Source organism: Sebastes fasciatus, chromosome 3, assembly GCF_043250625.1.
Source record: "Sebastes fasciatus isolate fSebFas1 chromosome 3, fSebFas1.pri, whole genome shotgun sequence".
In the NCBI taxonomy this organism is placed as follows: domain Eukaryota; kingdom Metazoa; phylum Chordata; class Actinopteri; order Perciformes; family Sebastidae; genus Sebastes; species Sebastes fasciatus.
Genome location: NC_133797.1, coordinates 12,189,029 through 12,252,275, shown reverse-complemented (window position 1 = coordinate 12,252,275; position 63,247 = coordinate 12,189,029). Strand labels below are relative to the sequence as shown.

General features: G+C 41.3%; 2 protein-coding genes and 1 long non-coding RNA gene across 4 annotated transcripts; 1 reads left to right on the top strand and 2 right to left on the bottom strand.

The window, feature by feature from the left end:
• Positions 1–4,625: 4,625 nt before the first annotated feature.
• sec23b (SEC23 homolog B, coat complex II component) lies at positions 4,626–19,453 on the bottom strand. Its single transcript, XM_074628994.1, has 19 exons — positions 19,263–19,453; positions 16,813–17,040; positions 16,363–16,420; positions 16,124–16,210; positions 14,440–14,676; positions 14,241–14,323; positions 13,997–14,141; positions 12,395–12,553; positions 11,543–11,658; positions 11,287–11,410; positions 11,056–11,136; positions 10,869–10,958; positions 10,484–10,590; positions 9,266–9,419; positions 9,003–9,080; positions 7,782–7,943; positions 7,536–7,622; positions 6,310–6,531; positions 4,626–5,636 (listed from the first exon to the last, which is right to left on the bottom strand). Exons 2-19 carry the CDS (start codon positions 17,031–17,033, stop codon positions 5,547–5,549), a joined length of 2,301 nt encoding a protein of 766 aa, XP_074485095.1. The 5' UTR covers positions 17,034–17,040; positions 19,263–19,453; the 3' UTR covers positions 4,626–5,546.
• A 5,323-nt stretch (positions 19,454–24,776) lies between these two features.
• On the top strand, positions 24,777–57,678 carry ccdc85al (coiled-coil domain containing 85A, like). 2 transcript variants are annotated; one of them, XM_074628989.1, is made up of 4 exons: positions 24,795–25,699; positions 27,774–28,866; positions 53,291–53,348; positions 56,615–57,678. In XM_074628989.1, the coding sequence occupies exons 1-4, from the start codon at positions 25,436–25,438 to the stop codon at positions 56,631–56,633; spliced, it is 1,434 nt and encodes a 477-aa protein (XP_074485090.1). In that variant the 5' UTR covers positions 24,795–25,435; the 3' UTR covers positions 56,634–57,678. The 2 variants fall into 2 exon arrangements, with proteins under 2 accessions (XP_074485091.1, XP_074485090.1); XM_074628990.1 differs by lacking the exon at positions 53,291–53,348 and having other exon boundaries at positions 24,777–25,699.
• On the bottom strand, positions 41,376–46,924 carry LOC141765275 (uncharacterized). Its single transcript, XR_012593437.1, has 3 exons — positions 46,628–46,924; positions 45,162–45,249; positions 41,376–42,496 (listed from the first exon to the last, which is right to left on the bottom strand). It is a non-coding gene; the product is annotated as an uncharacterized LOC141765275 (long non-coding RNA).
• Positions 57,679–63,247: the final 5,569 nt, after the last annotated feature.

The following is a 63,247-nucleotide window of genomic DNA, read 5'->3' as shown; positions in this document are numbered from 1 at the left end:
ACCAACAAGGTAAGAAGATAGATTTGTGGTATTTTTATCTACTAATAGCCTAATAACATTGGACGCTCTCTGTCCACACACCGTTTAATATGAACTTCTGTTACGTCATGTAAACAAACCACGTATCCATCAACTGTGTGCTCAAGATCAGACTGGAGACGTAAAGACTTAAAAGATGGGTGAGTAGTACTTTTAGCTCTCTTCTGACAGTTGTGTTTTTTAAATAGAAAACAGGTTTTACACTGCGGTATTTACTGAAAATGACACAATACAACTTACAGTAGCCTAAGTAAACTTTCAGGCGATCTCCCTCCAGCCTGCTGCCACCTTATTTAAGTTTTTGTAGTGAAATGAGGAGGTATCGTATCAGATAACTCCTCATTTCAACTTCACCAATCAGCCTTTCCTCCAGAAGGAAGTCAGCCTTATGTGACAAAGAACATTCAATTTAAATGAGATTTACATGGGGTGCTCCGATTTTTTCCCGTACACTTTAAATTAAAAAAATAATAATTTATTGCATAAATGGCTTTTAATTGAAGTTTTATGGTAGTTCCTTAAGGGAGGTATCATTGAGTTACATCATGCTGTGTTCAGGCTCTGCTCAGTAAAATGAGTATTGGGCGATGGTAGATTATAACACTATAATGATGCGTTCAAATATAATCTTGTAAAATGTAGTTTTTGGTGACAAAAAAAGAATATGTTTTCACAGCAATATGACAGACGCCACCAATGATGAGCAGGTTGACGAAGTAAAGGATAACAGTCAGATGTTACATTTGACACCTATTCTGAATTATGCAGAATGTCCAAAACGGTGCATAACACGTTTACCAGTCAATGGCAAATGGACTTGCATTTATATAGTGCCTTTCTGACCAGTCAAAGCACTTTACACTGCATGTCAGCATTCACCCATTCACACACCGACGGCACAGCCTTCGGGAGCAATTTTGGGGTTAAGTGTCTTGCTCAAGGACACTTCGATATGTGGACTGGAGGAGCCGGGGATAGAACTGCCAAACCTTTCCGATTGGTGGATGACCCGCTCTACCTCAGCCACAGCCGCTCAATAAAATAAATGAAATGCAACTGTACAACTATTTCTTGTTAATTCCTCACAGCAGTTGACGTTTTTCTATTAGTCGCTTCTCAGAGTTCTTTCCATTTTTCAGAGAAGCTGATCTGTGTTTTGTTCGGAGGGAGGTCATGGAGAGGATGATGAGCTGCTGCTGCTGACCACACTGATGACGGCCTGTTGAGCTCCGCACAGTGTGAGAAGTAGAGATGACTCTCCTAATCTGAACTGTGCTGGAGTAGAGAGATGAGAGACGCGAATGTTGGCATTTCAAAGGGCGTTTCCCATGAGCTACTTTGATTCTTCTGAGTGAGAGTGAGCTAAAAATACCAGTTGTTTGAGCCTCCGTGCAAACAGTGTTAACAACCCCAGAGTAAATGAGGCCAGATAGGCCTGACGTCTCGGTTACCTCAGCAGCATGCCTTCATGTTCAGCCCCCCAACCCCGGAGGCTAAGCCGCACTTCAACACGATTCTGAAAATGGACAAATCAGGCCACCAAAGTGCCCCAAATACTGCTGAACAAGCTGCTGATGATACTGTGGGTTATTTCCACCTTGGCATGATCTTGTACATAAAGGTGATCAAGGGGTGATCTGTATTATCCAGGCTTATAGGCACAAAAATAACAAATGGAATTTGATGAACCGCTTTGGTAATGGTTGAAAAGTTTCCACTGGAGACCCACTGAAATACTGTCGGGTAAGTCATCCCTTCCCACTCTGTGTGAGGGAACCCTTGTACGCGTGTGCACATCTCAAAGCTTTAAAAAGTGCCCTGTGGTGTCCTGAGATCACCCAGCGGTTCTTGTCAACAGCTGCCAGGGTCTTATTGAATATCAGCAGCATATTGGAAGTCAGAATACTTGGCTACAGTCTGCCTATGATGTCCATGAGGTTTGTGATAATTTGTGGCAAAAACAAGAAGATAATCCCTGCTCTCAAGTTAACACATTTGAAGTCCTTTGCTGCAGCTTGTGGGAATGAATGTTCACACATCCACTAAAGCCTTTTGTAGGAGAATAATTCAGTTTGGCACATTTCAGAAGAGGCCGTTCTACTATGTACACTGCAGCACACATGAGGATAGATTTGATAGGACTATTTGCGTGAATTTTAGATCCCCATATGCTAATAAACACTGAAATATGCAAGAAAATAATATTTTCTGTCAGTTATAGACTTCAGTGCTGCATTATGTATGATAATGGTCATTTTTATTTTGACGTCACAATCTTGGTTCAGGCTCTCTCAGTTATTGATCGGTTTAAAACTAAGCTGTAATAGATGGAGAATAAACTCTAGCTAAGGATTTGGGGTTCATTTTTGATAGTGAATTTTATTTTGGCATATTTATTTCATTTGCCACTCCATATATTGCTAGATTTGCAAATAAATAACCAACTGTATGCCTATAAACTTAGGGGTCGGTAATGCTGGAAAACCAGCAAGAGTACACTAGATTTAAAAAAATGATCCAAATGAAAAAAACAGCCTAGCGTTGCCAACTCTTTTTCCATGAAATCAGCCAGCAGCACTAGCTCCAAAAGTCGCTAAATCTAGAGAGAAAGTTGGCAAGTTGGCAACACTGACAGTCCGTCGCTTCAGGCCTCCCTCCAAAGCCACTCCCCCAAAATTATCATGATGGATGTAAACATATCATAATGAACGTATAAGGGGTGGATGACACACAACACAGGGTTTTCACCTAGGAGGCCGGAGTTTGCATCCCGTGTGAAACCAACAATGTGTAGTTGTCGTTGTGTTTTAGTTATTTCAACCCAAAAACACAGTGTCTTTCCCTAAACTTAATTAAGTGTTCTTTTTTGCCTAAACCTAAAGAAGCTGTAGTTTTTTACGCATAAACCTAAATAAGTTGTTTTATTGCCTAAACCTAAAGAAGTTGTTGTTTTATTGCCTAAACCTAAAGAAGTTATTGTTTTATTGCCTACACCTCCAGAAATTGTAGTTTTTTTTGCCTAAACCTATTTTTTTTTGCCTAAACCTAAAGAAGTTGTAGTCTTATTTCCTAAACCTAACTTTTCTTTGCCTAAACCTAAAGTTGTTTTATTGCCTACACCTCCAGAAATTTTAGTTTTATTGCCTAAACCTAACTTTTTTTTTGCTTAAACCTAAAGTTGTTTTTTTTGTTGCCTAAACCTAAAGAAGTTTTTTTTTATTGCCTAAACCTAAAGAAGTTGTAGTTTTATTGCCTAAACCTAACTTTAAAAAAAAAAAGTATTTCATATTGGGGTGACTATTAACTCATGTTGTTTTGAGCTTTCTAGGGATTCATTTTTTTTTTTACATGAACTCACACAATATTAATATACATTCAGACTTAAGTTTTAGCTCCTACAATCTAAATCGCTGAAAGGACCTGAACTATTCTATTTTGGTCACGCATCATCTGACAACAGTATTGTGTCAATCATAGTTATATAAACATGCCAGGACATATTGCATATAGAAATCTTACATAAGTTATCTGTGACGCCGGAATGGATTTCTCTGGCTGCTGGGACTAGAACTGATCCGTTAGGATTTGATAGGAGATAATAAGACAACACATTTCCTTACAGCTTTGCCTAAGCCTGGGAATCACGTGGACGTGAGCATCATCAATGATCACCGAAGACCAAAAAAAAAAAAATAGTGTGCTGAGAGAAATGGTAATGTTCTTTTGTTCCTCTGAACGTCATTGAACATGCACAGCTGCAGCTTTTGCATGCATCAAGCTGGCCGAGCGTATAGATACACAGATTAAAATGAGGACATGATTGTTTTCCCTTTATGAGATCACTTCATATCCATGTACAGCACGGAAGATCAGATCTCACGCAGCTGCACCAATCTCTACTGAACAAAATGGAACTTTTTGGATTTCTGCAGGAGTGTCCATGTTTAAAAGAGATTAAGAGCTGTTGCACTGTTTTTTACTTGACCTTGAATACCTTCGGAGCATATGTGGCTTCAGAAGGCAACATTGTACGGCCTAAGCTCTTGATAGACACAGACTTCATTTGTATTTCAGTGGCAACTTCCGCTTAAAGCTGCCAAGAGTAGAATTTGCCTCTAAACAGATAGCCCCTACGGATTAGTCTTCATAATCTGCCGTTCACTGATCCTCGAAATCATACTGTCTGGGTGCTCTGAAATCAGCTTACAGTGACAGTAGATGGTGCGCAAGTGGTTTTATGATTGGGATTGCGTGCCGTGCGGGCTTTATGTACAGTAGCAACAAATGAGAAAAAGACAATTGTTGAGTGTCGCTTCCAATCTGCACCGAGGACGCGTCACATACCGTTGTATGCTGTGCGTCATTCTCTCATACACACACACAGCTGACACGCAATCGTTCAAATCTGCAACGCCAGACAGGTCTTTCCTTCTGCTGCACATCACCAAACAGATGCCTGGTGTATGAACTGAGCATCTCCGGTGACCTCGGTGACTTCCATGTGAAAAATCCAGAGTAGGAGACAAAAGTTGCTTTGTGAACGGGGACGTGCACGCCGGTTGCAAGGATAGACAACACAGACAGAATCTGTTTCCAGCCGATGGGGCTTTTATATGGGTAGCATTAAGAATCCAGACAGGATCTAAATCAAACAACTGTCCCTTTTATACAGTCTTACAGTATATTAAAGTCTGATTACAAAGACACTTGGGCAATCGTTTGGGTGCAAAATACCAGATGGTGATGAGACGAGATGAGAGGACTGAACTATAGAGCGCCCTTTAAAGTTAAAAATACATCGAAATGTTCGTCATTGAAAACAAAGTGCGTCTCGGTTGACATGCCGTGATTGACTTCCATTCCTCAGAACATTAATCCTCATTATTCAGAAGAGAATTTTCTTGGAAAACACTTAAAAAAAGTATAATCCATGTAGAAATTTTAACAAGTCATCAGTGTGAAGACCGATTAGCCCTGTGAACATTTTCCTAGCCAGCATTAGAAGATACCGTTACAATTTATTAATGAGAAAATTCTAGGCATGTCATCTTTAGCTATAGACAAAGCGAACACATACAAGCGTCCTATTAAACAGCACCTTCGACCAAGGCTGATGCAGCAGACACATTTTTTTTTGGACAAAAAAATAATTATCAGTCTAATCATTATGCATGTCAGAGGTAATATCAAATATAAAAGAGAAATAGAGGATTTGATATTGCTTACATGAGGACAGTCTGGAGTACTGGAGCCGTTTCTCATAAATACCTAGTTAATGAAAATGAGTAGAAATGTTTTCTTCATAGGAATGTGCCGTTCCCCCCCCCCCACCCCCTTTGTTCCTTTCATTTCGTAGCATGGATATGTCACACGCGACTCCCACAATCAAGCAAGCACATACGGTCGACTCTCTGGGTTTTGGCTCCTTTACAAAAACAGGGGAAATGTTAATGGATCCCTATGTCAGAACGGGAATGTCGGATCACTTTGCGGCGGAACGGAGACGTCTACGTGGAGCTGGAAACTGCCAGTTTCTTCAAGTGGTCCATGAAGACCTGAAGGCTGACGTCATCGGTGAGGATCGGGGATCCCGCCTCCTGTAGATGCACGGGAAGCAAATGAAGACAAAAATAGTGGGTGAGTCATTCCCGCACTTTGCAGACGGATCTTTTCATGACATAACTCTGATCCCATGATCACTTTAATAACGTAAACGGGTTTATCGCTAAGATTAGCTTATGCAAGGCCTTGTTCTCTTTATAATCTGATTCTCAGACTGCCGTGGATGTATTCACAGTGTTTGTAAACTGCGGGTTATGGTTCAGCTCTTCCTTAACTTGGGATATAACAGATTAATGCTATTTGCAGCTTTCAATCTCCCACACTTCGAAATCAGAGGTTAGCAAATCCAAGACCTGTGTTTGCTGACAGTTCGACTTTACATTTTCTGAGTTGTCAGCACAGATTGTTTTTCACCCAGGGATACAGACAATCCCGGGGGTTTTAAAGTCTTGATTTGGACGCAAGAAGGAAATGAGAAATTTCCGAAACTTTCATCAATTGTGTTATACTGATATGTGATAATGAAAGCTCTGTAGGAGGTTGTAAATAACCCTCAGCCCACTGAAGCGGCATGAGGAGGAAGACAAAGGAGTGAGAAATGAATTTGATATCTTTAGACATTCTGCTGAAAATGTCATTGACCTCTAAAAGCAATCTATCCTCAACTATAAAAGGTGAAACTGTAAGGTGTAGCTTATAATACAGTACCTGTCCCCAGGCGTAGAGGTTGTTGTGGGTCTGTGATGGGTTGACCTTGGAGAGCAGGAAGCGAGCCTGTGAGCCTCCGTGCTCGGTGTCGACGTAGCGCGGCATGGGGAAACGCGTCTGGAGGATCTCCTGGGCGTCATCCAGTGGAGCCAGCAACAGCTGTTTGAAGTTCTCGTACTCTGCCAATTCCTGGTAGCCTGCCTTTCGCCACTGGGCTATGGTCTGGAAATAAAAGAGGAAAAGAACAGCATTAAGAAATGCCTGCTGTATCACCTAATGTGTCGTTATCCTCTAGAAAGAAATTAAGCAGATGAACGACAGGTGGAGATTTTTGGAACTCAAGTTCTCCAATGGAGGTTAAACCCGTAACACTTCGAGACGCTAGTCTAACTGGCATGGCGATTTTCAAAGGGGTCCCTTGACCTCTGACCTCAAGATATGTGAATGAAATTAGGTTCTATGGGTACCCACGAGTCTCCTATTTACAGACATGCCCACTTTATGATAATCACATGCAGTTTGGGAAAACAACCATGCAATTGTTTGCATGCAGTATAAATTTGTTATATTCGCCAATATTAAAATGGTGTATTCGAATATTTATGCATACCGGGGTTGCTAAACAGTCTTGGAAGTTTCCCGAACAGAAGTGCTCGCAATCCAATCACGAAAAATGCAATTCTTGATACCAAATCCCAGCATGGCTTTTTCTATGATGTTCCTCAAGGTCTTGGTGTCTTAATGTGGTATTTTGGAGGGATTATTGATCATTTTTATAAATTCTCAAGTGGTGAACATTTTTTTAAATTTAGCACCAAATCTGTGTAACAAATGGCATCAACCCAATAATTGCTGCAACAATTTTTGAGACATAAGTGAGCATGGGATTGACCATCACAAACGTACATCATCATGTTCTACGCTCTTATACACTTTCACAATTTATTTTAATTGATTAATTCATTTATTTATTCATTTGTATTTCTTATTACTAACTAGACCAGCTTGACACACAGTGCTGAGCAGCATCTCAAATTAATCTTCAGGTTCCCAGCTTTCAGATGATGTTCACCACTTCTATGTAGCATCTACTGCTGACTTTTTATCTACCCCTGAACATCCCCTGTCTTCCAACCCTTTCCCTTTAAAAATAAGAGGGCGGAATGGTAAGAGGTTAATCAAATGTCGTCCTGCTCTAAAGATCTAAATGAATAAAACTGTCTCACCTCTCCATGGTAGATAACCAGCTGGAAGAAAGTGTCCATCAGCAGGATTCGATCTGGCAGGATGCTGCTGCTGTCCAGGAGAACGGGCTGTGAAGAACAGACACACCGTTTGGAACAACTCAAGCACCAAATCCATCAGCACTGACAGGCATTTCTTATAGAGACATTCTGAAGCTCCCAGGAAAGGCCTGATGCTCCTCTAAAGGCTGATGATAATAATAATGGTGTGGAGGGTGTGAGGCTGACCTCTGGTGGTCCATGGAAGGAGTATGAGTAGAGGATGGGCTGGATCATGATCAGGGACTGGGTCAGGTCCTGCCTGACAAAGTGGTGCCTGTAATAGGACGACTCATCGGGGCTGTTGTTGAACACCTGCAGGAAGGGCGACCGCCTCAGATGGAACATAAACTGCAGGTGGAGGAGAGGAAATTAAAGTTAGCATATACAGTGGAAACCGCTTATAGTGATCAAGTCTGTCCGGGTCAAATTGATCACTATACGCGGATGATTATTATAACCACATTTTTGTTGTTGTGCATCATTTCTCATGCAGATTACCATCTAATTGACAGTTGTGTACATATATAACATGAATACAACGTAATGAAACAGACCGCTACGCTATTTACTGGCTCGCTGTCAATTCTTCTGCCTTTTCCCTCATTGGGGGGCGAGGCATTGCCGTGTTTGGCCGGCTCTGCAGCGCGAGAGTGCATGCAGAAAAAGTTTCACTCTGAGGGCATTACGTGACCAGGCATTCTCAATCCAATTGACGAGGGTGCTTTCCCGCCTCGTGCGCATTCGTTTCTCATTCAGAGAAAACTACTTTCTTTTCCCCGTCACAATATCAATGTGCACGCAGCATCAGCCTCACAGTATCCAAAAGCAGAAAAAGCAAAGCAGACGGTCCGCGAGGCAAAGTATCAAGTGAGTAAAGTAAAAAACAAACGTTAGTCTAACGTAGTTTTAAAATGTTTTTCCATATTTGTCATGTATTAAAAAGACCCAAAATGACCACTATAAGTAGGAATGCGCCAATTATATTATTATTATTATTATTATAATAAACATAGAATTGAATTGAATAGATCGTACCCATTGTCACCGATACCCGATGCAGCTATTTGAGTGAGTTTTGGCCCGTTATCCGATCCGGTGTCGGTGCATCCCTAGCTATAAGCGGACTTCTTGATTACTATAAGCGAATTATTTAAATAACGTTTGTATAGGAATGATTCTGTCCCAAGTTTTTTGAGATCCATATATGTGGTTGATCACTGTAACGGTGATCACTATAAGCGGTTTCCACTGTAGTCCTAATGCAAATCAATATAAATTAGGGACAGTTTTATAATTAGAACTGAATTAAGTCACATTTTATTCGGATCTATAAAAATCGGAAAATTCCATTTAGTATTTTTTTTTACAGATTTAAAATCAGGCGTTTCCACTAGGAGGCAGGTTTACCTGTGGGTAGAGGGACAGAGACTCTGACAGTTTGAAGGATGTAGGATCGTCTTTGTTGAACTGGCCGAACTTCTGACACTGAAACCGAGGGAGACAAAACAATGATCAAGCATTGAACATGAACCTAACATAACATCACATAACCTGGTACATCATACGTAAGCAATTACAGAATGACGTCGTATCGCACAATCCTAACAATGCCAACTATGCATTGTTCTCATCACAAAGCGCAGGCAGGGAGGTGTGGGAGAGGCACTCACCAGGCGGATGAGCTGCCTGTCAAGCCAACGCAGAACGTCCGGTCCCTCCTCCGACTCCGCTCTGAAGACTCCCAGGCGAGCCATGAGCACCGCGGCTGCTTCCTGGTCGAACGACGACTCAATGTGCTGGATTTGGGACTGTGCATCTGCCCAGCTTCGGTGGGGACACACAGAAAGAGCAAAGAGGGAGGGAGGACAGCAGGAGAGGTGCAGGTGAGCATGGGTGTGGTGTGAATGACGCGCAGGTCTCTGAAGGCGTCACCCCAAATTGCAGGAATGTAAACATCCTTTCTAGTGAGGCTTATATTGATTCAAGGCAGCACTTTCTTGACAGAATGCCAGGCTTCATTATATCACACACTTGTAGGTGCATAAAGTGAATATTCACTGGAAAGTCTTTTCTGCAAAATAACCTAGCATGTTAATAATAATGATAATAATGATGTTCCAGGTAGGGCTGTCAAAGTTAATGCGATAATAACGCGTTAACGCTAATTTATTTTAACGCCAATAATTTCTTTAGCACAACTTTAAATTTTTAGGTTGGAGCGGGCTCAGTTTGAACTGGTATCATATAAAACTAAACAATCTAAGGAATGCATTGGTACCAACCATGTCATACTAACTTGTTGCAAAGGAGTTTAAATAACGCTCAAAACTTACGCTACATTTTGGCGAGGAAATGGAAACTGTCCTGGCCATTCTCAAAGGGATCCCTTGACCTCTGACCTCAAGATATGTGAATGAAAATGGGTTCTGATGCCCACTTTATGATACTCAAATGCAATTTGGGGCAAGTCATAGTCAAGTCAGCACACTGACACACTGACAGCTGTTGTTGCCTGTTGGGCTGCAGTTTGCCATGTTATGATTTTAGCATATTGTTTTATGTTAAATGCAGTACCTGTGAGGGTTTCTGGACAATATTTCTCATTGTTTTGTGTTGTTAATTGATTTCCAATAATAAATATATACATACATTTGCATAAAGAAAGCATATTTGTCCACTCCCATGTTGATAAGTATTAAAGAGTATTAAATACTTGACAAATCTCCCTTTAAGGTACATTTTGAACAGATTAAATGTGCAATTAATTTGCGATTAATCGTGATTAACTATGAACAATCATGCGATTAATCCTGATTAAATATTCTAAGCGATTGACAGCCCTAGTTCCAGGTTGACATGGAGTAAACTACAGTTTTATGGTGTCTTACTTCCTGGCGATGGTAGTGACCCGTATCCTCCTCTGTGTGTTGGAGTGCTGGTACTGGGTTACAAACTGGATCGCCCCTCGGCCACCCTGGGGGGTTGGTGCATTGTGCTACACACACATACACACACACACACACACACACACACACACACACAAACACAAAACAGTAGAGACAGTATTGTCAATCACTACTCTCTTTGCATGAGCCTAACAAATGGCCTTCTACTACAAGAAAGACAACACAAAAAGCCATTGTTTCACTAAACAAAGCCTTCATCACATCACAGTTATTCACTTGTTTGATGTGACTGCACTTTCATCAGCCTACAGTAATCCAATCAAAGCTCACCAGCTAAGGTTCAAGAGAAGTGTTTTTTAAGTTTTACCTGATTCACCACTTCAAAATAAAGGCCCAAAGTGGTGGAGGGGTTGAGGCCGCATATTTTCCACTGGCTCGTCCCACCGGTACCCATCTCCTACACAACACAGAGAACATATTGTGATGAACGCCAGCTCTGGGATTACGGTTCAATTGTGGGAAGGAAAGAATCTGAATCTGGGGTGGCGACTCACGTTCTCCGAAACACAGGGACCCTTGGAGTTGAGTGAAACACACGGCCCGATGGTCCCGCAAATCTTCACTTCCCTTGATGTCTATATAGACAGAAAGACACACAACATAAGCATGCAGGTATAGATCTATTCTGTGCTCTGAAAAGAAAAAATCACAATTGACACAAGCCTCTTATTTTAGCAAAAGCACAGCAAACAATGACATTCGCTATGACTAAATCGCTTCTTTACCTTGACCTCCAGGACGCCTCCAAAGGCCATGCGGAAGTCTGCATTGTAGTCTTTGCTGAAGACTCTCTGGAAGGTCTGCTTGAACAGGGAAGTGTTGAAGGAGTCTCCCATCACAATGTGCCCCCTGATAATAAATTAAAACAGATCGGTTAGGATCTAAAGTATCCCTAAAAGGGGTATTTATCTGTAAAGAATCATACATCCCTAATAGTTAGGCTAATATAATCCCACACCCAAACAGTAAGTGCTGACGTACCCGGTGAGATTAGATAAGCATTTCATCTCCAGCAGTCCCGTCTGGTCTAGGGCACAGGCGTAGATATCGATACAGTGGCCATTTACTGATGAGCGGTTGGCCATGGCTTCGTAGTACTGTGTGATATAAAAAAACAAACAAAAAAAACAGACAAAAGACATGAAACGACAACTTAATTTCAATGAGCATACCCCTAGTATGTTGTGTACTAAATAGGGCTGTTAATTGATCGCAAGTTAATCACATTTTTTATCTGTTCAAAATGTACCTTAAAGGGAGATTTGTCAAGTATTTCATACTCTTATCAACATGGGAGTGGGGAAATAGGCTTGCTTTATGCAAATGTATGTATATATTTTGTTAATGGAAACAATTAACACAAAACAATGACAGATATTGTCCAGAAACCCTCACAGGTACTGCATTTAGCATAAAAGATATGCTCAAATCATAACATGGCAAACTGCAGCCCAACAGGCAACAACAGCTGTCAGTGTGTCAGTGTGCTGACTTGACTATGACTTGCCCAAAACTGCATGTGATTATCATAAAGTGGGCATGTCTGTAAAGGGGAGACTCGTGGGTACCCATAGAAACCATTTACATTCACATATCTTTGAAATATTGCCATGCAATTAAAAATTGCGTTAATTTGCATTAACGCGTTATTATGGCGTTAACTTTGACAGCCCTAGTACTAAATGTATTTGACTTTATTGCTTATTTGGGGGAAAAAGTCAGTTATAACAACAAAAGAAAATTTGTAAAAAAAAAGAAGAAGAAGGATTTCACTCAAATACAAGTACTGCTGCAAATACCAAGATTTTGCAGAGGCTTCATGCACTTTCTCACCTTGGTGGCTTTCTTCAAATGACGAGCGTTGTCTTTCGTGATGTCATGCCAGGAGCGGATGGGGATTTTCAGCTCGTCTCCCACCACCATGCCTGGGCCCTGGGTGGGGGGGCCTCCGATGAACAGCATCACACGGGCCCCTGTGTTGGGGTATGTACCCTGAAGATAAAAGAGAGGGGGGAATTGGGTTTCAGCTAAGTGCAAGTATCATTGTACACTACCCCCGCTCAAGTTACAACACCACAAGCTTGTTATTTGACTTCTGCCAATCTTTGGACTGTGAATGTGGATAATGAGCACTAATGGAATTGTGACCTACTTCTCAAACTTGCCATTTAAAGAGGAGTGTTAGGGGAAAATAAAGAATGCTTTATTAAAAGAATTAGGATCAGCTGTGCAAATACATCGTCAGTAATCAATAATAGAACCTAGATAGTTAAGCATGGGTAGGTAGGTTTCACATCAGCAAATAAAACATAATTATTTAATAATTCCTAATTACTTTATTGAGTCAGTTGAAATAAATTTCCATTCCAACAATGCTGTTTTTTCACATTACATGACAAATGCAGAAATCCAGGTTAAACCTGCAGTAGGCAGACATTTTTGGCATCATTGGGCAAAAATTCCATAATAACCTTTCAGCATATTGTAATTCAAGTGTTCTAGCCTGTGACGGGAGACTTTGGCTAATCAAAGGTCATTTCAGAGAGAGAGAGAGTGTTCCTATTGGCTGTTCATTCAACGGAGGCTGTGAAATCCTGCAGATACCATTAGGAGCACTGGAGGACACAGAGGCACATGATTTTTTTTTCAGATTACCTCTCTCATGCACTACTGTTTTATAAAAATAACTTTTTTTCAATCACATTTGCTCCAATCTTGCCTACTGCTGCTTTAACTGAATGTGTGTATAATGAGTATACAACAAGTCTGATTGAGAGCTTTAGGGAATCAGTTTCAGCAGAGGGCAGACCTCACAGCCAAAACTTACAACAAAGTCCAGAGTCCATGAGTCAGAGACACGGAGACTTTTAATGATGACGAATTCTACATAAACAGTGATTCATTTATTTAGGGACAAAGTGTACTGATTCAGAGAACAATAAAATCAATAAGTGAACAAAACAAATGGTGGATGCTAACCACGTTTCGCAGTTCTGCTTTATATGCAAAAAGACTCATTCCTCAAGTCAAACGCCTCTCGACAAATCAGTGAATCTGGAGTCACTGAAAGAGACAAATTTATTCTAATCATCTCCTATCTGCTGATGGGGGAGTACAGCGGGGGTAGTGATCTGTTGCATCACTTATATAACCACGCAGATTAGCGTTAGGAGAAGAGCGGATAATGATAGTGGGAGGAAAAGACAGAAAGCAAACAAGGAACTAGCCTTTGAACTGACAAAGCACATGTACTGTTCCTGGGGAAGATAGTCATCAGGCAGTGTGTGCGTTTCTGAACCGTTACATGTGGCACAGTCGTCTTGGAGAGGCTAAAGTTCAGGTTACTGAGGATTGGAAGCGCCTCAATAAATGACTGCCAAATCATTTGTATCCACTTAATGTACAATATTATTTGTGTTTCTGTGTGTACTGTACCTCCAGCAGACCGACGGCAACAGACAGTGCAACACCGGTGGAGCGGAGGGGACGTTTGCCCTGAGGGACAGGCCACGGGTCTCTCTGAAGCTCACCGAGCAAGTCAGTCAGGTTCATATCGACTCTGTGCACAGGCTGAAGGAACCTGAATATGAACACAAACACACCTTAGACAAGCATATTTTTGGAAACGGCTACCTTTAACTGGCAAAGACGAGAGGGAAATGTTAATGCTCCACCATACCTGCAAGTTGCTGCGGCATCCTGAGGTGCCTGTGGGCGACCTTGTTGCGCTGATGCCGCTGGCTTCATTAAACCCAGCATCTCCTGAAAAACACACACACACAAAAAAACAATTATTACGGTTTCCTATGTGCGCACATTAGTCTCCTCTTTTGTCTCATTTCTCAGTTTTCCCCCGTGCCTTTTGCCCCCCAACCCACCTGGATCTGTTTGGAGGTGAGGTCCTTGGTGCCCCTGAACACGTAGCTCTTGGCGATCCCCTCACAGCTGAGCTCGTGAACCTGAACCATGCGTCCGAACGTGATGAGGCCCACCAGGGCGTTGGGTGGCAGCAGGCTGAGGGACATCTGCAGAGACTCCTTGAGGGCCTGGAGGTCCTCTTCTTCCAAACACGTGTCAACCACGTATAGGAAGATCAGAGGGGCCGGGGTTCCGCGCTGTAAAGAGGTGGGAGAGGAACGTTACACTCTGGTGAAGTCAAAAGTTCTGTTTCCACATATGTTATTACAGAAACACTAAGGAGCTGGCACTGTTGATTTATATCTTTATTTATTTATTTTTCTTGTCTGCAAACTGAAAAATGCTTAGCCACAAAGAAACAAAGAAGAAGAGGCTGAATTAAAGTGTGTTTGGTTTGTTGACCATGTGTTTCTAAAAGACTTACACTAGCAGAGACACTCTCATATTACTTTTGAAAACCATATGCATTATTCATGAAGCCACACATGTTAGCAATAATAGTAGTCAGGCACTCATTGGTTGTAAAGCCGAGGATGTTTCTGTATAATTTCAATAACAAGTATTTGTTATAGCCTACTGTATGAGTTAACATATCAAAACACTACATGATTAGCTCAGATCTCTTTCACATGGTGAGTCTCTGGAACAGGTTGCTGAGTTTACCAACCAACAGGGTGGCTAGTGAGATATTTAACTGGGACTTGTCTGTTGGAGGTGAATTACTAATGTGAAAAATATGTTAAATATAATTTGCCTAAAAGTCAGAAGTCACTTTGTGTACAGTTAAGATGTGGGATATTACCACTACATATTGAAACAGGAAGATACAGAGGTGTAATTGAAGACGAAAGACTGTGTCAATATTGTGAACTAAAAGTTCATGTTCCTGGTTTAGATTTGATAGATATGGAGACTGGAGCCTCAATTGAATATCTTTTTGATAATGTTTATGTATTTTCTGAATATCTTTCTAACATGGGATAGGAGGAGAAAAGTAACATATGATAGATAAATTCCTCAAACTCTTATGCCTCTTTGTCACGATTGGGTTTGTGTATGTGTCTTGTGCTTAGGGGGCTGTGTTTGTATATTTGTGACTGTTTATTTGTTGTATTTCCATTGTGGGATATATCCTGGCAGGTTTACTATTATGTCTGGATGGTGTTTGTTTATATGTATGTTTGGATGATGCTGGTGAATTGTCCTGTTAGATGATGGTGAGCAAACACGCTGGAATGTTTGATTTGTTGTTAGTTAATGTGTCTGAATAATCCCATGAGCGATGGGTTATGTAAATGACCAGACACAAAAATACATTTTCATTCATTCGTTCACTAATGAAACCTAATTAGTGTTGATCCCAATAGCTAAGTAGACCTTGTTTTTTTTTTTATAAACTTTGAACCGTGGGAAATGATCCCCAAACCCATAACAACACTGCTCACATGTGTCAGAGTTGCACAATGACACTGAACACATTGATCATGAGACCCACAACTGAAAAAAAAATTAATAAGAACTCTCAACATAGAGAAGCTGTTGTCAGAATTTGTTAATATTCACCTTTGCCGAGTACACCTAGAGTACATACAATCTCCATGCAAAGGGCTGAGGTCAGAGTGCAGACATGTGTGTGGTATTTACCTGTACTATGTACTCGATGGTAGAAAACTGCGGCATGAGTTCAGCTGGTTGGTTCACGTCTGATATGCCTGCATAAGAGGGAGGGAACTGCAGAGACAGGGAGAACCAGATTAACCAACTTAATAAATGAATGCAGCTAGTCCACATTGTTATGTAAAACAGCATGACTTGAGTCATGAGTTATGGCAACCGTTAATATCAATCTAAAGTATGCTGGGAATGTGAACGTTAGTACTTACTGGGTTCCTCTGAAAGCAGAAGTTGCACGCCCATATTTTTGCTCTGAAGTCAACTTGACTGCAAAGGAGGGAACAGAACTATTTAGGGTTTGCATCCGAGTGACAGGACAACTGTGTAACTGTGACTGATAATGGGCCATTTGCAGCTTTTATGTACCCACAAATAGTACTCACTAAAAACTATTCAAACACATCACCAAATTCCCTAAAACCCGTTTTCTTTTACTCAAGGAATACTACAATGAAGAAATGTCAAGGACATAGCTGGCACTAGACACTTGCACAGCTGGTTAAACAAAATCCTCATGTAAAAATAAGACTAAATTATACCATGAGTCAAAATAAAGGCTGAATACAGAAATCCTTGTTTTTTGGTGCTTTGCAGCTGAAACAAACATTAAGAAGTTAACATCTGTAAGCAGGAGCATTGTTTTTTTCCATTTAACTCACCATAGTGGGTTGAGCACTGCCTTGCAGTTGGCCCGGCTGCACAGAACTGGTTCGTACTGGACCGGTGGCAGGTCAGGCCTCTCCTTGAGTGGTGTGAAGAGGCAGGAGACTGGGACCACTAGCCTGGTGGCTTCCAGGCGGCTGGAGGGCCAGAGGTTCCAGCTGAATCGCACCCCATCCCTGTCCTCGTTCTGTTGGATGAACTCCTGGTAGGTCGCCATCACAGAGCTTCAGCAGAGAAAGAACCCAATAGATCAGTGAGGTTGTAAGTCCAATAGAAGAACTGGATATAGTCCCAGTGACACTGGTAGCCTAAATGTGCTCCTGCTTTTCACAGTGAGATGCTCTTTATACACGTGTTCCTTTCTTATGCTAAAATAAGACATATTCGAAAGCATGACGCACAAACGTCTCATCAGCAAACCTGACCAGCGTGTTTTTCTGAGACAGAGATCAGTGCAGAGGAATTCCAGTGGTATTTTTAGGCTACACCTTTAGTCCGTGTCAGTGAAAGATCAGTGACGTCTTTAGCAAAGCATCACTAGGGATCCTGTTGTAGTAACTGTATTGTCACCGCTGTCAGAGGAACTTTATATTTCCTTTTTATAAGCAATACAACAGCAGAATATCAGCAGAATTACAAGGTGCTTTTGAAAAGATGACAAAAACAAAAATTACAATCTTTTGTGGTATGTTGGGCACAAGATTTCAGAGCGTACATGATCTTTTGTTTTGTTTCATTTAATGTAATGCTTTATTGTTATTTATTCTTTATTATGTGCACTACTTATGGAAAATTGTTAATTGGGACAGAAATGAATTATTAATTATTACTACTACTGCTACTACTACTACTACTACTACGGTTACACCTCTGTGTAAATATACATATTTATTACTTCTCTATACGTACTATATTCCTGTCTACAACTCTGTATGTATATTTTTAATACTTCTCATTATTACATACTATATTCCTGTTTACACCTCTGTTTACATATATTACTTCTCATTGTGTATTTTAAGTGCACTATTTTATGCCTTAGGATTATTATTTTGCTTTTACATTTACTTGTGTGATTGCCCCTTTTATATATATATATATATATATATATATATATAGTATGAGAGTTGTAGAAGGAACCTGAGACCAAAGATTTTCATTTCCAATAACTGCTTTGCTGGAACTGACAAATGACGAATAAAGAACCTTGAACCTTGTACTATCTGTATGCCACGCAACTGTGTACTAGGTAGGGCTGCAAATTATTAGTATTTCCATTATATAATAATCTGCCAATTATTTGCTCACTTAATAAATTATAAATAGATAATTCATGTAAAATGCCAAACATCCCCTATAGTTCCAGCTTCTCTATTGTGAGAGTTTTGCTGATTTTCTCTGTCTTGAATATATCTTTGGAGTTTGGCCAAAATCAAGCAACCTGAAGACATCACCTCGAGGAGATTAATACATAATAAACTAAAATAAAAGTCAGTTGCCCTATATCCAATGTTTTTCTTAGGCAAGGCAAGGCAGCTTTATTTGTATAGCACATTTCAGCAACAGGGCAATTCAAAGTGCTTTACATAAATATTCAAGAACATTAAGACATAATTAAAACAGTTATTAAACATTAAATATTAGAAAATAAAAACAAGCTAAAAATAAAAACTAGGATAGAAACTAAAATAGAATATAACACACAACAGTAAAAGCTCTAGTGCAGTATATAAGATCATTAGGGAATGTGAGCTTTGCCTGGCCACATCTGATGAAGGGGATGTGGGGTTGTTGTTGTTGGGGGTATTAGGTGTTTTCCAGTTTCTTCCTCGAGTGATATTTTAGGAAAAATGACCACTTTATAAACTGCACATATGTACATATTACATTTATTTATTGACAGACTGCACACACTATGTTCACCCATTCACTCAGTATCTTTTATATCTCTATTATTGTTTTTATAATGTTGTATACCTCTCCTGTGTTTCACTCTGTTTGCTGATGTTGCTGCTTTGACACCTGCATTTCCCTTTAATTAATAAAGGTTCATCTTATCTTATTTAAAGGAAACTTTCATATTTGATTAAATCATAGAAACACTGTATTGAACGATGTATTCAGTGATTAACTCAGATTATGTCACAGGCTACAGGCCACGTATCACTATGATGAACCCACCAGTGAAGATCTATAGTGAACACCATTTACATCATCGTTTTCGCCATGTCTAACGTTAGCCACGCAAAACCAGGTAACCTACATGGTGTTATAGAAACCTGATGTATTCAACAGTAGGTTATAGTTATAGTTAAATCCCTCTGCGTCGCTGTCTGTCACTCAACCCGCTACTAGCTAACGGAATGTAGCATGGGTCCACTTCCGGTGAATGAATGTAAACGGCTGCAGCGGCCTACTTTAGAGCAACATGAAGTCGTGTTCTTACCTTGTGTATCAGGCTGTCCTCAGGTCTGGACACGAGCTTAAAGAGTCTGTTGCGTTTGAATGAAGTCACAGCATTAGGAGATGAAGGTAGACGGACAGGACAGAACAGAAGGAGGACGGTGAGGAGATCACTCTCTGGATCACTGCCTCTCTCAGCCGGCTCCTGCTCTACACTACGATGACGTGTTACTACAAGTTCAGACGCCTCCTATTGGCTCTTCTGTCCGTGACGTCGCTAGGGAGTGCCCTGCACCGGTGGAGGGGAACTATGGGAAATGTAGTTTTTACAGCAGTGCCGTAGTATTGTGCCTTGGTGGCAACGATGGTATCTTCCCCAGTGGCTAGGAGGAGTTTTAGTTTAGTTTTTTTATTATTATTTTTTAATAATGCTTTCTTTATTGAACACATGCTCATTTACAAACGTACAAACAGATACATAGACAACTGAAAATAACCCCAAAACAAACATAATTAAGATTAGAGAGATAAGATAAGATATTCCTTTATTAGTCCTGCAGTGGGGAAATGTGCAGTATACAGCAGCAAAGGGGATAGTGCAAAAAACAATATGCATCAGCTAACACAGTAAAAAAAAGAGCTAAATAAAGTGTAACAAAATATGAACCACTTAAATAGAAGGAAGTATAAAAATAAGAGCAGTATATACAGTATTGACAATAAACAGACTATTAACAAAATTGCACAAGTGGAAAATGATATTGCACAGTGAGAATGAATGAATGAATGAATGAATGAATGAATGAATGAATGAATGAAAGTCCACCTGAAAATATCAGGTTATTGTCAGTTTGTTGGTGTGTAAGTGGTCTACTGGGAGCAGTGCCTATTGTGGAGTCTAAAGCTGCAGGAAGTATCTGCCCCATTGGCTAGTCAAGGAGTTTTAGTTTTTTTTAAATAATGCTTTCTTTATTGAACACATGCTCATTTACAGACGTACAAACAGATACATAGACAACTGAAAAAAACAAACATAATTACATATACATTTCATAATGCCAGAGTTTATGTTATATACATCATATTATATTAATTTAATAACTTAAAGGTGTTAATGGCTTTTTTGTTTTTAACATTGAGTAAGATTTATTTAAAAGGGATCCCCATTAGCTGATACCAATGGCACCAGCTAGTCTTCCTGGGGTCTGACATCAAGTACATTACATTTATCACATACATAAGTAGTATAGGACTGGTTCGTTTGCGCGTGCATGTGAAATGCGCGTGCACGTGAGCATGCGCGCGCATGCTCACGTGCACGCACATTTCACATGCACGCGCAAACGAACCAGTCCTATACTACTTACATACTATATACAACATCATATTTGTGTTACACTAATAACATTCAAATTTTCCAAACATATATAAATTTCACCTTCATACACATCTTCCACAACCATTGAGCCTCAAGGCCCATCATCAGGGAAAAGGAACAAAAGAAAAACCATACATGACCAACACTGGACTATCGATCAGCAGCAGTAATGTATTCTTATATGGTATTTGAATGAGGATTTGTTGAGGATTGACGGATGTAAAGAGGGCAGCTATTCCAATGATTGATGGCACGATGAATGACCGTCTTTTTAAGATGGTGCTATATTATTTGAATTCATTGATAAAGTGCAGGAAAGTTGGCTTGGTCCCCTGACCATTTTTTTCTTATTAATGTGGAATTTTCAAATAAGGAAGACCAAAAACATCTAGATAAAGGGACAGAAACATAAAAGTGTGTTCCTAATATGTTTGTTAGAGGACTTCTCTTTCAGTATATTAGTGCCTCCAATATAAATACTTTCCACACAATCTTCTGAATTCAAAAGTTCAACATTACCAGGGTTTCGTAGAAGTAAAAGGACACTTTGGTATATCTGGTATATCATCAAAAACAATATACTCCTTTGGTTTTTAAGGCATTTTGAATTTATCAAGCTTATCAAGGAGTTGTAGAAGAAGTTGTTATCATCTATGACAGCCGTGTACAGTGTGATGACGTGTGATTGGACCATTGTGACTGTTTTGTTTACTCTTTGCTATCTCACCACTTACTTAGCCACTGTGTAGAGGGGTAGTTCCTTCTGTAATCTCAATCTATTTAAATACCAGCGGTGCAAAGTGAAGTAAATAGCTACTCAACTAAATGGACCTACAATCCTGAGAAGCTTTAGTTAAATATTTCCATTTTACTCTAATGCATATTTGAAAGGCATTGTTAGTAGTAAATACAAAACATTATCGCAATTATGAATAAGTGTTTGTATTCTGTGTAAGAGGCTTCCTGTACTGGAATTTAGGTTTCTTACATGGCTGAATGAAGTCCCGCTCAGAGCAAATAATTGTGTTTTAATGTAGTTAAGGTCCATCAAAATTCACTGCATTTAAAGCTGAAGTAGGAAAGGGTTGATACAAATATGATTTTTTTTTAAAAAGTTAATCTTATAAACCGCTCACTATATCCTGACAGTAGTGCATGAAACAGGTAATCTGAAAAAAATCCTGTGCCTCTCTGTCCTCTGGTGCTCCTAATGGCATCTGCAAGATTTCACAGACCGGAGGAAAACAACCAATCAGAGCCAAGCTGGAGCCTGCCGTCTCTGAGCAGCTGTCACTCGCAAAGTCCGATCCAAATATCAATATTATGTTACTGTAATGCCTATTTTTCGCATAAGACTTTTTCAGAACATCTTGTAGTGTACTGTTTAGCTGTAAAATGAGAAAGTTCGTGACCCGGCAGCCATGTTGAGATCAGTTGAGGAAATACCAAGCACCGCCCAGCAACCAGAGCAAACTTTCTAATTTTACAGCTAAACAGTACACTACAAGATGTTTCTGAAAACATTTGAGGCGAGAAATAGGCATTAAAGTAACAGAATATTGATTCGTATTTAATCAGCGCTGCCTAGTTTGACCCTTTGATCAGAGTTTGTGAGTGATTGACAGCTGCCTCTGTTGAATGAACAGCCAATAGGAACGCTCTCTCTCTCTGAAATGACCTGTGATTGGCCAAAGTCTCCCGTAACGGATTAATAACATCCCTTTAGAACTAAATGGAACAATTGGTAAGTAACCAATTATGTTATGTTGTATGCAGTGACAGTATATGTCTCAAGGTCACAAACGTCATGTTGCTCCCCAATAGCAGCTGTCCATGGTGCTGAAGTGGAACTGTGTCCAACAGCTGGATGTGGTCATGCTGCGTTCAAGGCTTGGCTCACATACTGGGACATTTGACATACAGTATGTCTGCAGCAAAACCATTTGGTATAGCTAGGCCTAGTAGCCCATATCAGTGGAAATATACTTGTGTCTGAAATTTTATTTCAGCTTAAAATGGTAACAGTACATAGCAGCAATGTTGCATTACGTATTTTCAATTCATTTATTCAGCCGCTGAAAAAAAGACAGAATGAGGCATTTCTAAACAAATTGTTGCCGACCTCTGACTTGAAGCAACATTCACATTCACTTCAAATAAAAAAGGTTGATAAAAGTGAATACAACTGACCTGAAAAAATCATTGAAGGTTCTCTGAAGTTTTTTTTTAAACTCATTCAACCTTTAGTGAACCTTTTTATAAAAAAACGAAACAAAAACAAAACTCAAATTGGGAACGTTCTCTGAAGGTCTTTTAATAAAACATCAAAGAATCCCTGAAAGTTCTCTGAATGTCTTTTAAAAAAAACCTTCAAAGAACCTTTTTTTTTTTTTTTTATACTCATCGAACCTTTAGAGAACTTTTTAAAATAAAAAAAATAAAAAACTCAAACTGGGAACATTCCCTGAAGGTTACCTGTTTGTTTGCTGGGACTGTGATGCACTTCGAAACACATAGGATGGCTACGGCTGGAATACTAGGTTGCAGTGAATGGGTAGTAAAATCATTATTATCAACATTATTTTTTTTAAACTAACGGAACAGAAATTGATAACCTGATGCTTGCGTTTATATGCCAGTAAAGTTGATTGGAATGTTCTTACATATGTATCTCACAGTCTACATTTTCTGCTAAGTATGTGTCAACTAGGGCTGTCAATCGATTAAAAATATTGAATTGTGATTAATCGCATGATTGTTTGTACTTAATTGTGATTAATCACAAATTAATCACACATTTTTTATCTGTTAAAAATGTACATTAAAGAGAGATTTGTCAAGTATTTAATACTCTTATCAACATGGGAGTATAGGGAAATATGCTGCTTTATGCAAATGTGTGTATATATTTATTATTGGAAATCAATTAACAACACAAAACAATGACAAATATTAAATGGCTGCGTTGAATACTCGATTCTGATTGGTCAATCACGGCGTTCTGCGGTCTGTTATTTCTTTATAGCAGACCATTGCTATGTATAGCAGACTGTTGCTAGGGGCACAGTTCTGATGTTGGACTCTGGCGGACCTTTTTTGTGTCAAATTTTTGATTTCTTCAGTAAGTAGCCGTGAAATAAGCGGGATAATGTACAGCTAGTGGGTCATTGTTGTGAAAGAATCCCCTTCAGGGCGATGCGGTCTCTTATCGCCCTGAAGGGGATTCTTTCACAACAATGACTGGCTCGCTGTATCCCTTACATATTGTCCAGAAACCCTCACAGGTACTGTATTTAGCATAAAAAATATGCTCAAATCATAACATGGCAAACTGCAGCCCAACAGGCAACAACAGCTGTCAGTGTGTCAGTGTGCTGACTTGACTATGACTTGCCCCAAACTGCATGTGATTATCATAAAGTGGGCATGTCTGTAATGGGAGACTCGTGGGTACCCATAGAACCCATTTACATTCACATATCTGGAGGTCAGAGGTCAAGGGACCCCTTTGAAAATGGCCATGACCTTTTTTTCCTCGCCAAAATTTTAGAGTAAATTTGGAGCGTTATTTAGCCTCCTTCGCGACAAGCTAGTATGACATGTTACCAATGGTCATCCATGATGGAGAATGACTCCCACCCTCCTTCAGCGACAGGCTGCTCCACCCAAAGTGTGTGAAGGAGTGCTATCGCAGGTCATTCCTTCCTGCAGCTGTCAGACTCCACAACCAGCACTGCTCCCAGTAGACCACAACCAGCACTGCTCCCAGTAGACCACAACCAGCACTGCTCCCAGTAGACCACAACCAGCACTGCTCCCAGTAGACCACTTACACTTACAAACCAAAAAACTGTCAATAACCTGATATTTTCAGGTGGAATTTAATTTCATTCTCACTGTGCAATATCATTTCCCACTTGTGCAATTTTGTTAATAGTGTGTTTATTGTCAATACTGTATATACTGCTCCTATTTTTATACTTCCTTCTATTTAAATGGTTCATATTTTGTTACACTTTGTTTAGCTCTTTTTTACTGTGTTAGCTGATGCTTCTTGTTTTTTGCACTATCCCCTTTGCTGCTCTACACTGCACATTTCCCCACTGCGGGACTAATAAAGGAATATCTTATCTTATCTTATCTTTACTCTAGCTTTAAAACCTGAGCCTGCTACAACCAGGTTGGGAGAGATAAACCTGTGTTTTCCGAGAAGACGTGAACTCATCATTTCGCCATGCAGCTTGTCTGGAGTGTCTCTGAACATTAAGTGGCGCTGTAAGCCAGCTGTATCTGGATCTGTGGTGAAGCCTAAACCCCTGGAGGAGAGAGAGAGAGAGAAAGAGAGAGAAAGGAGAGAGAGAGAGAGAGAGAGAGAGAGCTGTTCCCTCTCCTCCTCTCTCTCTGCACGGAGGACTCTCTCCTCTCTCTCTCCTCTCTGTGCTGAACCTACAGGGCTGCAGGTGTGTGCACCGAGAAGCTTCTCTCACTTTGACCGCGTTTGGGACGGATTTCTGGAGACTAACCCGATGCGATAACTCTGTAACACTGTCAGTAGGCTGTATAGGTCCACACACCCTGGCTGTGAGGATGTTGCAGTGATAGACAGCAGAGCAGCTTCTCCTCTCAGCCCGGCATCGTCAGCTGTTGCTCTCTAGCAGAGAGAGAGAGTGGAAGAGTCACAGGAAAAAGAAAAAAAAGGCCAAACTATGCGACTGACTTTCTGCCGGTAACCGTTTTCCACCTTTAAGTCGACCGGAGGAGCGGATGCGAGCAGAGGTTTCCCAACGAGCCTCTGACTATTTTCTGCCCTTTTTGTCGGTTCCGGAGGAGCCGTGCAGATGGAGAAACCGACTCCACCAACCCAACCCCAGCCCCAACCCCAACCACAGCTCCAGCTGTCCATAGCGAAGACCGAGAGTCCAGCGGAGGACATCTCCGGTGTGGCCGACGAGGAGCTGCTGAAGTGGACCAAGGAGGATCTGGTGCGGCGGCTGCGACGGTCCGAGGCCGACAAGATGAGCGTGATTCTGGACCACGGGAATCTCATCCGAGAGGTCAATCGCAGCCTCCAGCTGCACTTGAACGAGATCAGAGGGCTGAAGGTGAGGCATCGGTTGAAGGATGAGGTCATAGGTTTGTGGAGCGCACCTGAGAGCGCGCATAGCAGGAGGGATGTTCTGCTGCTTTAGTGAGCAGCTCTGCAAACATGATGTGAGAATAGATCTGGTATCATTGAAGTTCATTGTGTATAGGCCTGTATGAGAATAGAATAGAATAAAATAGAATAGAAAGCGTTATTGTCATTGTATTAAATACAACGAGATTCACAGTTGCCACTTCTGGTCAGTGCTTTAAAAACAAATACTTGACAAGACGAAGCAGATAAAACATATAACAGGTAAAACACACATAGTTATAAAGTGAATAAAATAGGTAAAGTAGATGTAATAAATAAATATAAACAGAAGTGTTACACTAGAAGTAAAAAATATAAAAATAGATGTAATGTAAACAGAGGTAATTGCACTTGTAAAATAGGTAGGGTAGATGTAATAAATACAATTTAAACAAGTTGCACTTGAGGTGTATTTTGCGTCAAGGATCTGCGTTAAGGACCTGATATGTAAGACCCTGTGTGCACATATAGGCCTATATATCCTCCTGGGAACCCAGTTAAAAAAAGTGTCTTCCCATTACATTTTTTTGTGATTTCCTTCCTATTTAGGGTTAAAAGAAAATCTTAACAATTTAGGCTTGTTTTACTTTATTATTGTCCACTGTATAGTGGACTACAGGACTATTGCAGTGTGAAAAGACAAAAAAATGAACAGATTATGGCTGTAGAGTGATATTAAACCAAGAAAACATTCAAATTGATTAAAAAAAAAACATATCACTGGAGAGCCTAGGATGTTCTCTTTACAATACATCAGGGGTTGATAGAGTAGGTCAAAAGAGTAAGAGGATATGCATGTGGACAAAATGTCAACTACAGAGGACACATGTCAATGGGCTGGGTCTCAGGAGGATAAAGGCTTTATGGGCATGCTCAACCCAAGGAAGGCTTAGCCTATAGTTTTCATTTCACTTTTTTAGGGGGGAAATTCAGGGTTTTGAAAATCAAGAAGAAAAGGATCAAAATCAATGACAGAGTGTAACCCTTAAAACTCAGCTTATAAAACAGAGCAAGTAAAACTACAGTACAGGCCAATGAGGTAGAAATTCATCCTCCTTTAATACTGAAGTGGAGGGCATATCCCTCTGTTCATATGCCAGTTCTCAAATCTGGCATCCAGATCTCTCTCTGTCTGAGCTACACACACACACACACACACACACACACACACACACACACACACACACACACACACACACATACACACCTCACATTCCCAGACAGCTCCTGCACATAAATCTACAGCAGTACAATTTGCCTTCAGAGCAACGTGGCATTTTTGCTTTTGAAAGCATGCATTCTCCTTTTCAGTAAGCTTTTATACTGCCTTCGTTCTCTGCTGCTAATGAGAGGAATGTGGCACAGTGTCCACAATATTTACAGTTAAAGCTGAGACCCAGCCTGAGGTAGCCTCAGATGAAACACATGGAGGGGATCATTTGCCTTTCCTCGAGACCTCGTCACCTCTCTCCACCCATCCGAGCTGCCTAATTACGCAGGAAAGAGCTGGAGGGTAAGAAAGGGAGAGAGCACGAGAGGGAGGGGAGAAAAGAAGGAGCTCTTGGGGAGGTGAAGGAGGGATGTTTGAGTAGTGTAAAATGTTCGGGGCGTGTGATTTCACAGCTCCAACCCAGTCTTATTTCTGTGCGTAGCCTCTCCAGCTCCTGCAGAGCATTCTAATCTACATTATGTACTTCACATTGACTAGCACACAGTGAGTCAGTGCTTTTTTGTGGGAAAGACAGAGAGGATTAGGATTTCATTTCATTATGATTGCATACAGCGTTCAACTGATATCTAAAAGAGCAGTGAATTGGATTGAAATTGGACAATGGTTGCAGCGATTTAGCTGGCGTTAAATCAACAGAAGACAAATTATTTTGTTTGGTACCAAATCAAAAGCACATTTGCATTCTTTCTGCCCTGATCAGCATTGTCTTATTCTATGAGAGCTTCCTAATGCTTAGGCCTCAGTTTAACTCGTTTCCCCTTCCTCTCAGGATATTAACCAGAAGCTGCAGGAAGACAACCGTGAGCTGCGGGACTTGTGCTGCTTCCTGGACGACGACCGCCAGAAAGGAAAGCGTGTGTCCAGGGAGTGGCAGCGCTTGGGACGTTACAGTGCCAGCATCATGCGCAAAGAAGTGACCCTCTACCTCCAGAAACTCAAGGAGCTGGAGCTCCGACAGGAGGAGGTCATCCGGGAGAACCTGGAGCTGAAGGAGCTCTGCCTGCTGCTGGATGAGGAGAAGGGGGTGGTGGGTGTAGGTGGTGGCGGCGGAGGAAGTGGAGGCGGAGGGATTGTAGGGATGGGAGGGTGTCGCAACTCCATAGACAGCCAGAGTAGTTTGCTGCTGGTGCCCGGGCAGGGGCTCCTGATGAGAGACGTGGGGGACGGGAGCAGCACCTCCAGCGCGGGGAGCGCTGACAGCTCCGATCACCCTCACCATAAGCAGCCTCACCTGGCTCCAGGGGTGGGTGGGGTTGGTAGCGGTGGGGAGAAAGGGAGCCCCGAGCTTGTGCACAAACCCAGGTGTAGCAGCATCAGTGGAATAGGAGGCGGAGCAGACAGGGAGGTGTCCAGCCCTGAGCACCCTACTGGGCGCCACCGGAGTACAAGCCTGGAGTACCCGTACACCCTGCCCCAGCTCTGCCGGCCCCGCTGCGGCTCCATATCCGTGACTGACCACAGTCGAGTCATGCGGGGCCTCAGCCCGGAAAAATACGGGAGGAACGTGGGACGACGCAGTCCGGAGCAGCATCCCAAGCACCACAGCTCTGATCTCCTCCTGGGCCAGAGGCAGCACTTCCTGGGTCAGGGAGGCAGCGGGGAGCTCTATCAGAGGCACCACAGGAGCAGCATTAGCAGTTTAGGCTGCGGGAGCCCAGAGCCCCGGCAGGCACATTTAGGGGCCACTGAGCACCACGAAAAGGGCTGCGTGGTCCAAGGGGGCAGCCCCGAAACTCATAGGCACCAGTACAGTATGAGCCCTGACCATGTGAAGTTTGGCAGCCCTGTGAGAGACGGGCAGAGGAGGCCGGCTGGAGACGAGCTGTCGCCACACCATCGGGGCATCTACAATGGCATGAATGGTAGGTGTGTGTGTGTGTGTGCATGGTAATGTTTCTGTGTTTCTGTGCATGTGATGTGGTCATCCTGCGTTTTGATCTTCTAATTACTTCTAAAACTTTACCATGCTCATAACCCCTTAAATGCAGTGGATGACAATGTGCAACACTCAAAGTTTGACATAGACTCAACCCACACAAACACACACAATAGGGGTGGGGGAAAAATGGATTCATCTATGTATTGCGATTTTGTTTTTGATCATTTTTAAATAGATTTTGAAATGCCAGAATTGATACGTTGGCTTCATTTGAGTCTATGCACAGGTAGAAGGAAGTTACCTCTTTTATTGTTGTAGTCTGAGTAACGTGACGTCTTATCCGTTCTGTATCCGTCAACCAAAACAAACCGCAGCCTGCCGCAGCGAGCCGAAACAAGAAAGTAGAAAGCGTAAGAGGGTTCACGTGGATACGACCGGCAACTCACATTTTAAATCCAATGTGGTAAACACTACACATACAGTAAAGTATGGAAACACTTGCCAGGAAAAGCAGAGCTAGACATCACGGCTAAAGCTGCATGCTAACTGTTATGGACAGGAAACGTTATCATATTGCGGTAACATGCGGTCAAGCCAGCCGTCACTCTCATCTCCGTGGTCAAATCGGCCGACGCTACAACTGTAGAGCACCCATATACTGATATTTATGTTAAATGCATTCAAACGGCCCTGATGGAGCTGACCATGGATGAGAACAGAGCTGACGGGAGAGCTAGTGACAGACTTGGCGAAGTTAGCAGAAGTATACAGTACGTGTGACTACATCTGGTTTTCAAAATAAGGGGTTAACAAAGGGAAGTATAGTAGAAGTATAAAACATTACATGTCCCTTATAAATTAAAAACAAAATACCACTAATTTGTGAGAGAAATGTCTTTATTCTTAGATTTTTGGGTTACTGGAAAAAAATTAATAATGCCTGACAATGACTGATATATTTGACTACAGGACATCTCTGACTACGTACATGCTGAAAATCAAACACTTTTACCGTCAATTTAGATATTTCCAAAAGTAGTGTATGATTTAGCTTTTCCCATGATCCAGTGTTAGAAAAGTTAACAAAAATCGCAACAAATGGTAATATTGAATCACAATACTTGTACAATCGCAGTACTTAAAAATTGCAATACATATCGAATCGGCACCCAAGTATCATGATGGTATCGAATCGGGAGATAAGTGTATCGTCCCAGCCCTAAAGCCCAGGACAGACTGGCTGCGTGAGCAGCGCGTGGCGGCTGCGTTACCTGTTGTTTTTTATTTCGGCGTCCATGTTAACTTGTCCGAGCAGCCACACAGCCCACGTGAGTCTGACGTGCGTAGAATATTTGATGGACATGAAAAAAAGTAAAGATTTATTTTTAAATCAACACTCCCTGCTTTCATCTCAAAATAAAAGCCCTCAAGCATTTTTTCTGTGGACAGAATTCCTTCATTTGTTAACACAAGGCTTTTATTCTGAAATATTTGTAGGACAGTGTTGTAGAACATGCAGTGACTTGCAGGGCTCCATGAATGAATAAAGTACGGGGTTTTATTTGTGGATTATTACTATTATTTACAAATTACCACACGTTACTTAACCTTTCTCTGTCTAAAATAAATATAGATGACATTTATAATGTAATTAAATTACCATTGTGAAAGGCAAACTCTATGTAAAAAGAAAGGGCTGACAGCAGCAGCAGCAGAAATGCTGCAGAAACGCAGCTGGTCTGAACAATCGACGCGTGAATCACGCAGCAGCCACGCGAGGCAGCCGCCACACGCTCTTGACATGCCATGTCTGTCCTGGGAGTAACACACACTCAGACAGCCTTGAGCAGCAAAAGTTTTTGCTAATTTGTTTTAATTTGTTTTCTCTCTTTACAAGAAGGATACGGCCGGGTAGAGACTGTCTTTTTTCTCTGTAAAACTGTAAAAATAAAAAGGGAGAATTGGTGTGTGATATGCGATTCCAATGCACTCATTCGATTGAGAAAACAGAGATACTCTTCCTCATTCTGACTGTTGCAAAATTTACAGAATCATTGATTTTTTTGGCATCTCGAGAGGAATGTGGGTTGGCTCAGTGGATAAGAGAGAAAACAAGAGGTTCAGATTATTTCATTATTTTACACGTTCTGTATCTAAGTTGAACCGATTCGACTCCATGGAACCGCGCTCAGATATCAGTGTGTGTGTGTGTGTGTGTGTGTGCTGCAGTCGTGCCCATCTCAGTGAGATCAGCGAGAGTTAAGGATGTTGGAGAGAAGGAGGAATATCAAAGTACCAACTTGGCTGCTGTTTAAATACCCCACAGTGGCTGATAATGATTTCTGGAGTCCGGGGGGAAAAAAAAGTGCTGAGTGGCACAGAGCTGGCAGAAGCTAAAGGACAAATTCCTCAAGGTGAAATATCTGCCTGACTTTGCAATACGACGCTGAAATTACAAGAGAAACAGAGACGGTGCACACAGAGTGGAGTATACCCAACATTTAGCCTACAGGAAGGAGTTCAGTTACCTCTCATGAAGTAATGTCAATAGTTACGTGAGATTATGTGCTATTGTTAGAGAATGGTGAGTCGTTTATGCCTATTGATTTTTTTTAATGATATATTTCGTTATAAAAAAAAGCAAAGACACAAATTACAGGTCACAGAGTGTGCTATCGTTGCTAACATTAGCATGACCTTAAAGGGGCAATCAAACTGGCAGATTTTACACAATGAAGATCAGTTTACTAGTCACAGGGAGTACTACTGTACTATTATTAGCTTGTGAAAACAGCTGTATAATGTCATCTCTGGCTCTGGAGGAGCTTTGTCAAGTCTGATGCCCTGATGATGGAGTTATGATGTCATCAGGGTTATCTCAGCTTATTGGTTTTGGAGACTGTTGTCAGAAATGTTATTTTTTTGGAGTTTAAAAAACATGGATATTTATTTACCAGACAGGGATAGTCTAACAAAAAGACAATATTGAGCTGCACTATGGGAAATGTAGTGTTTTTGCAGCCAATTAGACTGTTTTCAGGCTATTAAATAGGCCTTATCGGTGGCTATTAGTACCATAGATGTGGGACAATAGGGGCCCACTAGTAGGTTTTTATCATCTATTCACATGGTAGATCACTTAAAGAAGGTACAAAAGATTATGACAGTGAACTCTAGCTACCGTAGTAATTATGATAGGAGCAGAAGCGGAAGTCAGGCGCTATAGTGCAGTGGTTCCCAACTTATTTTCCCATGTGAAAGTGCGCCAGTGGTTAAAAGTCCAAGGTGGTTGCAGTTAGTTCTGGTAGTCTGTGTTTAAAGTTCTTAAAGTCCTCATAGTTCTCATATGGGGGTCAGCCTTGGTTGTGGAAATGTTTGGATCACAGGTCGGAAACAATCCTACGCAATCCCACTAGAATTTAATTCTTCAAATAGTATTATACTAATTACTTAAACAGAATGTGATCTTTGTGGCCCCCTATACCACTGCTATAGTATATACACGGTGAAACTCCATATGTGGTGGAGGTTGGAGGCGATGGATGGGACAGAAAACACAGGGCTTTCACCCAGGAGGCCGGGGTTTGCTTTTGTTGCCTAAACCTAAAGAAGCCTTTTTGTTTGTGTTCAAAATGTAACGTTTCATTCAGTTTAACAGCGTGTTGCTTTTATGTTGTCTATTACGATAGTGTCACTTTTACAATGTAGTCGGCGTAGCAGGTCCCTAATGACCCACATATGTGGTGCTTATAGTGACCGATAACACCTATTTAATGGCCTGATAACAGTCAAATTGGGTGGTTTTTGGGACTTGATCCATACTGGAGACTAAAAGAAGGAATGTCTCATCTTCTGCTGCTTCAATTGTGACTATTCTTTTTGTTAACTGTCTTGTTTGAATTGTGTTTATTGAATTAAAACACTAAATAGCTGAAGTACAATAATTACATTACAGCCACTGTAGCCTCCGAAATACCAGTCTAGTAGCAAACATGCTCTCTCAAGTCATTTGCAATCTCTACTGATTGCTCCGGATTATTGTAAAGACGCACACAACTTTGAGTTGGATCATTTCCGTTTCTATTTTAGCTCTTTGTGCGCTCTGCAGCTCCATAAGTGATTTCAATCTCGATGTAACCTGAAACCCATATGATGTCTGCAAAAGGCCACGCCACATTAATGCCTCGCAAATCCTTAATTGGAAAATGTTGTGAGTGCACAGGGCACTCACTGGACCTCGAGTCTGGTGCTTTGCCAACTGTGGCATAACTGTTGTGAACTTAGCTCGGAGGGAAATGCATGCACCAAATAGCATTTAACCAGGTTCATAAAGACTTCATTAAGCCTGTGTGTGAGAGAAATGTGTGTTGCTATAGAGTCACATTGGTTTATCATGATAGTTGTCTGTCAGAATGTCTGTTTATCTCTATCACAAATGTCCCCACATGCCTCCACAGACCTGACAAGGACGCCAACTTCAAGTGTCACAACACAGTATTTAACGTTAGATCAAGACATGCAATCAAACACGATTTTGCATATACTGACTTAATTGTGTCAACCAGCCGGGCTGTATTTTGGTGTGAAATTTTGCTGACAGGTTAAAATGCTGCAGAAATGAGAGCGTATGAATAGATAGCCTTTTGTGTAAGGTCAGAGGAGTAAAGAGAGCAGCTTTGTGGCCGTGTGTGTCATCCACTGACCCATCCTTACTGCCATGTCCTTTTTTGGACGAAGAGGGAATTTAATTCCTGTGACGATGTAGTACACTCCACTCGCTTGGATTATCCTCTAAGCCCTTTGCACAGTATTATTTCATTTTTTATGTACTTGTGTGTGTGTGCTTGTGTGTTTGTGTGCTTGTATGCTTGTGTGTGTGTGTGTCATTTGGGTGGATGTGCCACAGTGTCCCATCCAGGGTCACTGCAGCAGTGTTTTATTCAGACAAATGAAAGTCTCATGTTCACGTGCCACTCGACAGCACTGAAGCTCAGGCCATTTAAATTCCTGACAAAATCCCAAAATGAAAGCAAAACAACACTCTGACCTCTGCAGCCTTTTAATACAATTGCGTTTTGCATCTTTTTGGAAGCTTATCACACATATTCTGTTATGTTTACGGCAGGGAGAAGTGTATGACCCCCCCAAAAGACGAGAAGCATTGACTAGCTTGAGTGTGAGGCTGCTGCAGTAATACCGTCAAACATTAACATTATAGCAGCATCAGACTGTCGTCTCCAACTAAATCTCAGCCTATAGATCAAGCAGTTGGCTATTAAGATATTGGTTATGTACAGACAACACTTAGCCTGACGTGATTCAATCAAATACCGTATGTATAGGAGTTTTGATAAGCAATATCCAGTCACTGTGTTGGACGGGGGAAGACTGAAGGGACATGATGACGATCAACCTCAATTTATTAAGGTATCGCGAACACTCAGGTTCAGGCAGGGTCGCAAAATAATTATTAGACGTGTCAAAATTATAATCCAAACATACGTGAAAATACATTGAAGTCTATGGGATCTTTGGTTTTCTTTCCCCTAAAAGGGGGCGCGGTCTTGACTTTTTGTGAAGTACCCGTATGTACTGGTTTGACAAGATCCAGAAAATAACAAAGTGGTGTACCTAAAAAGGCATTTAGAGAATTCATGGAGTACTATGTGCATAAATTAGAGATACAATAACTGCATGCCACTTTGGAATATTACAAGTTCCTGAACAGCAGTAAATATTGTCTTGCCCATATAAAATGATGGGCCTGTAAAGCCTGTTAAGACTCTGTATGTGATATTAGGCCATACAAATAAACAATGAAACCTTCAGTTCACTTGTGACCCAGATCAAATATGTCCGTCTCACCATGTGATAGACTCCCTCTTAGTGAAAGATAATCAGCCATGAACACTGTAGTCTCCTGACCCAGACTGTTCACTAAGCCTATAGGATCTCTGCACTGCAGAGGGTCTTTTTCAAAAAGAGGAGCGACTTAATCATGTTTTCTGCTTTAGCAATCACAAGTTCTGCATATTAGCTTAAGCTGCTCAGATGATCGAGAGGAGAAAAAAAGACCGCATGGAGAAAAAAAGACATTAGAGTGTGTGGGAGAACCTCTGCCCTTGTCATACCGATGAATGCCACACACACCCACACAAATCCCCCCCCCCCCCCGCACGGCGTAAAACTCTACAATTGACCGTTCGCAGAGCCCCACCCATCCCCTTAGTTACTGTTGCTACATGTCAAGCTTTCTGTTCTTGCACGGTACTAATGCAGTTTACAATGATTTGGTGGTTTACCACTCAAATTCTTAGTTGTTTTTGAAACTATGGGTACTTGATTTCACACATAGGTGCAAGAAAAGCCTCATTTCTAGCCGTTAATTTTGCCAACTGAAATGACAACTCCCGTTAGCAGACTTGATCGTTAGCCTTTTGCTTATTTTTATAATATCTAAATCATGCGATCACATGCGATTTTAGGTGATTCATCTCTTCAGTACGAACACTTAAATAGCCCTTATTTAAATCATTAGGTCCTAAAACTTGTAAAATTCACTAACAGTCGAATCCAGAGATATTTCGCTAGGCATAATGAACTAAATTAAAAGAAAAACATGGTAACCCACAAGTTGCGAATGGTTAAGGTTAGGCATTGACCTCAAGTGGTTAAGGTTAGGCATTGACCTCAAGTGGTTAAGGTTAGGCATTGACCTTGAATAGTTATGGCCTGTCCACACTGCCCGCGTGAGCAGTGCATGATGGCTGCCTCGCTGAATTGTCAGTTTTATTTATTTTAGACAGAATAAGTTAAGAACCGTGTGGTAATTTGTAAATAATAGTAATAATCCACAATTAATACCCTGTACTTTATTCATTCATGGTGCCGTGCAAGTCACTGCATGTTCTACAACACTGTCCTGCAAATATTTAAGAATTAAAGCCTCGTGTTAACAAATGAAGGAATTCTGTCTATGAAAGCAGGAGGTGTTGATTTAAGTATCTTTACTTTTTTTCATGTCCGTGACATATTCTACAGATACAGACATTGAAAGTGTAGTAATGTTGATAATATGATGTAAAATAGGCGAGATCTCGAATGAGAGCCGCGATGCTCACGCAGGCTTTGTGGACAGGCCCTAGAGGTTAGGCATTGACCTTGAATTGTTGAATTTAGGATAGGTATTAGGATGAGCCATCACCTTCCTAAGGAAAAAATACTTTTTGACCGCAGCCCAAGCGTGTCCGAGCCGTGCGCATCGTTTTTTAACGTCCCCTGGAAACAGTTTCCATTGTGTTGTGAGCTTCTTGCAGCACTTTTTCTAAATGCTGAAGACGTGTTGGAAAATTGGTGAAGATGTTTCTTTATTTGCTTGTGTTGTGTCTATTTGCTTGTGTTAAGCTTGTGTTTTCTTAATTTGCAGTTGAGCTCTCAGGGCCAACACAATTTTGACTTAACGAGAACTGACAAACACTGGCAGCACAACTCTCTATTCTTGAGCATTTTATGCTATTTCATGTGATCGAATTAGCAAAGATCATCCCACTGTCTCGTTCATTCTCATTCTATTAATCTATAATTGTGGCATCAGTTCAGACTCTCCAGCTCCTCTGGCTGTTGTTTAGAAGTGCTGCTGCTTGTCTGCAACAGGAAATCATCACTGAAGCTGCGGCCTCAGATAATGTTCTCCCTCTCCACTGTCACTGTGAAAGCCAGGCTATCTCTCTCCCTCTCCCTCCTCTCTCTTGCCTTTCTCTCTCCTTCCATCCTAATTGGCTGCCAGTGTGAACAACCAGCTGTCGGACAGAGAGGAAACTCTGATCACAATAAAGCCCTCTTTCTGGAGGGGGCCGGAGGATGTACTGTTTGCCAGGGCTGAGCTGAGGAAAGAGGGTTGAGGAAGTATTTGAGTGGATTACTGGCTGTTTTCTTCCCCTCCATCTCTGTCTCTTTCTGTCTTCCTCTCTGCAACACATCTTCTCTTCTTCCTCTGACTCCACTCTATCCCCTTCCTCCTCGCTCGTCTGCCAGGCCGATGGATGGAAAGCACCCCCCTTGACAAATTGTGAAGTCTTACAGCCTAAGCGGCATGAAGAAACTCAAATGTTTGTCACAGCTGCTTGGCATGAAAGGATTTGGGGGAGCATTAGGCAGCTGTAATTCAAATGGATTAGTATTATTACCAGATAACCTCATCTGTGTTGCCTACCATCCAAGCTTTTCCTTTCATTACTAGTTCAACTCACCAAAGTGGCATTATGTTGTGTAGATTGACTTGTTCAGACACATAATCCTGTGTTTCTATCGCCGAAGACTCTATTTGAAATGTTTATGTTAGCGCACTTTTCTTCAAATAAAGGTCTTTGCGCATCAAGTCCATTTTTTTCTGATGCATTTTTTTAATCTGTCATCCGATAAAAACGTTACGTACAGAAACCTTGCACACTGAGTCTGATGCATTTTATTATTCTATTCATTGTGAAAATTCGCAAAACTAAATTTAAATTAAATTAAATTAAATTAAAATAAATTAATTACGAGGGTGTGATGGATAGCGCTCATCCCAAACGGGGCTAATGAATGAATGACATTAGCAAGAAGCTATCGTTTAGCTGCCTAGATCACAATCACTACTGTCTAATCTTTCCTAAAACCTTTGTTTTGCGATTATCCCCGATTCCAAGCTGTTCTGCCATCACCTGCCACAATCTATATTTAAACTACATCTCTGTATTCTTTTATATCTTCATCGTAAAGTGCTTTTTGCTGGGACACGTGAATCAGTTTATCAGATGCGATTTTGGTTGATGACGTTTGCTTGGACGGTGGCTCTGAGTGGTCACCCCCTTTTTTGCCTTTTGACAGATGCGAAAAAACGCAAGTCGAACCTTTCCGAAAATTTTAATGACCGACAAAAGTTTCCGAGTCAGTGTGTAAATGTTATTGACACAACGTGAGGTCGTATTTATTTTTAAATGTGCGACAATTTCGGATGAAAAATACGGACTTGGCGTGCAAAGGCCTTAATGGTACGTGTCCACAGCCTCCGTCCTTTCCACGCTTCCCATTCATTGTCTATGTAAGCAGCTATGCAATGCATTCTGGTAGCATGGTGGCACGATTCTAGAGATGGGGCGTCACGTTAGCTGCCCGTCATTTGCATAAAGATGAGGTCTAGGCTACTTTATGCAAATCACGGGCGTCTGACACAACTCGCCGCCTCTGGAAACTCCAGAGAAAATTTTAAACAAAGCGTTTTCGATCCAAAATAAAGACAGATTCAGCAACCGCATGGCTTATTTCTTCATTTCTTGATTCTTATTGAACTATTTTGTGATATACTGTAAGAGATGAAAGTTTCCAAACGAGCCGCCGTGTTGGTTCCGGTTTGATAGCTGAGAGCAGCAGCCCACGAGGGAAAGCATTCGTCCAATCAGGTGCAGAGTGCCTTGTGTCTAGTGATAGCCCATCAAGCGCCCAGTGATATAGCAAGCGAGGCAATCAGTCGCGATAAAAAAGCCCCTGTGGACATGTATTATAAGGGTAGTATTTTTCATTTTAGAATTGAGTAGGTATTCCCTGCTTGATGCGTTTTATCTTTTAAAAGAGTGAAGGAATGAGAACAGGTTAAAAGCTCAGCGTTGAGGCCATCAGAGACGTTTCTCAAGGTGGATGTCTTCATCACAACCCCGCAAAGGGGGAAATGTTACTTTTAAATGCTATCAAGGTGTTGAATTTGTAATCACACCTGAGACCAATTATCCCAAACACCCTTGCCTATAGGCCATCAGTGCTGCTATTAACCAAGGAGTGCATGATTAGGCATTTTGTTTATCTACCTCCGGTGCATATCATTGTCATTTTTAATCAAGCCGCCCTCGGCTTCGCCTCCTTACAGCTTGCTTCTCCTGGATGGAGCAAAGAGAGAGTCAGATATTGCATCTTTGCTGTGTGATACTCAAACAATGCACACTACTTTTTTTGTCCTTTACCTGTAATTCCAGCCAGGCACTCATGACAACAGTAATGTCAATGGGAAATGGAGTGTGAAATGTCTGCAACAAGAGATTAAAAAATATTTTTGGCAAGCTAAATTATAAATCAGGGGGAGGCAAGGAGAACGATTATGTACTGCGGATATAACCAAGATGAACATGTGTGTGCATGTGCAGCATTCTGGCATGTATGTAAATGTTTTGTCTTTGAAACAGATTATTAAATCAGTATTTTTGATCATGTCAAGCAGTTGTAGGATCGCATCCGAACATTACCGCCAACAGCTCCACAGCTAAGTAGCTGTGTGAGTTATGAAGGAGGCTGCTTGGCGTGTACGAGCGTCGCGCCAGCTCAAACCCCAGAGGTATGTGACAAATGTTCCACAGTAGCCCCAGTCATCCGGTAGACACGCAAACCCAGTGGAATGGAGAATAGTCTTTGTCCTCTTAACGCCGTGCCAGTGGGTAACGGCCCACTGGGCTAAGAGGAAATTAGCTCGCAAGGCCAGGTAATTAACTCGAAGTTGAGTAGCTGCCATGTACGAGGGCAGCGCTGGGCCTGAGGGAACCTCTGTCAGTCCCAAAGTCACCAGCAGTAACCACATTTAGCTATGTTACATTTACTTCAGCTGTGTGTCGTGCTGAGAGCTGGCAGGCTGATGGCATCAGGTGATCAGGTGGGAGTGAAGGAGGTGAGCGGCGCTGGACAGGTGTAGCTGGGTGCATCAGGTGCACGTACAGGTGTGCAGCTGTATGTTTGGCAGCTTACAGGCATCTTACTTTGTGACTAGGAAGATCTGATGTCCATGTTTTTTTTCAATCATATTGACTTGCTTGCATTACATTAACATACAGTATATTCAGCCTGAGTGAGTTTGTTAAAGGGGACCTATTATGCTTTTCCTTATTTTTTGTCATATATATAACGTTACAATGTCAGATGTTCATATTAAACGTGGCCAAAGTGTCAAATAATGAGGTAAATGTATGGAAAAGTATTTCCTGTGAGCAAAACCATCAGGCATCAGACTGGATGCGTTCTTTGAGATGTTTAGGATTATTTACCCGCTTGTGGTGCAGGAAAAAAAACAATTTGTACAACCACAATTGTAATCAGAGCAAATTTCTTCTCTAGATCTGGAATTTGGCTTGGATTTTCATCCAACGAGCATCCCAATTTAAAGAGATGCTTACAGTAGATTACTTACAGTAGATGACGGTCGAGACGCCCCCAGTTTGGAGAAACAGACAGGAGTATTGACACAGAAGAAAAGCAATGTACTGCTGTGGACGGGGCTGGCAGCAAAACATATTTTAGCCACGTGAAAGAAAGGCTGACCGAAAAAAATCTATATCAGTTTAAGTGTACGCTATATTTAAATTATTTTCCTACGGGGAACTGAACTGAAACTTATTTATGCTCTCTTCAATGCCACCAGATTCCGTTGACAAAAACAGCATAGATAAGTTTCACTTTCAGTTCAGTTCCCGATTGGAAAATATTTGAAATGTTAGAGCCATTTGCACATTGGAGAAATAACTGTGGATAATTTACGTTTTGTTTTATTTGCTTAAGATAAGTAGCTCTGTATAGTTTCATTGCAGTATGCTCAATCAGGACCAGTTATGACTGCAGCCAGCCCCGTCTTCTGATTGGGTAAAAGCTAAATGGTGCTGCATGTGGTCCTTAAATGATTCAGTTGAAGCTATGGAGCCTTGAGAGCACACTAGTCTTTGACCGTGCTTAATATACCTGTTCTTGCTTGTTCACTGCTTATGTATTTCCTATTTTGTTACCATTTTTTTTGTATTTGAACACTTAAGAAAGATTTTCAGTAAACGGCTGAAACGAAGAACATGGACTACAGAGTTTTATCGAAACACGTGTCAACTACATGCTTGGACTCTATAGCTAAAGTGGGCATTTTCAAGAAGCAGACAGAGCCACACTTACACTAAATATAGTGTACACTTAAACTGATATTGATTTTTTTAAGGTGAGCCTTTCTTTTAGGTGGCTGAATACGTTTTGCTGCCGGTCCCATCCACAGCTGTACATTACTTTGCTCCGATATCAGTGCTCCTGTCTGTTTCTCCAAACTGGTGGACAGTCATCTACAGTAGGTAATACACTGACTAAGTACCTCATACAACCCCAGTTCAAAACACCCAAACTATCTCTTTAACATCTTGTAATTATGCGTGCCCATTCTCTAACATTATAAAATAAGCAGCAGAATTCTCATGATTGATGTGAACATTAACGAGGGAATTCAGTGTCAGGGGGGGCTGATGGTCATTAATGAAGGCTTCAACGGCAAAGTACTTTTTAAAATCCATCACTGGTGCAGCTTGTGAGAGAACTGAGAACACTCTTCTTCCTTCATGTTGTATAACTGTTTAACTCACCGCTGTTCTCCAGCAGTGACGCCGCTCCCTGTGGCGCACCAGGTGCCAAATACAGCACAAGCCTTTTCTTGTCAAGTCTGAATCAAGCCATTACAAATATTTTTGTTGGGCTGTCAATCAATTAAAATATTTAATCAAGATTAATCAAATGATGTCTATAGTTAATCGGGATTAATTAGAAAAAGATGAATCGCAAATTAATCGCACATTTTTATCTGTTCAAAATATATCTTAAAGGGAGATTTGTCAAGTCTTTAATACTCTTATAAATGTGGGAGTGGACAAATATGCTTGCTTTATGCAAATGTATGTATATATTTATTACTGGAAATCAATTAACAACACAAAGCAATGATTATAATCCCAAACTAGAAGTGCACTCGGAGAGCGCAGACCTCCGCCAAGGCAGGTTTCAAGTACGCCGATAAAACTGCATGTGATTATCATAAAGTGGGCATGTCTGTAAAGGGGAGACTCGTGGGTACCCATAGAACCCATTTACATTCACATATCTTGAGGTCAGAGGTCAAGGGACCCCTTTGAAAATAGTCATGCAAGTTTTTCCTCTGCAAAATTTAGCGTATGTCTGGAGCGTTATTCATCCTCCTTTGCGACAAACTATGACATGGTTGGTACCAATGAATTCCTTAGGTTTTCTTGTTTCATATGATACCAGTATCTTCACTCTAGCTTTACAACTGAGCCCGCTGCAACCTCAAAAATCCCAAGTTGCGTTAATGCGTTAAAGAAATTAGCTGGCTTTAAAACAAATTTGCGTTAACACGTTATTATCGCGTTAACTTTGACAGCGCTATATTTATGTAACATACACCTACTGTATGTCTGAATGACAAAAAGCCATTATTATAATTGATCAATGAACACAGCAATGTTATGTATTCCAAGTCTGCAAAGGGGATTAAAGTTTGCTAACATTAGCCACCAGAAGCTACTGGTCATACCAGACCAGGTAAGGTGGTATTGGCAAAACCCCTGAGTGCATTGAATTGATCCACGGTTCATGCTTATGAATCCAACTTTAAATCAGTAAGAGACAGAACGTGTCATTTCTTCTCTAAGAAGTTGCACAGTCTGTCTTTAATGCTTGGTTAGCTTGTCTGCTGTGCCTTTGTATCACTGATCAAGCAGCGGAGATGAGCTGCTTTGCTGCTGCCATCACTTTGACGTTTTTTACAGCCTCGCCATCTGTTAAGAACAGGGATAGAAAGTGAGATAACATATCGGGAGCATAACATGTCAAAACCGTTGCAGCTGACAACGTCATTATCGCTCCCTTTTCACAACACCCAGGATGTAGTTATCCATTTCCTGGGGCCATAAATCTCCCGGCCCATATTGTGCATTATGTGCATTTGATGTAATGTTTCTCCTGATGAGGATGACAGCGAGACACGTGCGCAGCTCCCATTACCGCGGATGGATGGGCTGATCCTACCGACGTGAAATGATTGGCACCACTGTCATATTTATATCATTATCTCTTACTAGTTCTCTTTCAGAGAAGTCTTTTGGTCTGTGCGATTTCCTCTCGGAGATATTGAAATCAATTTCATAACCCCTCCCCACTGCTCCAGACTGACTGGCTCATTTCCTTTACTGTTACAGCAAAAAGGTGAATTACCTCTTTCATCTGGCTTTGTGAGGGCTTTAGCTGCAGGTGGAACACGCATTCAACTGTAGTGGATGGTGATTTTCTGTGCTGGTACTTTTTTTAACAGTTTCTCTAATTGTTGGCTGATGAAGTTACAGTTTATTTAGCCATGAAAGTTTGTATTGATATCTCTTAATATTCAACATATTCTAATCATCTAGAGGGGGGCTAAAACTGTTATTTCCACTTCTGTATGAGGTGCTTTTCCATTGTTGGTGTATTACTTACAGTAGATGACGGTCGACACGCTGCCAGCTTAGAGAAACAGACAGGAGTCAGCGGCGCCGGAATGAGTTTTGAAGTAGGGGGGCAGCTTTGTATGACGTAGGCTAATACATTGTTTCCCACAGGATTTTGAGAGACTGTTGTGGGTGACATTTTAAAGTTAAATGCATCAATTTGGAGCACATTGAGAGCAGGGAGAGAGGGCGCACTGCGCAGCGAGAACTTATTCAATGGCCCCGGGCAACGTGGTCGCGGCGCACCAGACGATGTGCCCGGCGAGGGCCAGCCCGCAAGTTGAGAAGTGTAAAAATATTTTGGGTTCATTATGAAACGGTAGCGGGCTGGATGTCAGATCACTTTGATTTAATTTGAATTAGGCTACACAATGGTTGATTATGATTGGATAAAGACCCACAGCACACTCTGCTCCGCCGGTTGAAAAATGTGGATAAATATATTATTCAGTGCTTTTTTATTGGGCATCAACCTCGCATTTACACACGTAGTGTCGAAAAAAAAAAAATAGACTTGAAGAGTAAATAAAGGCTTCAGTTCAGGTTGCGGTTACGTAAGACACAGCTGAGATGGAGCCATGTAGACAGCTGCTGTACAGATTAAAATGAGAGCGCATCTGTAGAGTAGAAAACACTTCTGACACCCTCCAGTCTTGTCATGCACGGGGTGGACGGGAATGATTGAAACATATTTTCTGTACAATTTTTTGCAATATTTGGGCATTTGCGGGGATACAGTGATTCGCGACCTTAAAAGAAAGTGGGCCGTAAAGTACTACTACTACTTCCAACCGGTACCAACACCGGAGCAAAGCAATACAGTGCTGTGGATGAGGACGGCAGAAAAACTTATTTTAGCCATCTAAAAGTAAGGCTCACCTATAAAAAAATCGATATCCGTTTAAGTGTACACTATATTTAGAATATTTTCACTGCTTCATCTTGCTGTCAGACAGCCCTTTTCTTCTCCTGTTCGACAGGGAACTGAACTGAAAGTGAAACTTATCTTTGCTCTCTCCAAAGCCAGCAGGATCAGATGACAAAAAAAGTATAGATATGTTTCACTTTCAGTTCAGTTCGCCGTCGGACAATATTCTAAATATAGTTAAAAGGATGTCAATTTTTTTAGGTTAGCCTTTTTCGGTGGCTGAAATATGTTTGTCTGAAGTCCCCGTCCACAGCACTGTATTGCTTTGCTCCGGTGCCGGTGCTCCTGTCTGTTTCTCGATGCTGGGGGCATACCAACCGTCATTTACTGCAAGTAATACATCTACTATGGATAAGTACCTCAAACAACCACGCTTCAAAACACCCAAACTACCCTTTAGCAGAAGGATGCCTTCTCCACACCTAGATGTAACCCCGAAGGCACCGTACACCAGCGATAATGTCCGCTCATCCCTTAGGCGTTGCATAACGAAATGTTACTCAAATTCTATATTTCGTTGCGTTTTCCTGACGTAAACAGCTTCAACATTGTTTTATTTTTATATCTGATGCAATGCATTGCATTATTTCCATCTCAAGACAAAGGGCCTTTTAACATGACACAACTACAGAAGGATTAGTTGTTTTCATCAGGGAGAGCAGAGACAAAACAGTCTGAGAGAGTGTAAACAAGTTTCCGCCTCAGGATATGGGTCATCAAGGTCCGAAGGCTTGTGGGAGTTGAGAAGACAGAAGCCATTAAATGCAGATCCTCGATGCTAGAGGAAGCAGCAAGGAAATCCTGGGATGCTTGAAATCTAACATCATTCACAGCTGGTGAAATTGCCATCCCCAAACACACACACACACACACACACACACACACACACACAGATACCACAATCCTCTACACGCTTCTGTATGCCCGGCCTGTTATATTATTTAACAGCACTGAGGAGTGATGGGCGGTGACATGTTAAAATAGGACAACAGCAGTTTATGTTGCAAATGTCTGCTTAAATATTTGATTTACCTTTGAGAGTCATAGCTGAATGCGCACCACACCAATGCGACTGACAACACGGGCCCTTGTAGAAGGTGGAGGGATGATGTGAGGGGGCCTGAACACGGAGAACAAAAGTAAGAAAAGAAGAAGAGTTGAGCGCTGTCACTACGTCAGCGCTCGCTTCTGTAAATCATTCTGATGGTATTATTTTCCCGCTCTGCTGATCTCTTTTGTTTAAATATGAAATACAGAAATGGTGGTTTCAGAACAAAGATTTGAAATTTTAGCACCCACACAAAACACAAAAATTCCTGGTATACTACTAATCTATACTTGCATGAGTATGTGCTCCCTTTTGATATATGAGTGTGTACGTCTGTCTGTGTCCCTGAGATCAACCAAGGCAAAATAACTACACATAAACAAACACTCCAATTATCAGGCTCTACTCCAGGGAGTTTGGTGCTCTCATCTCTCCTCAGTCTACTTCAGCCAAACTGCAGAAACCACGGCTTCAAGTCATTTGCCGATCCTACCTGCTGCCATCACTCACTTCATTACAGTTCTTACGCAGCACAAAGAAGACACTTACAATTAATTATAGCCGCATGGCAGCTTTTCTTCTGTCATACCAAATGTGTCTAATTTGACAATAAATGTGAAGCTTAAAGCAGAAGTAATCAAGATTGGAGCAAATATGATTAAAAAAACATTTTGTTTTATAAAACAGTCACTATATCCTGACAGTAGTGCATGAGACAGGTAATCTGAAAACAAAAATCATGTGCCTCTGTGTCCTCCAGTGCTCCTAATGGCATCTGCAAGATTTCACAGACCAGAGGAAAACAACCAATCAGAGCCGAGCTGGAGCCTGCTGTCTCTGAGCAGCTGTCAATCACTCACAAACTCTGATCAAACGGTCAAACTAGGCAGCGCTGATCAAATGTGAATCAATATTCTGTTACGTTAATGCCTATTTCTAATCTCAAATGTTTTCAGAAACATCTTGTAGTGTACTGTTTAGCTGTAAAATGAGAAAGTTTGTGACCCGGCAGCCATGTTGAGATCAGTTGAGGAAATACCAAGCACCGCCAATATGTCAATAGTAGCCATAATAAAGTGTGATCTATTCATCCATTGTATGCTGAAAGCTTTTTATAATATCACTGTCCCGTCTCGACGGCTATATCCTACTTTTGAGTATTCCGTTAAATTAATAAGTCTTTTAATTTATGCATTCACACATCGGCAACTTTTTCTTTTGCCAGTTTTCCTTCCCGCATTTGGTAGCTTCAACTGTTTTACTGTTAGTCTGGATTATGTGTTTAACTTCTTCGTATTTGTCTAATATTAAACTGTGCTCTTCCTTTGTAAAATATGCCGCTCTGCTGACAGTAGACTTGTCCATGTTTGTGATTGGTCGCATGCTGCAAACACCGGCCCTTTATGTGAACGCGCTCATAGCCAGAATGAGAATCCCTGGGTTGACTGACCGAGTTGATAACCAGCGTCGTAGGACCGCTTAGCAGGATCTCGGTTGTTAGGGTTAGTGAAGCCAGATAACGAGAAGATATCGTGGGTATATTGAACTCGCTTCGTAGTTCAGGCCTCTGGGCTGTTATATCTATTGACAAATTTCAATACATTTTACATGGTGTGTCCTTGCCAACAGTCTGGCTGGAAGTGGAGAGAGGGAGGAGAGCCCGCAAGGGCTGAGGGAAGCCGGCTTTTTAAACCACTTGCTTGAAGGCTGCACCAATCAGCTCCATGGAATCATCTACACGCACACACACACACACGCACACACACACACACACAATCAATCGACCACTCAGCCAATCAGCCAATCTCACCTGCAGCTCATCGCACACACAGCAGAGAGAGAGAGAGAGAGAGAGAGAGAGAGAGAGAGAGATCCATACAGAACACAGGCACAAAGCACATTAGAGACACTCATACACAAATACAGAGATAAACGTTAATACGACCTCGGGCTGGCAACAAGTGATGCAATGTATGATTTCCAGTTAGTCAAAAATTACCTTTCACTGCCATTTGAAGACACTATGCAACATTTCCTATCATTGCTGTAACTACCGTAACAATAGTGCAATTACTTGACTAAGGTCTGGAGAAAATGTAAAAAAAAAAAAAAGCACTTTGGGAAGAGAACTTTGGAAATCCTCAGGCAGCCATTAAGAGTTTGAAAAGGCAGTAAATGACACCTTGACAAGCCACCAGGGTCTCTCCAACGCTGACTGACAGCTAATGCGTCCATGAATGACAACCAGCGTAGCCAATCAGCATATCGGTGCCACAGTCTAGTGCAGCAGAAACGACCAAAGCAGTGGAATTCCCCAGACCTGAAGTGGTATCGACTTGAAGTCTGGCCTCTCAAGACGTCTGTGGGACTGTGACTTGAATCCGTAAATATCCTGCATTTTTTTTTTTGTGTGTTTCCACTTGGTGTACGTGTTCTGGCCACTCATAATCTCAGTGTTATGCATTCAGAGCTTGGCCTCGTCCTCCGGAGTTGCACGTAACAGCACTGACTGTAGCTCCCCGAGGGACATCAAGACGAGTAGCTGTGCTGCCAGGCAGCCCCGCTGACTGACTGACTGTCTTCCTGATTGTCTGACTGACTGCTAGCCTAAACGGAAGGTCACTGATCTACCATGCATCTCCACAGGCTTTCCTGCCCAGTCGGCCTGAATAATTTATGTGGCAGATTTTTAGGAGATCTGAGGGAACGGCCATGTGAAATTATCTTGCATTGATCCTGTTAGTTGAGAGAAGGGGGGGGTTGATGGATCAAAGAGGATTGAGAGAGCAGTTGTGAGGAGAGCAGGTTCTTGTGTTTACTGGATTGATTCAGACATCAATAACAACGTGATTGCTGGTTTTGATGAATTATACGGATTCACTGCTCATTCAGATTTTTATGTCTCCGCACCGACAACAGCCGTGACTGAAGGCATTATGTTTTAGGGTTGTCCGTCCGTCCGTCAGTACGTCTCCGGAACGCCTGGAGTGAATTTCTTCAAATTTGCAAATTTGGCACAAACATCCACCTCGACTCAAGCATCAACTGATTTGATTTTGGTGGTCAAAGGTCAAAAGTCAAGGTCACTGTGACCCCACGTCCGTCCCATTCTCGTGAAATCTCAAGAACGCTTTGAGAAAATTTCTTCAAATTTGGCAAAAACGTCCACTTGGACTCAAGGATGAAATAATTAGATTATGTTGGCCAAAGGTCAAAGGTCAAGGTCACTGTGACCCCCACGTCCGTTCCATTCTCAAGAAAACGATATCTCAAGAACGCCTGGCGGTTATTGTATTACATCTGGCACAAACATCCATTCAGACTCAAGGATAACTGATTAGAATTTGGTGGTCAAACGTCAAGGTCACTGTGACCTCACAAAACACGTTTTTGGCCATAACTCAAGAATTCATATGCTAATTATTACAATTTGACAAACAGGAAAAAAGTGATGACATTTTGGACGGACATGGATGTAAACTGCAACTTGACTGGTGAGGCGGTAATTCAGAGCTGCTTTAGATCCCAGGCTCCTTTTAAATAATGTTCAAAAACAAAACAGCCTTGAATCTCTTATATAAACCAGAATTATGAGTTATATAGAGTTAATAATTGGAGTCTGGCTGCAGAGGGAACAGGGTTCCCCATCCGGAACAGTGATTTATTCAGTGTGGGAGCAGCTTCTCCCCGGCCAATCTCTCAGATCTCTTTGTGGGGAAATTTAGAGCCTTTCAATCGAGCTCTGGTGTACAGAGGTGTAATTTAAGGGAGCTTAGGCCCCACATTATTCTTGAGTAATCACATTATCTATATGCTCTTGCTCTGACCCACACAGAGCCCTCTTCCCTCTACACATCTCTCACATCCTGTTTAATCCAATTTGGGTTTTAACGCCTTGCCCATAACTAAATCAACAAACACCGTTCAAGTGCACTGTATGTTTTCTCACTGTATAACTCTCCTTGAAGAGGTCACGAGATCAAGTTCACTTTAAAGGGATTTTCTGTATTTTGGCACATGCCTGCTGTGTGTTAACGGGACTGCTCCATCACGAGACAGCAGTTTGTAATCTTGTGACCTGCGTGTGTGTGTGACTGCAGACCTTTAGACAGTAAATCCATTTAAGCTAATTGTTCTTGTGCTGTCCTAAGACCCAGAACTGAGTTGGCTTGATACGCTGAACAAAAAACTATATTGTTTCCACCAGCTGTTACTTCAAATCTTTCATGCAGTGTCGTTCTTTACTGACATATTTTGTATAACTGAGCATTCCTTGTTGTGTTTGTAGTCTGATTCCTGACTGTACTGTAAGCTAACTGTAGGCTATCACAGGTGTATCTACTGTGATGTACAGAGCTGCCAGACTGATACCAAAAATAATGCAACGAGACAAAAATATCAAGCATGTTTGAAAGTGATCTGGGCGTCCCAGACAAGGTAATGAGCTCAAGAGCAGAGGGGCGCCAACCTTCATATGGCAGGGTGATGTCAAGGCCTTGCAGACATGTGTTTATTATGAGAAATCATCTGGATCACATCTGGAGCTAATCACATTGTAGGCTACAATGGGCCTACTGTTTATTTTGCACCAATATAACCAACATTCATGTTTCAGATCTCTGGAAACAAACCAAAAACACATCCTGGAAACAGTCATTGCTTGGCCATATATTGATATCGATCTATTAGAGCATGTTCAAAGTCCTGCTTTCAAATGTACCATTTAAATAGCTATCAGCTACACTTCCTGTAGACTTTGCGTGTTTGTTTCTGTTGGAAGACTCTCGACAGACCAACGCAACCTTCAAGGCAAACGGTGACAGATGGTGACAGCCAACAACAGCTACTTCTTCATTAGCCTTGCTAGAATGTACTAGTACTCAGTGGGCTACCTCAACATTAGTTGAGGTCTTCTCCTTTGCAGTAACACACATCAAGCAACCCCACTTCCACTGTAAATCTTCTGCTGACTGCAAATGAATGAAATGAATCTGGACGTCCCAGACAAGGCTCGGAGCGCAGGAACAGAGGGAACGCCAACCATGTGTTTGTTATGAAAATGTATCTGGAACACATCTGGAACTTTGTACAGCGGGTACTTGGCCTAATATTAAACAGTACACTACAAGATGTTTCTGAAAACATTTTACGCAAGAAATAGGCATGATTGACAGCTGCCGCCGTTGAATGAACAGCCAACAGGAACGCTCTCTCTCTGAAATGACCTGTGATTGGTCAAAGTCTCCCGTCACGGGCTAGATTTTAAAGCCTGAAAACAGAGCCATGAGGAGGTGCAGAAGTCTAGTGTTCTCTCAGAACACTTGAATTACAAAATACTGAAAGGTTATTATGGGATTTTTGCAAAAACATTCTGCCTACCCCCACTTTAATACTGATTTTATTTGTAGCATCAATCCAAAACCACACGCAGAAACTGCTGGGAAGTCATTGCTAGACCACACAATGTTTGTATCGATCTATCAGAGCATGTTCAGAAAGTCCTGCTTTCAAATGTAACATCTGAACAGCTCGATCAGCTACACTTCCTGTAGACCTTCTGTGTCTTTGTGTTTATGTGTGCGGAGGAAGTGGGCATGTGATCATGTATTTACCGCTCTCTATGAGCTCTGCTTTAGCCGTGAAATCAATTCCCTTCCACACACCCTGACCTCCAAATTCAAATACCATCCAGCCCACCGCTGCATCCCCCGACTTTTGAAAGGAGTTTTTATATCTCTTTGTGCTGTCTTACCTCACCTCCCCTCCTCCCCCATAAGGATAAACAGAGCGAGGGAAGGGGCAGGGAAGTGAGTAGTGAAGGTGGCTACTGGAATCTTTTGCAGAACTCAGCGGTCACAAGAGCGTTATGAATCTTTAATGAGAGATGTTAGCGCACCAAGGAAAGGAAATGTGCTGAAAACATGATTATAGGCTCATGGGGAGGAAACCGTTGGTGGAGAGAGAAAGAGAGCCAGAGAGATATCAAGTGTGGGGAGGGGGGGCAAGGATAAAAGAATTGTTTTGAAGGGCAAAGGAGGTACAGAGGGATAACATTTTTTTTTTTTTAAAAGCTTGGACCGCTTAAGGCAAAGGCATTTTTTCGCCGCTTAACCGAACCAAGTTCTGACCAGAAGTGCTCACAGAGCCAAAGAGAACGAGGGGCAAATACAGTGTGTCCTGTACTTTAAAACTGCTTTAGATTAACACCGTTTTGTTTGACAGCAACATTTTTCTTGCCCAGCAGAAATAAAGCAGCACAGGAGTTTTTGTGGATGTTGAGACAGAGTCCAGAGCCGGCCTGCTCTGTGTTTAAGGACTATAATGTTTATTGCGACAGTGTGATGTCTTACACTTGTCAGCGTGAGAAAGCACGGCTGAACTTTAAGTGAACAAAGAAATCTATCACTCTTTCAGCGAAATAAATCCTTGTTTCTGTCTCTCGCTGTCCGCTCCCTTTAGTCTCCTGCTATTGTTCCACGTTATCTACTTGTCTTAAATTTGATACACTTTGAGATTAAGGTATAGCGAAATCAGTCTGACTGTAGGTGTTTATGTGTGTGTACATTATGATTCACATTTTCTGTGAAGGTTGATGCCACTATGCTCGCTGTCACTTGCACCATCGCAGCAGAGACTGAAACAGACGAGGGGGGCATGTGGAAAAGTTGTAAATGCTGCTTTACACAATGCAATATAAAGGGATAGCCATGGATGGTCTGAGTGAACTATGTCTGTCAGTGAATTCTATAGGCTCATCTAGCTGCGCATTTACTGTAGATTGTTACTTTTGTCACGAAATGCTTTGAGTTTATAGAACAAAATAGAGAGAAATATGCATATTCGCTTTCTTGCCAAGAGTTAGAGGAGAACACTGATACCTCTTGTCTGTATTAAGGGTGCCTTCAAATGAAACTTGTGAGCTCGTGTTTATGACATGGGAAGTTGTGTACACAATATGCTTGGCATTCAAGCGGTTAAGTCGTGAGAACATCGCTGCTAAGCAACGGCAATATTAACGTTACTGTCGGCGTCTAGAAGCCACAGAGGCTAACAAGCTAGCAAGTGGGTAACATAATGTAGGAAATGCAAAAGCATAATGACAGAGGAAAAAGATGAGGCCGTTGGGTATATCAACATCTTCCTCAGACATATTATAAAATTACAAAGAAAAACAATATTCGACTAAAATTACAATATATTAACTTATTATGCGCCGAAAAATTAACTTCCATTGCCTCCGCCATGTCTGACGTCAACAGATGCGTCCCATCTCATAAATCTGAGTTTTCAGAAACGTTCCACTTACGAGGTCGTGAATACCACAAGAGGGGGGCGTTCATATGGACTCTTCTCGTGAACACGGTGAACACGAGCCCTTTTGAAGGGCGTGATGACGTTTAGCAACCGCCTTTTTTAAGACACGTAAAAGCTTCAAAATTCATGAGTGGGATATTTACTGACATATTTTATGTCGTAGAACAAAACATATAAAATCTCTTCAGCTTGCGTTAATCACAGACCTTATTTCAGGCATATAACCAAAAAACCCATTCAATAAACCCATTGACTTCCAGACGAGGGAACCAAAAGTGCTAAAATGCTAACTCATTTCCGGGTTTTAGGACTCATTCCTGTAGCACTCTATTGTTTGCTAAGAAATAATACCACGTAACTGCACTTTGGACAGAACCAGGCTATCTGTTTCCCCCTGCTTCCAGTCTTTTTGCTAAACTAAGCTAATCGCTTCCTGGCTATAGGTCCATACACATGAGAGTAATATCAATCTTCTCATCTAACTCTCTGCAAAAATAATAATAATAATAATGATTGCCAAAATGTCAAAGTATTCCTTTATGTATCGTTCAGCCAGCGTGAGTGGTTTCTGGGACAATAATAAACATTACCAATTCCATCTTTTACATACATTTCCGCTGATGACAAAAACTTGTAGTACTCCATCACCATCTTTTATTAATGAGTAAGTTTCCCTTGTTTCGGCAGTCTAAAAAAGACAGACGTCAGCCCCAAATCATTAGATTAATGAGGAGCTCTTCTCTTGTCAAAACAACACATTTAAAACTCGTCTCTTCCTCTGTCTCTCTCTCTGTCACAGCTTTGATATCAGCCGGCTGCTGCACCAACAACTGTAGAAACGTCAAGCTATGGGACAGGTAAGAAACCCCTCTCCACCTTGTTTCTTTTTTCGTGAACCTAATTAGAGTCTTTTGAAAGAAGAACAGCCAAAGAAGGTCATTGTATGCTCTTTCCACGAGGGCCCATAATCCTGTAATTAGCTTCCATTATTCTATTTTACCATACAGAGTGCTTCCTTCAGCTGGAGTCTTGAAACCTATTTACATTTAACAGTTGGCTTGGAGGGTATTTGTGAGGACAATCAGAAATCTCTCTGTCGGGACTGTACGAAAAAAATTGACTATTTTTCCCACTCTGCTCTCTCGCTAATCATGAGGTGATCAACACAATATCTCTGATTTATATTGTGTTGTGATCCCCTGTCATTGCAGGGTCAGTCCTTGAGTTAGGCCAGCGTCCCAGCTCCAGATGAGTAATGTGTTTGCATGCTTGGTCTGGGCCAGGTGTAATCACAGTGGGTTTACAGTACGGTGGGACTACAGAGTTAGAGGTGACCCCATCCTGTCCCCGTGTGGTCTGCCATCCTACATCTTCAATCAAGCCCCAGCGGGGGGCGAGATGGCCGTGTTAATATTTAATGACTACAAGACAAGACATACCTCCCTCCTAGAGGATAGTCACGCCCCCCAGCTAGAACACACACACACACACACACACATACAAACACGCATAACTGCACACATTCTATGGTGGCCTTTTCTTCCTGTGGATGAACACTGCCTCCTCCTTTTCTTTCTATGGCCGTGCTTTTTCAGCCCACTCGCCTCATACAAAAATATCAATGACTCAGTTGAGGAACAGAAGAAAGTGTACTTCATGTCAGTAGATGATTTGCGAGCTCAGAGAAAAAGCAACAAGGATGTGCTACCAGTGCAGACTGAAGTCAGGTCCCGTGGCCGTCCCTGGGCTCTCTGCTGTGGAGGAGACAGACACAGGCAGGAACAAAAGGATCTGTCACTGATAAGCAACACAAAAGCCTGCAGAGATGAACATCTTACTCACTTAAACTCTCTGTCTGTTTCATTTGCTTCCACCGGATTTATGCAGCTAGTCTATCTCTCTGTCTGTCTGTCTATCTATCTATCTATCTATCTATCTATCTATCTATCTATCTATCTATCTATCTATCTATCTATCTATCTATCTATCTGTCTGTCTATCTATCTATCTATCTATCTATCTATCTATCTATCTGTCTATCTGTCTATCTATCTATCTATCTATCTATCTATCTATCTATCTATCTATCTATCTATCTATTAGAGCTGTCAATCGAATAAAATATTTAATCGCGATTAAACGCATGATGGTCTATAGTTAATCATGTGATTAATTGCAAATTAATTGCAAATTAATTGCAAATTTTTTTATTTGTTCAACATGTACCTTAAAGGGAGATTTTTCAATTTATTTAATACTCTTATCGACATGGGAGTGGGCAAATGTGCTGCTTTATGCAAATGTATGTATTTATTTATGGGAGTATTTATTATTATAAATCAATTAACAACACAAAATAATGACAAATATTGTCCAGAAACCCTCACAGGTACTGCATTTAGCATAAAAAATACGCTCAAATCATAACATGGCAAACTGCAGCCCAACAGGCAACAACAGCTGTCAGTGTGTCAGTGTGCTGACTTGACTATGACTTGCCCCAAACTGCATGTGATTATCATAAAGTGGGCATGTCTGTAAAGGGGAGACTCGTGGGTACCCATAAAACCATTTTCATTCACATATCTTGAGGTCAGAGGTCAAGGGACCTCTTTGAAAATGGCCATGACAGTTTTTCCTCGCAAAAATTTTGCGTAACTGTAGAGTGTTATTTATCCTCCTTGGTGACAAGCTAGTATGACATGGTTGGTACCAATGGATTCCTTAGGTTTCGTAGGCTACAATCTAAAAATTGCAAGTTGCATTAATGCGTGTGGCAGCAAAACTAATTTGCATTTACGCGTTATTATCACTTTAATTTGACAGCCCTACTATCTATCTATCTATCCATCTATCCATCTATCTATCTATCTATCTATCTATCTATCTATCTATCTATCTATCTATCTATCTATCTATCTATCTATCTATCTATCTATCTATCTATCTATGACAAGTTGTAACTAATGGCTTTATTTATGGTTAATAAATCATTTGCTATTGCTTCAGGAACAAGCCAAGAGCATCCTTTGGGTTGCCAGATTGTGAAAAATCCCTTTGGCTCTGGTGCATCTGGACCAAAATCCATGTATTAACAGCGTATAAATATTTACAACTGCAGACTTGATGGATTATTGTAAAAACTGAATATTGCCTTCAAGGTTAACTTCCGTATTTCTGTTGGAGAGTACAAGAGTCAGGAGACCTGTACTTATTTGGCAAGAGAACACAGGTGAATAGGGCTTTTTTTCACAGAAGACACATAATGTTGATTGAATTACATTTAGATGCTTCGGCTTCAAGGTCCTGTTATCGTGCATGCTGCCACACTGTCACACTGTCACGGCTTACGGGGACACTTGAATAGAACGGAGCCTGAACACCTGTGTTTTTCCTACTGTGAAAATGTCAAAATGTCTGCTGTGAAAAGGAGAATGTTTGCGTTGCTAGTGGACGAGTTTTAATCACCAGAAAATTGAGTAATGATTTCTTACTTGGCGATTATTCAGCAAAAATACATGCAAACATTGTGGTCATGAATGCCGGATTTCATCCCACAGAAGCTGGACTTCCTATTAGATCAGTTGTGTTATCCTGACTTCATTCAGCCTAACCAAGCGGGGATGTCAATAGCTTTATAATCAACAATAGGTTAATTTAATACCGCTATTACTCATCAAATTTCTCATGAAATACATGTGTTAAGCACATAGACTGTATATAAAGATGGGCAACATAACAGCTCCCCAAAAGTGAAGCCGAAACATCTCAATCGCCCCCTGGTGGCTGGCTGCAGTATAGGTCTTAAAGCCCGCCTCCTCCATGTTAGCGGATGGGACATGGGCCAAACTAAAAGGTCAAAGTACATGTCAAATAATTTTTTCCCAAAGATGGTTTCTGTCATTTTAGGTAGTTCTTATCACGCTGGTGGATGTTCAAGTGTTCAACCGCCCGATCACTACTGCGCAGACTCTGCCTCCAAATGACGTAAAAATCTTTGAAATCATGTTGCTACAAAAACAAACATGCATTTGCAGGTTTGAGTAACACTTTATCGCTACCATCACAAAAATTATACTGTAATAATAAGAACTCTTCTTCTTGTTCTTCTATTCCCGTACAGTTTTGATGCCTCCTCTTGACCCCAACTTGACCAGCTAGGCTCCTCAAGGGTCGCAGTCTCTGGCCTTGATAGACACGAGGGCCCCCGGACGCCACCCTCCACGACTCTGGATGGCCAGTCGTCCACGGCCTCTTCCACGTCCACAGCCCTGAACAAGCCTGCCTCCATGTTTTCATTTCTACATATCGAGAGTTAGAGAGAAGAGGGGGAGTTTTTTTTGGGGGGGGGGATGCTATTAGTACGGTTGGCAAAACTTGCGAAGACTGCCGCAGCTAAATGGATTAGAGTGGATATCTCTCCCTTCCAACTGTGACACGGCTACCTCCCGGAGAGCACCCAGAGAAAGGGAGGGACGCTGGGGATCGGTGAGCGAAGATGTAGACAACTCTGCACTGTTCGTGCTGCTACCCTCTGTTTACAAATGTACATCATTGGTGGAGAAGCACATAAATTAAACTTTCTATACCCTGCTGTTCCAAACCTTTACTTTCCCACACGTTTCCCCTCCCTCTTTATCCACTCCCTCCCTCCTCTACTTCATCTTCAGATAGTGTGTACTGAGACTGGTGTAATCTAATGTTCTGTCTCAGTCTCCAAATCCAGCCGATCACACGATCGCCATCGTCTTCAACGTTTTCAGCCATTTCAACTGAATTTAAAAACGAAACAAAAAGCATATTTGTCAAAGATGTTCTAGCAAAGAAAAAAAAACAACCTCTTCCTGTGTCTTAAACCGAGATGGTCATCATTACTAGCTGCTGACAGATGTTCTAGTTCTATAAGATGCAATGTTCAGGTGTAATTTTTCTTTTTTGTATTATCTTCTTTGCTCCCGTAAAGCGCCTATATTGAAGCTGGGGAGAAGATTATACGTTTCTCCATGTTGTTTTTTACAAGGAAGTAAAGTCAAAGTAAAAAGTAGATTATTGGATTAGTTTTCTATATATCTATATATATAAATATAATATGATTATTATTTTTGACTTACTGGTATTAGAACTATTATATGAAGATGCATATGATATATATATCAAATAATAAACAGACTTCTTTATGTAAAGGTGCATCGCTTGTTCAGGTTTTATTTCAGTGTGCTGAAATGACTGGGAGGTGAGTGTGTGGTGACCTTTGACCCTGCAGCCGGAAGGCACATTGGACACGTTGTGAGGCAGATTATAAGGTTAGGAAAAAAAATCTATAAGTCACATACAGCAGCAATGACAAAATAAGATCACAGTGTGAGTTGTTTGAATGTTGTTGTTGTTGTTTGAAGAAAGTAAAGTAATCATGCAAAAACACATCCTGACCACCGCACGTTAAACGTCACATGATGTCTCATCCTGTCAGTTGGGAGACAATAGGGTCAAACCGGAGGGAATTTCCCATTAAGTCACTGGAACTGTAACAGCCAGTTCCCCTTCCTCTGCACCCATCACCTTCCCTCACATCCTGACCAACAGGCTCAATCCAGTCGTGCAATAACATCTGCTACACTACTAAGGATTTCCGACACCATTGTGTGTGTGTGTGTGTTTATGATTTGGTCAAAGGGTAAAGCTTCTATATATTTGTTGCTGTCAACAAATCCCCTGAAGAGAACCAACAATGTTACTTTTGAAAATAGTCTTTTTTCACAAGCCTTTGGCATCAAACTGATTTATTCCAACTGAAAAAACAGGTCACAAATATATAGTTTCATTTTTAAAAAAAGACTGAAGAATTTCCTGAAACAGCTGGGCACTGTAGCTTTTAGCAAACGTTAGTCAAACAAGAGTAAATAAACCATTTGTCGGGAACTATTTTCTGCTGTGGATGAATACACATTTGGTACGGTGAGAATTTACAGCAGCAGTACAGTATATGCAGGCTCGACTCAAAATAAACTGCAGTGCCGTGTTTATCATAAAGAAGGAACATGTTACCCAGAGCAACAGTGTGGCTCACTGATGTGTTTTTAATGGGGCTGTCAAAGTTAACGCGATAATGACACATTAATGCAACTTCGTTTTAATGCCAGCAATTTCTTTTAAGCATTAACGCAACTTGCAATTTTTAGGTTGTATCGGGCTCAAAGCTAGAGTGAAGATACTGGCATCATATGAAACTAGAAAACCTGAGGAATCCATATAATTTCACGTCACGAAAGAGGTTAAATAACGCTCCAAACTTATGCAAAATTTTGGCGAGGAAAAACTGTCATGGCCATTTTCAAAGGGGTCCCTTGACCTCTGACATCAAGATATGTGAATGAAAATAGGTTCTATAGGTACCCAGGACATTTCCAGTAATAAATATATAAATACATTTGCATAAAGCAATCATATTTATCCACTCCCATGTTGATAAGAGTATTAAATACTTGACGAATCCCTATTTAAGGCACATTTTGAACAGATAAAAAAATGTGTGATTAATTTAAGATTAATCGCGATTAACTATGGACAATGATGTGATTGATTGCGATTAAATATTTCAATCGGTTGACAGCCCTAGTGTTAATAGTTTTTGGACAACTATGGAGCTCTATACCTTATAGTTATTATATATCTCATTTATATCTTATTCTCAGAGGAATAAGTCAGGCTTTGGCTACACAGGCAATACTTGTTAGCAGGATTGATTCACTGTTGGTTTTGGTTTTTTCATTGGATTTACTGACAACAAGAAAAATATAGAACATCACCAGTCTTCTCCTTTAATATTAGCACTGAAGTACAGCATGTAGTTGTTATGGTCATGGTTCGGTATGGGTACGCCCCCAGGAAATGAATGAAAGTCAGTACAAGGTCATCACAAATACCAATGTGTATTAGGTCGTCCACTGGGTTGAAGTATTACCAGTACTGAGGCTGATCTGGTTTGATCTGATTGCTCAGAGTGATTAGGGGTTTACTTATTTGCCCCAGAAAATCTCATTAATGAGGCTCTGTGCTGCGCTGGTATTTAAATCAGATATCTTGGCACTGCTGCTACATATTGTCCTCCTGTGGGATGTCCTGCTGGGGCGTCTCTAGTGACTGATGGAACTGAGTGATCGCCTTATCTGTAAAGCAGTAAGTTATTGCAGTGCGAAGATTTATACATGTTAGTGATAGGAAGGACGTTGCTTAGATGCAGAGAAAAAGTAACGTTATTTTTGGTGCTGCTGTTGTACATTAGGTACAGTAGTAAGAACGCAGAAGACAGAGGAGAAATGTTGGTGTGTGTAATTACATGCTTACAGTGCTATAAATGTAGTGTAAAACAAATATCCCTGTGTGTTTTGACCTCTTAATCTAATGGGTGTGATTACATGATATACTGTCAGGATGTGTTAAGCTGTACATTGTGACAGTTTATCAGTTTTCCATGTTTATCAATGTAGTCTGTGCATCTACAGAGATTCTCCATCTGCGTACATGTGTGCATCTCTGAAGAGGTGTGCAAGTAAATGTGTGTGAGCATGTGCATGTTTACGTGCTCTTCAATATGCAGAGTCATGTGGGTGGTGTGTGTGTTTCAGCCAGCCAGGCAGCGGCAGGTTGATTAAGACACACCCTCGCCTGCTTATCCAGTAAGACAAAGAGAGAGAGAGAGCGTGTGTGTGTGTGTGTGTGTGTGTGTGTGTGTGTGTGTGTGTGTGTGTTTCTATTGATTTGTGTGTGCACATTTTGCTGTTTTATAGTATTTCTGTACAGTAAGTGTGTTTGTGTGTGTGTGTGTGAAAAGTGTGTTGGTGAGCTGCAGTTTGTGTGTGTTTGTGTGTGTGTGTGTGTGTGTGTGTGGGTGAGAGCATGCAGCGCCACTGATCTGCTCTGCTGCATTGCAGCATGTCCTGCCCATCCCGAGGTCGCCGTCGTCCTCCGCCAGGGCACTCTTCCAAGGTCGCAGCAGGTCAATCCTCCCCATCTGCATACCCAGCCGACGCAAGGGTAAATCTATAAACACCACACCAAATCTGTCGGCTGTTAGAGCAACGGGACCCCAGCAAGAAGTTCCAGAGCCGGAGATAACCACACTCATAGGCTGCATGGTCACAATAATCTATCAACGCGCAGATCAGACATGTAATCTACCCAGATGACCGGTCGATCAACCGGGAAAACCTGTCAACACAAGATGAACTGCTGCAGCGCACACATTCTGCGTGCATGCAGCGGAAGTCAGATATAGTGACACTTTGACTTGGGAGCTGTTAGTCTGGTGGAATTCACTGTCAATCTGTGGAAGATGAGAACTTTTATAGGGAGCCGTCAGCGAGCAAGTGGAGCCGAGGCTTTATGACCAAAAATGTCCCAATTCATCGTGAAACAAGAATATTATTGCTTCATATGTCACTGACTGAGATAACATGTAGAGAAAATGAAATAAATATTATTTAGTGCGTTAAAAAGAACACTCTAAAAAACAGACACACACACACACACACACACCACAATGATGTGTAAATTCATGTACATACAGTTAATACAAACACACCCCTTGGCAGATTCACTGTTTTACTGTAAAGGAAAGTTCAAGGGCAGAATCAAACACATAATAAAAAAAAAAAGTCCTTCATATTTCTGCTATGGATTCAAATAATTGGACAGTATAAGAACTCCCAATAGATCTCAGAAATAAAAAAAAAAATGAGAAGGAAAACCCCCAAAAAGTGTCTTCAAAGATAAAGTCAGTAGTGGTGTAAGTAAGAAAATCAAGTGAACACAGGTGAATTAGGGTTCAATCATATCTGTTTGTATTGCTAATGAGTATTAAAGGGGACATATTTTGCTAATTTCCAGGGTCATACTTGCATTTTGGGTTTCTACTAGAACATGTTTACATGCTTTCATGTTCAAAAAACTAGGGGCTGTCAAAGTTAACGCGATAATAACGCGTTGACACTAATTCGTTTAAACTACTCTCTATCATATGAAACTAGAAAAACCTAATGAATCCATTGGTACCAACCATGTCATACTAGCTTGTTGAGAAGGAGGCTAAATAACGCTCCAAACTTAAGCTAAATTCTGGCGATGAAAAACTGGCATGGCCATATTCAAAGGGGTCCCTTGACGTCTGACGTCAAGATATGTGAATGAAAATGGGTTCTATGGGTACCCACGAGTCTCCCTTTTACAGACATGCCCACTTTATGATAATCACATGCAGTTTGGGGCAAGTCATAGTCAAGTCAGCACACTGACACACTGACAGCTGTTGTTGCCTGTTGGGCTGCAGTTTGCCTTGTCATAATTTGAACATATTTTTTCTATGCTAAATGCAGTACCTGTGAGGGTTTCTGGACAATATTTGTCATTGTTTTGTGTTGTTAATTGATTTCCAATAATAAATATATACACACATTTGCATAAAGCAGCATATTTGCCCACTCGGATGTTGATAAGAGTATTAAATACTTGACAAATCTCCCTTTAAGGTACATTTTGAACAGATAAAAAATGTGTGATTAATTCGCAATTAATCGTGATTAACTATGGACAATCATGCAATTAATCGCAATTGAATATTTTAAACGATTGACAGCCCTAAAAAAACCTTTGCTGTTACAAACACATGCATTTGCCAGTTCTTCAACCTTTGCTATCATTGAAGACAGTGAAAATTCAAACAAAGAGCACCTTGGGAAATGCAGTTTGTGGCAGCTGCCTCCTGACCATGTCTCCTGCCCGATGTGGCTTCAGGGAGCTGTTTGACAAGGAGTGGCTTGTTGTACAAATACTCAGCCTCAGCTCATCTGCCAGGATGTTTGGGGTTTTATTACATTCACGCAGCAGGAGGCTTTCAAAGGGGCTATCAATGATTTATCATCTAGATACAACGGACACAAACAAATAGATCTCCCTGTGAATTACTGTAACACAGCAAAGTCTCAAATTTCCCATATATGAGAGAACCTCATTTATTTATGTAAATAGGTGGCATCCCAGTGAGCTCCCTGGTGTATAATGTAAACCACGTCTGACAGGCCAGCACAGGAACAGGAATATCACTTATGATATTCTGCCTGCACTCTGACAGTTGGTTCTCTGGAGACAGAAAAGCGAGAAGCATCCTTAAGCTACATGGATTTGAATAAACGCACACATGCATGAGATCTGGACAGGCAGTTTTTTTGTTTTCCATATCTGTGACTCACAAAAGCACCATGTTCTTTCAGTACAAACTCTTTTGTAAAGTGATAAATGTCTTCACAGTGCTGCGTCTGCATAAGAAGCGAGGAAACAATGTGCCTCATCTGCATTCCGCAGGTGTTCGTAAAAACATAACTCCTTTGTGATCACAGCCAAACACGTTTTTTTTAATTATTATTTATAATTGAATACAAACAATGACAGTGACGGCAATGATACAACAACAACAAACAAACAGACAAAATAAACTAATTAAAAAAAAGACAAATACAAAACAAAAGACGGGAAGGGGCGTGGTACAAGTTGAACCAGGGTTGATATACTGCAGGCTGATGAGATGATGGGAGGTACAGGAGGTGTGCTGACTGGGAGGAGTCATGAGCCGATTGAGAGCAGGTGTGCAGGTGAGGTAGAGCCCGGGAGCCGAGCCAAGGAAGCGAGGAAGGAGGGAACCACACACACACACACACACACACACACACACACACACACACAGACGAGGGACAGACAGGGGAGC

Excerpts from the sequence above, each read along its gene's own strand:
- sec23b (XM_074628994.1), bottom strand. The coding sequence starts at position 17,033 with ATGGCGACCTACCAGGAGTTCATCCAACAGAACGAGGACAGGGATGGG. Across the intron at positions 16,211-16,362 it reads TCTGCTTTCAGAGGAACCCA|TTCCCTCCCTCTTATGCAGG; the intron begins GTAAGTACTAAC and ends CTGTCTCTGCAG. Across the intron at positions 14,324-14,439 it reads TCACCTCCAAACAGATCCAG|GAGATGCTGGGTTTAATGAA; the intron begins GTGGGTTGGGGG and ends TGTGTTTTTCAG.
- ccdc85al (XM_074628989.1), top strand. The coding sequence starts at position 25,436 with ATGGAGAAACCGACTCCACCAACCCAACCCCAGCCCCAACCCCAACCA. Across the intron at positions 25,700-27,773 it reads ACGAGATCAGAGGGCTGAAG|GATATTAACCAGAAGCTGCA; the intron begins GTGAGGCATCGG and ends CCTTCCTCTCAG. Across the intron at positions 28,867-53,290 it reads CATCTACAATGGCATGAATG|CTTTGATATCAGCCGGCTGC; the intron begins GTAGGTGTGTGT and ends TCTCTGTCACAG.